The 72,089-nt window shown below is 36.0% G+C and overlaps 3 protein-coding genes across 9 annotated transcripts; 1 reads left to right on the top strand and 2 right to left on the bottom strand.

Moving 5' to 3' along the window:
• Positions 1 to 34,819: 34,819 nt before the first annotated feature.
• Positions 34,820 to 36,097, top strand: LOC145133554 (ethylene-responsive transcription factor CRF4-like). Its single transcript, XM_079068485.1, has one exon. The coding sequence runs from the start codon at positions 34,956 to 34,958 to the stop codon at positions 35,982 to 35,984; it is 1,029 nt and encodes a 342-aa protein (XP_078924611.1). The 5' UTR covers positions 34,820 to 34,955; the 3' UTR covers positions 35,985 to 36,097.
• Positions 36,098 to 58,351: 22,254 nt separating this feature from the next.
• LOC145132174 (mitochondrial fission protein ELM1-like) lies at positions 58,352 to 61,941 on the bottom strand. Of its 7 annotated transcripts, none has more exons than XM_079066870.1 (11): positions 61,683 to 61,941; positions 61,030 to 61,528; positions 60,763 to 60,949; positions 60,569 to 60,665; positions 60,312 to 60,461; positions 59,555 to 59,681; positions 59,360 to 59,472; positions 59,154 to 59,217; positions 58,959 to 59,052; positions 58,760 to 58,845; positions 58,352 to 58,669 (listed from the first exon to the last, which is right to left on the bottom strand). In XM_079066870.1, the coding sequence occupies exons 2-10, from the start codon at positions 61,157 to 61,159 to the stop codon at positions 58,842 to 58,844; spliced, it is 966 nt and encodes a 321-aa protein (XP_078922996.1). In that variant the 5' UTR covers positions 61,160 to 61,528; positions 61,683 to 61,941; the 3' UTR covers positions 58,352 to 58,669; positions 58,760 to 58,841. The 7 variants fall into 7 exon arrangements, with proteins under 7 accessions (XP_078922996.1, XP_078922997.1, XP_078923000.1 ...); XM_079066871.1 differs by having other exon boundaries at positions 60,763 to 60,932; positions 61,034 to 61,528; XM_079066874.1 differs by having other exon boundaries at positions 60,763 to 60,903; positions 61,003 to 61,528; positions 61,683 to 61,939.
• A 360-nt stretch (positions 61,942 to 62,301) lies between these two features.
• On the bottom strand, positions 62,302 to 68,182 carry LOC145129915 (low affinity inorganic phosphate transporter 4-like). Its single transcript, XM_079064747.1, has 3 exons — positions 66,900 to 68,182; positions 63,782 to 63,785; positions 62,302 to 62,499 (listed from the first exon to the last, which is right to left on the bottom strand). Exons 1-3 carry the CDS (start codon positions 68,180 to 68,182, stop codon positions 62,302 to 62,304), a joined length of 1,485 nt encoding a protein of 494 aa, XP_078920873.1.
• Between the last annotated feature and the right edge of the window lie 3,907 nt (positions 68,183 to 72,089).

The following is a 72,089-nucleotide window of genomic DNA, read 5'->3' as shown; positions in this document are numbered from 1 at the left end:
CTAAAAAAGAACCATAATAATAAGCCTAACTCATTCATGTTCCAAGATAACTCATCAAGATTGCATTTTTAGGAACAAGGGACATCAAAAATGCCAATATCTACCATCCCTAGCTTCTGAATTTTCTCATACTCTCAAGCATGGCTTAAAGGACCATAAAAAGCATAAAACAGGCCCTAACTAGATCTATCAAAAGAACCATCAAGTTAAGAGCTTTATACCTCCAAAAGCTTGCAAAGTTGATGAAGATTCTGGATCTTCAAGCTCCAAGTCCACCAAAGCTTCACCACTAAGTTTCACCTCCTTCAAAGGATCCAAAAACACCACATGATTACAACAATGGCTCACAAACACTCAAATTAAGACCATGGTTTCATTCTTAGGGTTTGGAGAGGTGGAGGCTATTCATAAGAGAGTTTAGTAGCAACTTAAGGTGTTTAAATAGGACACAAACCCTAAAAAATAGTGTTTGTCCCAGCCGATCGTACCCCCCGCGTACCTACATGTACGCCCCACATACGTGGGTGCCTCCGCGATCCAGATCAATGAGCCAATACGCCCAGCGTACTCACAAAGTACGCCTAGCGTACTCGGCTAAGGACCAAATTGGAAAGGATTTTTAGAATGAAGGGGTTAAAGGGAAAAACCTGAAATGCAGTGTTACAATTCTCCCTCACTTGAATCAGACTTCATCCTCGAAGTCCACTACCGCAAATAATTATGGGTAATGCTCCCTCATCTCGACCTCAGGCTCCCATGTCCATTCTAAACCCTTGCGCTACAGTCACTGTACCTTTACCCACTCAACAACCTTGTCCCTCAAGGTTTTCGACTTCCGATCAAGGATCGCCACTGGTCTCTCGATATAATTCAGGTGATCATCCACCTGAATATCCTCCAATGGAACCACCGCGGAATCATCAACCAATCATTTCCACAGCTGAGAGACATGAAACGTGCTATGGATTTGACAAATCTCCTCGGGAAGTCTAAGCGATAAGCAACCCGGTCCACCTGCGCCAAAACCCTGAAAGGACTGATGTACCTGGGGACCAACTTGCCCCTCTTCCTGAATCGGATGACACCTTTCCAAGGTGACACCTTCAAGAGAACCATATCCCCAACCTGGAACTCTAGATCTGGTCGGTGCTTGTCGGTATAGCTCTTCTACCGACTCTGAGCTGTTTGAAGTCTACCCTGAACTTGTTGAATCAACTCGGTATTCTTGAGTACCACTTTAGTACTCCCCATGACTCGCTGACCGACTTCACCCCAGCATATCGAGGTCCTGAACTTCCTCTCACAGAGCATCTCAAAAGGAGGTCGATCAATGATGGCATGATAACTATTGTTATACGAAAAATCCGCCAAAGGGAGATACGTATCCCAACTCCCACCGAAATCCAATACACATAACCGATGCATATCCTCCAGGGTCTGGATACAACAATCACTCTGGCCATCATTCTGCGGGTGGAAAGCCATGCTGAAATGCAGACAAGTACCCAACTCTTCGTGAAACCTCTTCCAAAACTTAGAAGTAAACCGGACATCCCTGTCTGAAACCACTGAAATTGGCACCTCATGTTGTGCCACAACCTCGCTGATGTAGATATCGACTAACTTCTCCGCATAGACACTCTCCTGAATCGGAATGAAATGTGCGCTCTTCGTCAATCGATCCGCGATGACCCATATTGAATCCACTCTGCGCGCTGTCCGAGGTAGCTTCGTGATGAAATCCGTAGTAATCTCTTCCCATTTCTAAATGGGAATGTCTAACGGCTTCATATTTTCGTGAGGTCGTTGATGCTCGGCCTTGACTTTCCTACAAGTCAAACACCTCTTCACATACCATGCCACATCCCGCTTCTTACGCTTAGTAAATTGTGCGCCTCTTCAAACGCATATCTCTGATCGGAGCCGCGACCACCTTGCGGCTGAGAGCATCGGCCACCATGTTGGCCTTCCTAGGATGGTCAAAGATCTCATAATCATAATCCTTTACCACATCTAACCACCTACACTGCCTTATGCTTATATTCGGCTGGTCCATTAAATACCTCAGGCTGTTATGATCCGTGTAGATAGTACAACGGACCCCATAGAGATAATGCCGCCAAATCTTAACAGAGAACACCACATCCCCTAGCTCCAAATCGTGCGTAAGATAGTTCGCCTCACGAGGCTTCAGCTGCCTCAAAGCGTAAGCAATAACGCGACCTCTCTACACCAGAACTGCACCCAAACCTGTGATCGACGCATCACAATAAACCAAAAAATCCTCAACACCCTCTAGCGGGGTCAGAATCGGCGCCTCACACAATTTCTGCCTCAAGGTCTCAAAAGTTGCCAACTGCTCAGTCCCCCAATGAAACGTGATGGTCTTCTTCTTCAACCGAGTCAGAGGAACTGCTATTTTGGAGAAATATTGAATAAATCTACGATAGTAGCCTGCCAAACCAAGGAAACTCCGAATCTGAGATGGAGACTTTGAAACCTCCTATCTTATCACCACCTTGACCTTGGCCGGATCGACGAGAATACCGTTGTGGTTAACAAGGTGCCCCAGAAACTACACCTCGTGTAACCAGAACTCACACTTAGAGAACTTCGCATACAGTCTCTCCCTCCTCAAGGTCTCCAATACCTCCCTCAGATGCTCCTCATGCAGGTCCTAGTTCTTAGAATATACCAGTATGTCATCGATAAACAAAATCACATACCGATCCAACATGGTTCTGCATATGCGATTAATGAGGTCTATGAATGCAGTTGGAGCATTGGTGAGCCCGAAGGGCATCACCAAGAATTTTTAATAACCATAACGAGTCTGGAAGGCTATCTTTTGCATATCCTCCTCTCTGATCCTCGTCTGATGATAACCCGAACGCAGATCAATCTTGGAAAACCAAGATGCACCCTGAAGTTGGTCAAATAAATCGTCAATCCTCGAGAGTGGATAACGGTTCTTTACCGTTAGCTTATTCAGCTCCCGGTAGTTGATACGCATCCAATGTGACCCATCCTTCTTCCTAACAAGCATGATCGGCGGTCCTCATGGCGAACTACTTAGTCGAATAAACCCTTTGTCTAACAGCTCCTGTACCTGTGTAGACAACTCCTGCATCTATGGAGGTGCTAACCAATAAGGTGCTTTGGCTATCGGAGCCACACCAGGAACCAAGTCTATTCGAAACTCCACTTTCCTCTCCAGAGGCACTCCAGGCAAGTCATCCGGGAACACATCCGGATATTCTAGAACAACTGTCACTGTTGGATTAATGTCTAATTCCATAACTATAATTGGTAAGACTTGACCCGACCCGACATGGTCCATTTGGGTTGCATGGCATCATGCATTTGGATAGACTATAATGAGAGAAATAACACTTAAGGTTGGTTAATATATTATAAGTTCTAATATATTAATAAGGTTATTTAATTAGTATTGATCAAGAATAAATTTGGATTAATTAAGTGATCAAAAGGAGACTAATTAAATATATGTGTTGATTGTGTAAATCATTCATTCTTATATATGTGGGCTTGTGATCCAAGCTTCCTTATGTTGGACTAAGTCCATGGGATGACCCATGGATACTCCATGGAGGTTAAAATCCATGGAGCATAAGGAATGGGTAAAGTTATGAGTGACATGGTGTAACCCTAATAGCCACCATATAAAAGAATCCCATGGCTCAAGAAATCGTGCACTAATGTGTGAATATGAGGGCTAGACGATTTCAAGGAGTGTTCCATTTCTCTCAAGTCATTCCATGTGCATTTGGTGTTGTGTGAACCATTTGAGGTGTCACACTTGGGGCACTAGGCACTCAAGCTTCATGGAGACAAGCTACATCAAACAAAGGTATGTATTCTATCCATTTGATTACCCAAGTATCAAGTATTGTATGCTAGATAGGGTAATACCTTGGAAAGTTCATAATTGCATGTATAATAGAGAAAACATAGATCCAAGGTATTTAGGGTTGCATGTACACTTAGGAGTGTTAGAATGCGCAAAACTCAATAGTGGTATCAGAGCCTGGTTTGTTTTCTTGTTATACTTGCAAAATTAGCTGAAAAAATCGAATTGTATTAGTTTAAAAGTTATGCTAATTACTTGAAAAAAATTTGATGTGAATTATCTTTGTTCATATGAGTTTATTAGATTAATAGAAAAGTTAATTGATTATGTGTTTTCAATCCATTTTAATCTAAGACTTGATTCTAAAATGTGTTTTTGTAACTTCTCCTCAAGTTATATGAAAAGTCACATTTAAGTTTCATAAAACTCATAAAAAGTTGGCAATGGTTACAAAAATGAAGAGTCTTGTCCTCATTAAATGGTTTTATGACTCCATAACTTGTCCTCAAGTTATGGAGGTTCAAGAGTCACTTCATTAAATGATAAAATGTGTAACCTTAATTAGTTCCATAAGTTACAAAAATAAAGAAAAGTTACATTCTTTTATTAGTTTAAAGTCTTCCATAACTTGTCCTCAAGTTATGGAACTTGAAGAGTTTTTTTTAATTAAAACTACTTTAAACACATAAGTTATGGAATTAATTAGTTTTGAATATTTTCAAAACTTGTCCTCAAGTTTTGGAATTTGTAAAGTTTTCCCCATGAATACTTTAATTCCAAGTTAGCACTTAGAATTTTAAAAGTTAAAATTCAACCCTTATACTTTATAGTATTATAAGTTAATAATAAATATATGTATAAGAGCAAGTCAGTCTTACCGTTAGTAGGCCTCATTCACGAAGCCGGTCTATAAGGGGGGTATAAGGTTACTGCCTATAAAATGGCAGTTTAATGGGTGTCCACTCTCACCCACCGCTTCCTTGACTGGTGGAGGGTCGTTAGCCGAACGGGTAGGACAAGGACTATAATTCTCCCTTCATTAAAAGTATTAATGATAAATACTAAGTAACTAAACACTTATAAAATTCCCAATCTTAGTTACTTAGGAAAATGTGAATAAGGTGCTAATCCATGAAATTACACTTTGCACTTTGTTTAAGCCGTTAGTGGAGCGTGTGTGGTTAACCGGCACACTAACCTGGATTTAACAAAGTAGGCAAAGGGTAACTTAATATTTATCATAGTATCGGTGGAGCTCGTGTGGTTAACCGACACATCGATTGAGGGGTAAATATTAAGGGTACCAAGTATATTTGCATGGTTACTTCACACCTTGTTTTGTGATCCTCGACATCTCAGTCACAAAACCTGAAGGGCACACTCGAGATTGAAACATGCCATTGAAAAGTTCAATGAATCTCAAAAGATCTAGGAGTTTCAAATCCAATTAAAAACCTAATTACATTATTTCGTTTTTCATGGTGAAAATTGGTAAATCGTCATTTACCTACCTTCAACTATTTTATAACTCGGATTACGGCATCCCTCTTCCAGTTATAAATAGGTTGTTGGATCCTAGCCTTAATATTTCATATTGGGTGTTATATTAAGGCTAGGATCCAACAACCTATTTATAACTGGAAGAGGGATGGTGACAATGGTGACACTGGAAATCCAGAAAAAGCATTCTCTTCCCAATGGAAAGGGATTGGCCATAGTCAACCCGATTGACCAAATGGTAAGGAGAAAGGCTAAGTCTGAGATAGTCCCATTACCAAAGGGTCCATATGTTTATTTTGCCAAAGGAAGGGGCGTTGATTGCAAAGCTGCCAAGTTTACCTAAGGATGTTAAAGTCAATAAGTCTGACTCTACTTCAGGTAGAGCCCATTATCTAACTCTGTTAAGTTTCTATTCTAAGATCCTCATTACATGATGTGACTAGGTCACATGTTGATGTTTTAAGAATCAAAGAATAGAGAGAAAGCTTAAAGGAAGTATATGCTAATTCTGATCGCGTAGGTGGATTTCGATCGCATCAGAATTTTGAAGCTGTTACTTAGGAGTTATGATATATTGCTTAGGAATAGATAACAACAAGTTTTCCGTATGCATTTGCACTATAAGGATAAGTTTTTTCCACAAAGTTTTGAAATAAAATAAAAGTTTTTTATTTTATATTTATTTTAAATATCCTTACAAGTGGCATTTGTGAAAAATGGTTGTTTATATGATTCCATTGATAGCAATATTTGAAAAAAAATGGACTTGATTCTTTCGTTTGTGGTAGTGTCATAATTTACCAAATAAGGAAAGATTCTCATTCCCAAGGCTTCAGTTGGATAGAAACTTGGAATCATGCAAGTTGAATAGTATGATGAATGAGAACTTTCAAGCATTGGAAAATTAAGACTTGTTCACATGGATGTGTGAGTCAAGTTAAGGACTAAAGGGATCGAGTACACATTCTTGTGCATTGGTCAAGTCCACCACAAAGCTCGTTAAGACTATTCGTCATGATTTACTAAATTTTAGTAAATATGGTTATACTTACAAGTTTAAGTATAATTCTGAAACATTGGAAAAGTCTCAATGTATGGCAGAACGAATGGGAAGAATCAAATTAGGCAGACAGATAAAAGTTTCTCAAATCTGAAAAGATGGGAGAGTACTTTAGTATCATGTTTTGTGATCATCTTAATGATTAAAGAACCACATCACAATTGATCTTCTAATGACATCTTAGTGCATTCTTATGACTAAGAAGAGGAGTCATGAATTGTTGAAATGGTTAAATCAAGAAGATGAGTCATACTTCGTTTCAAAACAAGTCTTAGAGTATAAGTTGAGTGACATATCTTAAAGAAAGGTTTATAACACTTGTCAAATGTAAGAGTAAAAGTGTCCTACTCTTGTACATTTGAAGTTGGTAAGTTGTGATGTTTTGGATTAAACAAAGACCAACTAAGGCCAATTGTGTGAAGTGTTTCTCTTGATAAAGAATCCGCACTATCTCTTGAATATTTGGCAAGATAGTCTTATATGTCAAGAGGACAGTGGGAGTCTTAAAGATCCTAAAAAGAATTTAAAGAACTAATCAAGAATAAAACCTGAGGTTCTTCACTAGCACACGACTTGAGGTTTATAACCTATCGTGTTGACATATTTTGTGCCCATTCCAGTTAAAGTTGGCTTTGCATAGGAGTTCTGAAAGTTCTCAATTGGTTGCATAACAACTTGGAAGCAATGACAGGCCCTGTACTGCCAGGTGGCAAGAAGTTAAGATTGCATAAGTTCGGTCCATATGAGTTTGGATTTGTCATTATCCTTGTCTTATGACTATGGTTTTGACGATTCACATGGATAAGAACACATACACCATAAAATATAAGGGTCATAAGGTTTCTCTCCGATTCATGAAAATGATGGTGAGGAAACACTTCCACCAAGTAGATTTGAAGCAGATGGCAAAAGGTCTAAACAATTGAGACTATGATTACGACATCCCTTTTCATAGTTCTGAAATTGTTTAGACACACATGCATGCTATCTAAGGAAAGGTGTATGATTTTGATAAAGTTTTATCAAAGCATCTCGTATCAGAAATCTGAACTTTGGTAAGAAAGTCAATAAAGTATTGATTTCTAGAAGTCCAGCTGATTTCTGAGTACATGTCAAAGCTAGTGGGAGCATAAGTGTTATGCCAATAATCATCATGTAAGTGGGAGCATGATAATTATTGTTAGTGTTTCAAGTTAGCAATGTTAATTATAGAAAACAAAAGTTTCAATTCGTGAGGCTGCAGGGATTGAAAAAGTTGTTTTGCTATAATTAAGGGAGAGGATATACTTCATTTCAGTTCTAAAGGCTTAGATTGAGACCTTAATCATCTTTAGTCAAGAATATATATATGAATTTCATGTTGGATTGGTTCAACTTAAGGAAATTCTATATATTGCGTTCTCAAAATTCGATTATGATTACGGCATCCCTCTTCATAGTCAAATTTTGAAAACATAGAAAATAAAAATATTGTAGCAAAAGACTGGTCCAGAATCATGTCTTTATGTGAGACATCATGAATCGTGTACCATTTGCTTTGGGTACAGGATCGATTGCATGTGCTATAATATTTGTCATTTCTAATTTTTTCCAAATGCCCAGAGGCATTAAGAAGGGAAAAGGTCTAGAATTAGACATGACTAAAATGATTAAGCAATTGTCGAGGACAATCTGAGGTTTACCAAAGATTGGTTGCTCAGGGACAGTTGGAAGTATAGTGCTAATTTTGGAAGGACCATATTGACATATTCTGAAAAGAGGCATCTCTTATTCAGAAGTGATAGTCAAAATATGAATATGGAGTTGTCTCCATAGGTGGAAGTTATCTGTGTAAGATTAGAAAACTTAATGCAAGAAGCATGTCCAAAGCAATGTACTTTGAATATGAGACTTAGTTTCCATGGAGTTGATCTCCATTGGAATACCTTATAATGACTGTTGACAAGTCTTTGTGACTTTGTACATATTCATTACAGGAGGGTCAGTGCATATAAGTTTAAAATCTAAACAGATTTCGATAAATGATAGGAATTTGAAATTCTCACATTTTTCGATAAGGATTTGGGAGTGTGAAATTAGAATCATTGAAATTATGTTCAATTGGTTTATTTCACAAAGTAAGGATCATAGACAAACATAGAGTGCATACTTGGTGTATGGCAAAGCTATTATTTAAGAAAAACATAGTGTACATGCTTGGAGCATGGGACAACTAGTGTTTTTAATTCAAGTATAAAGTTGATAAAACCGAAACAATGAATAATGAGTAATCAGTATGGTGATAAATAAAAGTGTTTATTTATATTCATAGGGTTTGATACCATATTTGATTCATTTATTCTTGTGTTTCACTTTGCATGTTTTGACTTCCAGAATAACTAAGTCGCTCTTCCTGAATGATTAAGTTATTCAAACCATCCACAGTCGGTCATATGTTGGAAGTAGATATGAATCAAGACTGTCATGGGTTGGTTTGTAGAGGTCCAAGTTGGTGGACAAAGTGGTGCTACAACACTCATGAGTGCTCTTAAGTTCTGAGTATTGGATTCAACCCACGCTCATTTGAATCACTTCATGGATTTTATCACGAGTGATCATGAGACGATAATATCTTATATTCTTCAAACCTAGAGATATGAGTTGTTACTATGAGTTGGTTATACATTGATTGCACGAAAACGCATTGGTAACTCGATGTTATAAAACGTGCCTTTGTGTATGATTCAACAAGTAGTAGAACAAGCCATATGAGTCGAAGTTTATCCATTCCTTTTACCTTCGGGATAAAAGCGATATCTGTGGGCCCCTCGATGATTTAAAGATGATACATGTGAGTGCTTGGCCAAGCCAGGACTGATTTGATTTGTTCAATCAGTCAGTCATCATGAATCGGAAATCGGGAAACAACAAATGGACAGAGAGAATGATTGATAATCCATGTCTCAGTCCATATGATATCTAGAATGGAGGAATATATGATCCCTTATCTAATGGACAAGTCATTGACAAAGGTCAGAGTTCATCGACAAGGTCAGAGTTCGACAGAAGCTTTTGAGAGCTACGATTGTTGATCGGTTCCTGAAGTCATACGCAATAATAGTTTTAGACTTATCCAAGTGGGAGACTGTTGGATTAATGTCTAAGTCCATAACTATAATTGGTAAGACTTGACCCGACCCGGCATGGTCCATTTGGGTTGCATGGCATCATGCATTTGGATAGACTATAATGAGAGAAATAACACTTAAGGTTGGTTAATATATTATAAGTTCTAATATATTAATAAGGTTATTTAATTAGTATTGATCAAGAATTAATTTGGAATTAATTAAGTGATCAAAAGGAGACTAATTAAATATATGGGTTGATTGTGTAAATCATTCATTCTTATATATGTGGGCTTGTGATCCAATATTCCTTATGTTGGACTAAGTCCATGGGATGACCCATGGATACTCCATGGAGGTTAAAATCCATGGAGCATAAGGAATTATGAGTTACATGGTGTAACCCTAATAGCCACCATATAAAAGAATCCCATGGCTCAAGAAATCGTGCACTAATGTGTGAATATGAGGGCTAGACGATTTCAAGGAGTGTTCCATTTCTCTCAAGTCATTCCATGTGCATTTGGTGTTGTGTGAACCATTTGAGGTGTCACACTTGGGGCACTAGGCACTCAAGCTTCATGGAGACAAGCTACATCAAACAAAGGTATGTATTCTATCCATTTGATTACCCAAGTATCAAGTATTGTATGCTAGATAGGGTAATACCTTGGAAAGTTCATAATTGCATGTATAATAGAGAAAACATAGATCCAATGTATTTAGGGTTGCATGTACACTTAGGAGTGTTAGAATGCGCAAAACCCAATAGTCACATCATCCACAGTCACCATACCCTTCTCCCGGTATCTATAACATAGGCGAAAAATCCAGAACAACCCTGCTGAAGATAGCGCCTGACCTAGCTGCTGAACATAAAATCGAACCACATAGAACACCGTCTCCCTAAACTACCAACTCTCACCCACTTGGGGTCCGGATACGCACCAACCACTACTCACAATCAATCATTTGCCCACTGGGGCTCAACTAATCCACCACTATAATGGCCTTGCTCTCACGCAGTGGAATAGGAACCAAATCAATCGGATACCGCTCGTTGAACAACTCCAGAACACAACCCCTATGAACCCTAGATAATCGCACAGGAATATCATCCGCATTCTCAACCTCTAATGGACAATCCAGCTCGCCTACAACATCGACAAACCTCTTGCTGAGCATAAGAGATACAAAAGATCGGGTAGCCCCCGAATCAAAAAATACCAAAGCAGAGATACCGTTCACAAGGAACGATCCTAAAACAAAACACACAAATATAAGCAGAAAAATCAACAAAAGTAAAGAGATAGGGAGAAGATACATACCTGTCACCACATCAGGTGCTGCATGAGCCTCCTTTGTGTCATCTGAAAAGCCCTGCTCCTCACTACTGGTGCATCCGATTTACCCCGTCGACCATTTGTGTTCCTCAAAGTCGCCAGAGCGGGAGCTGCAACCGGTCCTCCCCCCCACCCCCCCCCCCCCGCTGCTAAACTTGGGTAGTTAGCCTTCTTATGCCCCCTCTAATTGCAAAGGAAGAAAACCATATCAGATGCCTGTGTGGTGGTGGTGGTAGTAGCAATGCAATCCCTGTTGAAATGACTTATTCTGCTGAACTTGAAGCAGCCAGAACCACCCACCTTTCACGCCCCATTGTGAGTCTTGCTGCACTTGCCACAGCAATCCCAGCCCTGCTGGCCTCTCGATCTCGAATCAAAAACCTTGAGCCTGTTACCCGAACCCTCTGAATCCTGAACCTGATCCGACTTCATCTTCCTCTCCATCTCCAAGTCTATCTCCCTCTCTTTGGCTCTCGCTATCATATCCTCCAGTGTCCTGCAACTGAATAGGCTCACAAACTACCGAATATCGCTCCTCAACATTTTGTGGTATCTCTCCTTCTTCATCTCCTCATCTGCCACAAACTGTGGAACCAGTAACGCCTTGTCACGGAAGATAACAGTGATCTCCGCTATCGTCTCTGTAGTCGGGCGAAGGTCCTGAAACCCCCTCGTCAACTGGTTGGACCTCAATCACAGGTGCAAACCCATCCCGAAATCCTTTCACAGAATCCTCCCAAATCATCGAATCATTCTCCTCGCCTCCCAAGGTGTGCCCAACCTCCTCCCACCAGTTTTGAGCTTTGTCCTTCAGAAGATAGGATGCAATTCGAGATTTCGCCTCCTCAGTACAAAGGCTAGATCGGAAGGCGTTCCCGACGTCTGCCAATCAATGCCTGATCGCAATCGAGTCCTTCTTCCCGAAGAACTCCGGGCCTCCACATGCCCAAAACTCACGAAAAGTCAAAGTGTGAGTTCCCATTATCGCAACCATCTCAGAACGAAAAGCACCCAAGCGCTCATCCAAAATCTCTAGGATACCCTCTTTAACTGTGCTGAAGATCACATGAGTCTGCTCAAGAATATTGCGGGTAATCTCTGATGAAATGAACTCTCGCATCTGATCATCCAAATATCCGACCCCAGAGCCTGAACCCGAATCCTCATCGGCACCAAAACCACTACCATATCCTCCTCGAGTGACCAACATACTGAAAATAGACCATTCATGTGACATCCCCAATTTTCTCGGCCAGAAAAGATCGATTTAATTTATGCTTTTAAAATAAAATCAGAGTAATCTTTTAAAAGATGTTGCGGAATTTGTCCCCAAAACAAAACGTGATAAAAATTTATCAAAACATTTCTTAAAGAAATATGTATTTTCATTATATATCAAAACCTCGGGATCTCATGTTCCGATACAGACCAAAAGCATAAACAGTACATCATAAGCCTGACAACAGTTATTTACAACTACTGGCTTATAATCCAAAAATCCATCTCCATCATCCAAACTATGCTATGGGTCCACTACCTGTAATATAAAAAGCTGAGTGGGTCAGACTTGGGAGCCTGGTGAGCATATAGGGTTTTCAACCCACAAATAATAAATTTATTAATTTCATTAACCAACAATAAATTTATGAATTTCATCAACCAACAATAACCCTGATTACCCGTTCCCGTTATCCTCACTTTACGTCCCTAAACACCTATCACAAGGGACCTAGCCTAAGGATCATCATCGGGATGGACACTACTGCTAAGGGGATTCCTCATCCATACATGTCCTTAAGGAAACAATGAGGGGGATGGAGTACACCAATGAACATATAGTTCACCAACACCTACAGGTTGCGAACCTGCTAGCGTTCCACTGGACAGTCTAGAAAGGTCCGTGGTCGTCATCTATACTCCGCAAGATGACAACAACAACAACAACAACAACAACAACAACAACATCGAGGCCTCTCACCATTTTAACACGCATCAACTATTTCATCTACCCATGTTTTACCCAACATATTTATAGATAAAAATACATATACAGTTTAAAACTTGTATAAAACATATATTCAACACCCATCTCAAGTAAACAAACAATATAATTACACATAGCACATATTTTATAGAAAATACTTCATATCTATGTGTAAGATGAAAATGACTACACACTCACTTGAGTTAATGATAATCGGGCAACACTTCGTTTCTTAAAATGATCGTTTCCGATGAATCCGGGAGTTTTAATGAAAAACAGGGCCTTGCGAGGGTTGAGCTTCAAACCGAAAAGATAAATTCCTCGGGGTCTTCGGGCACTTCGGGACGTTCTTCAGGTGTTAGGTAGGTTTCCGGGGTTTCAGGGGGTTAAAAGGGGCTTAAAATAAAGTTTAGGGTGTAAAAGTGTGCAAAAATCCAACCAAAACCAGGAGGGTTCGCACCTCCCTTATATAGGGCGAAGCCTCAGACCGAAGGGGGAAGGGAGAAGGCACGCGTCAGACAGTGAGGGGGAGGAGGGACATGTGTCGGATGCAAGGCGAGGCCGAGACACATGGAAACTTCAGACTAGACCTCGCTTTGGCCGAATCAGCAGGCAGACACGGAGCAGGCTCGCATGCGAGGCGACGTGGCCGAACCTTGGCCTAGTCCTTGAGAAAATTCTCGGATTTTGTGCCCCAAACTTCAAAAATTCATAACTTTCGTATACGAGCTCCGTTTTCGACGTTCTTTATATGCACGCGTAGGCGAGATTATACTCTACAACTTTTGTTTAGACTCCGTCAGCTAATTTTGATTTTATTTTTAATATTATTATTTTTAACAGACCGGGACAGGAAAATCCGTTAAAAATTCATAACTTCTTCATCCGACGTCCGTTTTCGTCTGTCTTTTTACCGTTGTACTACTACTGACGAGACCTTCGATTCTCATTTAGGTTGTGTCGGCTAAAAATCACTCGATCTAAAATTCGAGTTTTTAGCTCTCTACTGCTAAGCTGAAACTTATAAAAATCAAAACTTCCTCATACGAAGTCAAATTTGGGCGTTCTTTCTATTCACGCTCTCGGTTTAACGAGCACTACGACTTTCATTTAGATTTCTAAGGCTAAAAAGCACTTTATCGAGAATTCACTTTTTACATCATACAGCGTCATGCCGGTTTTATCGCGAAACTTCGACAGGTCATAACATCTTCGTTATAACTCGGATTTCGGTAATCTTTATATCTCTGGAATCCTTATTTCAACCACTACAACTTTCTTCATAGATATCAGGTTTATCTAAAATTTATTTTCGACGCTTATTTTTACCCTTAATTCATTAAATTATAATAATTAAGCATAAAACACATAAGAATCAAATAATACATCTTATTATTTCAAAACAAGTTACAAATGTTGGCTTAGACTATTACATCATCATTAGTGCCTAGCCTAGAAACACGGACGTTACAATTCAAACCATCAGAACACACATATATATATATATATATATATATATATATATATATATATAAACATCAAGGAATCCCATACTCTACAAGCTTTCTGGTATGATCGTGTATTTCCTTGACTCGAGTATAGATCCTCTGCTTCCAGTATTACGGGCCCATACTACCTTCCACATCTAAGCGTACTTTCCTCAAGGATTGCCCCGAATCCTCCATGTTACTCCCTTATATATACGTACAACCCTCAACAAGACAATGCTCGCAACACCGAATCTCTTTGTAGGTTTTCCTAGGGCAACCCCAACACTACTCTCCACCATCAGATGCAGAAGGAACTCCCCCTAACACTCTCTAACTAGCTCACGAATACAATTACATATCACCGCCACAAGATAATTCTTTGAATGAAAGGTCTCACACTACAATGTTTGGACTCAGACAAGAGCTGTGCAATAGAGTTAGAACCTAACATTCTAAAATTTTCTAGTCTCAATAATATGTAACTTAGCATATTCGCTTACTAGTTAGTTGAAGTTAATGGGAACTCCTAAAAGCACAAAGCAAGCAACATTCGAGCATCGAGTAATCGGAAACAAGCATAACCTAATCAGGCCATCCTATCATTGACTGATCAGTACTAGCATGCACGTCTATAAGATCATAAAGTAGGCATACAATGACATCTCTCCTAACATTCTATCATGCAATCTTGAGCAGATCCTTATCCGTAATCTAGCATGCGATTCACAGGTTCACAATTCAAAGCATAACATAAAACATGTATGGGTCTTTTGGGAAAACATACTTGAGCTCGGTTGATTGCATACACCACACCCCTTTCTTTGAAAAATCTACCAAATCCTCAGTTTGAGTTCAGACACACCCAAGAGTATGCTTGAATCACTCAAACCAAGGCTCTAATACCAACTTGAAACGCCCCAAAACTTAAGACTAAAAATTCCATTTTAATTATAATAAAACCGTCAACCAAAATGTGTTTATAAAAACCATACAAGAAAATAAGAGTATGTCAATCAAATATCCCAATACATCAAAGTCATATAAAGCGAAAATCATGGTGTATGAGATGCGATCATCCAGAACTCTTCCCCTTCTATAATGAAGTACCTAAAACATAAATCGAAAACAGTAAGCACGACGCTTAGTAAATTCCCCAAAATACCTCATACCATACATATCAAACATATAATGGGTCATGCCCAACAACCATCGGGCCCCGCTAGGAACAGATCTGTCAGAACATGAGATGGGCCCCGCCCATCACAATCATTAATCTCCTCCTGGCATCGGGCCCCGCCCGACATTCATACAGATACATAAACACATGCAATAATCACTTAAATAAATAGCATACAATACACCCATCAGGCCTCGCCTGGCATAGGACCCCGCCCTGTATACATATCACATACTACATATGCAAGAGTCACACATACAACTAGCATCCTAATCATAATAAATCATGGGCTGGTATTGGTGCCTTCGACCCGTCAAGCACAATGATGAGACTCACCTAAAACTGCTGAAAATCAGATAAATGTTCAGACAACTGATCCGTAAAAATCTGCGCGCTAATCAATCAAATAAAACCCCAATTAGTGATTAGGCCATAAACCATAATTAGGAATCTCATTCATTTGTCCAACTCCCAAGGTAAATGACCATTTTACCCTTACCGAGGCCACCTAATAGCTCCAAAAGACCAATATGGCCCATATTGCTAAATGAGGCCCAGAGCCCATTATTGGACCAATGTCAATAGGACCAGTGGCCCAACAAGGCCCAAAACCCTAGTAGTCCAAATATCGCCCGAAACTCAAAAGTCAACAAAAGTCAAAGTCAGGTAGGTACGCCCGACGTACTCAGACTTACACCCAATGTACGCCTTCTTTGGCCAATACGCATGACGTACGAGCTGGGTACGCCCAACGTACTCCGCAGCAAGACCAACTTGCCATTAAGTGCTTCATCTGTTAAGCCACTATGTCAAATCCTCATATCTGATCCTAAATGATGTCTTAACACATAAAGTTGGCAACTTTACACCAGTTCATGACTTAATGGGACTCAATACTAAAAAATAACCATAGTAATAACCCAAACTCATGCATGGTCCAAGATATCTCATCAATATTGCATTTTTAGGAACAAGGGACATCAAAAATGCCAAGATCTACCATCCTTAGCTTTTAGAATAGCTCATACTCTCAAGCATGACATAAAGGACCATAAAAATCATAAATACAAACCCTAACTAGATCTATCAAAAGAACCATCAAGTTAAGAGATTTATACCTCCAAAAGCTTGCAAAGTTGATGAAGATTTTGGATGTTCAAGCTCCAAGTCCACCAAAGCGGAAATCGTGGTGCGTGCGATGCGATCATCTCGATCTCTTCCCATTCGTTCCGGAAGTACATAAAACATAAACTGAAAACCGTAAGCTTGACGCTTAGTAAGTTCCCCAAAATACCTCATACCATACATATCAAACATATAATGGGCCATACCCAACAACCATCGGGCCCCGCTCAGAACATATCTATTAGAACATGAGATAGGCCCTGCCCATCACATTCATCAATCCCCTTCTGAAATCGGGCCCCGCCCGACATTCATATATACACATAAACACATGCAAGAATCACTAAGATAAATAATATACAATACATCCATCAGGCCTCATCTGGAATCGGACCCCGCCCGGTATACATATCACATACTACATATGCAAAAGTCTCACATACAACTAGCATCCTAATCATAATAAATCATGGGATGGCATTGGTGCCTTCGACCCGTCAAGCACAGTGATGAGACTCACCTCAAACTGTTGAAAATCAGATAAATGTTCAGACTGCTGATCCGTAAAAATCCGCGCGCTAATCAATCAAATAAAACCCCAATTAATGATTGGTCCATAAACCATAATTAGGAATCTCATTCATTTGTCCAACTCCCTAGCTAAATGACCATTTTACCCGCTCCTCACTTGGCCCAATAACCGAGGCCCAACATAATGGCTACAAAAGCCCAATATGGCCTACATTCCTAAATGAGGCCCAAAGCCCATTATTGGCACAAAGTCAAAAGGACCAGTGGCCCAACAAGGCCCAAAACCCTAGTAGTCCAAATATGGCCCAAAACTCAAAAGTCAACAAAAGTCAAAGGCAGCTGAGTACGCCCGACGTACTCAGACTTACACCCAACGTACGCCTTCTTTGGCCAATACATGTGGCGTACGAGCTGGGTACGCCCAACGTACTCCACAACAAGACCAACTTGCCCTTAAGTGCTTCATTTGTTAAGCCACTATGTCAAATCCTCAGATCTGATCCTAAATGATGTCTTAACACATAAAGTTGGAAATTTTACACCCTTTCATGACTTAATGGGATTTAATACTAAAAAAGAACCATAATAATAACCCAAACTCATGCATGGTCCAAGATATCTCATCAAGATTGCATTTTTAGGAACAATGGACATAAAAAATGCCAAGATCTACCATCATTAGCTTTTAGAATAGCTCATACTCTCAAGCATGACTTAAAGGACCATAAAAAGCATAAATACAAACCCTAACTAGATCTATCAAAAGAACCATCAAGTTAAGATATTTATACATCCAAAAGCTTGCAAAGTTGATGAAGATTTTGGATCTTCAAGCTCCAAGTCCACCAAAGCGGAAATCATGGTGTGTGCAATGCGATCATCCTGATCTCTTCCCCTTCTATACGGAAGTACCTAAAACATAAACTGAAAACCGTAAGCACGACGCTTAGTAAATTCCCTAAAATACCTCATACCATACATATATAATGGGCCATGCCCAACAACCATCGGGCCCCTTTGGGAACAGATCTGTCAGAACATGAGATGGGCCCTGCCCATCACATTCATCAATCCCCTTCTGGCATCGGGCCCCACCCGACATTCATACAAACACGCAAACACATGCATCGGGCCATGCCCAACAACCATCGGGCCCTGCTGGGAACAAATCTGTCAGAACATGAGATGGGCCCCGCCCATCACATTCATCAATCCCCTTCTGGCATCGGGCCCCGCCCGACATTCATACAGACACGTAAACACATGCAAGAATACTCCAAGATAAATAGCATACAATACACCTATCAGGCCTCGCCAGGCATCGGACCCCGCCCGGTATACATATTACATACTACATATGCAAGAGTCACACATACAACTAGCATCCTAATCATAATAAATCATGGGTTGGCATTGGTGCCTTCGCCCCGTCGGGCACAGTGATGAGACTCACCTCAAACTGCTGAAAATCAGATAAATGAGACTCATACATACACCCAACGTACGCCTTCTTTGGCCAATACATGTGGCGTACGAGCTGGGTAAGCCCAGCGTACTCCGCAGCAAGACCAACTTGCCATTAAGTGCTTCATCTGTTAAGCTACTATGTCAAATCCTCAGATCTGATCCTAAATGATGACTTAACACATAAAGTTGGCAACTTTACACTGTTTTATGACTTAATGGGACTCAATACTAAAAAATAACCATAATAATAACCCAAACTCGTGCATGGTCCAAGATATCTCATCAATATTGCATTTTTAGGAACAAGGGACATCAAAAATGCCAAGATCTACCATCCTTAGCTTTTAGAATAACTCATACTCTCAAGCATGACTTAAAGGACCATAAAAAGCATAAATACAAACCCTAACTAGATCTATCAAAAGAACCATCAAGTTAAGAGATTTATACCTCCAAAAGCTTGCAAAGTTGATGAAGATTCTGGATCTTCAAGCTCCAAGTCCACCAAAGTGGAAATCGTGGTGCGTGCAATGCGATCATCTTGATCTCTTCCCCTTCGATCGGGATGTACATAAAACATAAACTCAAAACCGTAAGCATGACGCTTAGTAAGTTCCCCAAAATACCTCATACCATACATATCAAACATATAATGGACCACGCCCAACAACCATCGAACCCCGCTCGGAACATATCTATTAGAACATGAGATGGGCCCTGCCCATCACATTCATTAATCCCCTTCTGGCATCTGGCCCCACCCAAAATTCATATAGACACGTTAACACATGCAAGAATCACTAAGATAAATAGCATACAATACACCCATCAGGCCTCGTCTGGAATAGGACCCCGCCTGGTATACATATCACATACTACATATGCAAAAGTCACACATACAACTAGCATCCTAATCATAAAAAATCATGGGATGACATTGGTGCCTTCGACCCGTCAAGCACAGTGATGAGACTCACCTCAAACTGCTGAAAATCATATAAATGTTCAGACTGCTGATCCGTAAAAATCTGCGCGCTAATCAATCAAATAAAACCCCAATTAATGATTGGGCCATAAACCATAATTAGGAATCTCATTCATTTGTCCAACTCCCAAGCTAAATGTCCATTTTACCCTTTCCTCACTTGGCCCAATAACCGAGGCCCAACATAATGGCTACAAAAGCCCAATATGACCCACATTCCTAAATGAGGCCCAAAGCCTATTATTGGCACAAAGTCAAAAGGACCAGTGGCCAAACAAGGCCCAAAACCCTAGTAGTCCAAATATGGCCCAAAACTCAAAAGTCAACAAAAGTCAAAGGCAACTGAATACGCCCGACGTACTTAGACTTACACCCAACGTACGCCTTCTTTGGCCAATACATGTGGCGAACGAGCTGGGTACGCCCAACGTACTCCGCAGCAAGACCAATTTGCCATTAAGTTCTTCATCTGTTAAGCCACTATGTGAAATCCTCAGATCTGATCTTAAATGACGTCTTAACACATAAAGTTGGCAATTTTACACTATTTTATGACTTAATGGGACTCAATACTAAAAAATAACCATAATAATAACCCAAACTCATGCATGGTCCAAGATATCTCATCAATATTGCATTTTGAGGAACAAGGGACATCAAAAATGCCAAGATCTACCATCCTTTGCTTTTAGAATAGCTCATACTATCAAGCATGACTTAAAGGACCATAAAAAGCATAAATACAAACCCTAACTAGATCTATCAAAAGAACCATCAAGTTAAGAGATTTATACCTCCAAAAGCTTGCAAAGTTGATGAAGATTCTGGATCTTCAAGCTCCAAGTCCACAAAAGTGGAAATCGTGGTGCGTGCGATGCGATCATCCTGATCTCTTCCCCTTCGATCCGGAAGTACATAAAACATAAACTGAAAATCGTAAGCATGACGCTTAGTAAGTTCCCCAAAATACCTCATACGATACATATCAAACATATAATGGGCCATGCCCAACAACCATCGGGCACCGCTCGGAACATATCTATTAGAACATGAGATGGGCCCTGCCCATCACATTCATCAATCCCCTTCTGGCATCGGGCCCCGCCCGACATTCATATAGACACGTTAACACATGCAAGAATCACTAAGATAAATAGCATACAATACACCCATCAGGCCTCGTCTGGAATAGGACCCCGCCCGGTATACATATTACATACTACATATGCAAAAGTCACAGAGACAACTAGCATCCTAATCATAATAAATCATGGGATGACATTGGTTCCTTCGACCCGTCAAGCACAGTGATGAGACTCACCTCAAACTGCTGAAAATCAGATAAATGTTCAGACTGCTGATCCGTAAAAATCCGCGCGCTAATCAATCAAATAAAACCCCAATTAATGATTGGGCCATAAACCATAATTAGGAATCTCATTCATTTGTTCAACTCCCAAGCTAAATGACCATTTTACCCTTTCCTCACTTGGCCTAATAACCGTGGCCCAACATAATGGCTACAAAAGCCCAATACGACCCATATTCCTAAATGAGGCCAAAAGCCTATTTTTGGCACAAAGTCAAAAGGACCAGTGGCCAAACAAGGCCCAAAACCCTAGTAGTCCAAAAATGGCCCAAAACTCAAAAGTCAAAAAAGTCAAAGGCAGCTGGGTACGAGCTGGGTACGCCCAACGTACTCCGCAGCAAGACCAACTTGCCATTAAGTGCTTCATCTATTAAGCCACTATGTCAAATCCTCAGATCTGATCATAAATGATGTCTTAACACATAAAGTTGGCAAATTTACACCCTTTCATGACTTAATGGGACTCAATACTAAAAAAGAACCATAATAATAACCCAAACTCATGCATGGTCCAAGATATCTCATCAAGATTGCATATTTAGGAACAATGGACATCAAAAATGCCATGATCTACCATCCTTAGCTTTTGGAATAGCTCATACTCTTAAGCATGACTTTTCGGACCATAAAAAGCATAAATACAAACCCTAACTAGATCTATCAAAAGAACCATCAAGTTAAGAGATTTATACCTCCAAAAGCGTGCAAAGTTGATGAAGATTTTGGATCTTCAAGCTCCAAGTCCACCAAAGCGGAAATCGTGGTGCGCGCGATGCGATCATCCTGATCTCTTCCCCTTCGATCCGGAAGTACTTAAAACATAAATTGAAAATCGTAAGCATGACGCTTAGTAAGTTCCCCAAAATACCTCATACCATACATATCAAACATATAATGGGCCATGCCCAACAACCATCGGGCCCCGCTCGGAACAGATCTATTAGAACATGAGATGGGCCCCGCCCATCACATTCATTAATCCCCTTCTGGCATTGGGCCCCGCCCGACATTTATACAAACACATAAACACATTCAAGAATCACTAAGATAAATAGCATACAATACACCCATCAGGCCTCGCCTAGCATCGGACCCCGCTCGGTATACATATCACATAGTTCATATGCAAGAGTCACACAAAAAACTAGCATCATAATCATAATAAATCATGGGCTGGCATTGGTGCCTTCGACCTGTCAAGCACAATGATGAGACTCATCTCAAACTGCTGAAAATCATTTAAATGTTCGGACAGCTTACCCGTAAATATCCACGCGCTAATCAATCAAATAAAACCCCAATTAATGATTGGGCCATAAACCATAATTAGGAATCTTATTCATTTGTCCAACTCCCAAGGTGAATGACCATTTTACCCTTTCCTCACTTGGCCCAATAACCGAGGCCACCTAATGGCTCTAAAAGCCCAATATGGCCTACATTTCGAAATGAGGCCCAAATCCTGTTATTGGCCCAAATTCAAAAGGACCAGTGGCCCAACAAGGCCCAAAACCCTAGTAGTCCAAATATGGCCCAAAACTCAAAAGTCAACAAAAGTCAAATGCAGCTGAGTACGCCCGACGTACTAAGAATTACACCCAACGTACGCCTTCTTTGTCCAATATGCGCGACGTACGAGCTGGGTATGCCCAACGTACTCCGCAGCAAGACCAACTTGCCATTAAGTCCTTCATCCATTAATCCATTATGTCAAATCCTCAGATCTGATCCTAAATGATGTCTTAACACATAAAGTTGGCACCTTTACACCTTTTGATGACTTAATGGGACTCAATACTAAAAAAGAACAATAATAATAACCCTAACTCATCAAGATTGCATTTTTATGAACAAGGGACATCAAAAATGCGAAGATCTACCATCCTTAGCTTTTGGAATAACTCATACTCTCAAGCATGACTTAAAGGACCTGTTAAAAAACATAAAAACAACCCCTAACTAGATCTATCAAAAGAACCTTCAAGATAAGAGATTTATACCTCTAAAAGCTTGCAAATTTGATGAAGATTTTGGATCTTCGGGCTCCAAGTCCACCAAAGCTTCACCGCTAAGTTTCACTTCCTTTAAAGGATCCAAAAACACCACCAGATCACAACAATGGCTCACAAACACTCAAATGAATGCTAGATTTTCGTTATTAGGGTTTGGAGAGGTGGAGGCTAGTCATAAGAGAGTGTAGTAGCAACTTAAGGTGTTCAAATAGGGAACAAACCCTAAAAATTAGGGATTGTCCTAGCCGACCGTACGCCCCGCGTACGTGGGTGCCTCCGCGATCCGGATCAACGAGCCAGTACGCCCAGCGTACTCGGCTAGGGACCAAATTGGCAAGGAGTTTTAGAATGAAGGGCTTAAAGGGAAAAACTTGAAATGCATCGTTACAGGTTCGCTCCACACTAAGTCGTTCATAGAAACTAGACGATATTATGTACGTTGTGCATATATAATTGAAATATTGATAAATATATTATATTAAAATAAGTATATCTTTATTAATAACTTTAAATTAATAATCTTACATTAATTTAATCTAAAACATTCTGAATATTTTAGACAAATGATAACATATATAAATATTAAAAATGATAACATATATAAATATCAAAGCCACATTATCTTAATAGCAACTATATGTGAGTTGTGAAAGAAAATAAAAATAAACTCAGTTTAGATAGACATATTTTGTGATGATATTATTTTAATGAAATATATTTATAGGTTATGTGTGAATTTGGAATTTTTATGTAAATTTTATAAATAACAGTTTATTTAAACCTTTATTATTTTTAAATAATTTTAAAACTATCTTTTAATATATGTTTTATATTTAGCATTATATTTAAATTAAGTATATCAATTTTATGTTTTGAATTTAACATCATATTTAATTGAATAAATTAAGTATATTATATTGAAATTAAAAAATTAATATCGAAATTACAATAATAATGGATTTAATGTATTAATTTAAAAAGAAGTTGAAAAGTTGAAGGTTTCAAATGAATGCGACGATAGAAAAATAGTATCCATTATATATATATATATATATATATATATATATATATATATATATATATATATATATGTGTGTGTGTGTGTGTGTGTGTGTGTGTGTTTTAAGTGGGGATGAGCGTGGGACAGAACCGATACCGACCGATACCGTACTCGATTTCCCGAAATCGAATTTGATCAAAAGTAAATCCCGAATACCTAATCGAATTAACATTACCGGTAATATCGAATCCCAAATTTGATGATTTTGGAATATCGAGTATTGTCCCATATTTTTAAAAATCGGTACGGTTCGATACCGGTTCCGATACGGGATCAAGATTTGGTACAAATTTCTAATCCATACTTTCAGGAAATCAATAATGCATTGCACTCTATAGATTTCAAAAGATTATCACATCGTTATTTTATATTTCATACAAACTTTATCAATTTTTTCTTACAATGTTTTTGAACTCTATAAAATTTAATTGAACATATTTAAATATTTATTCAAGTATTAGAAAAAAAATCCCCGTTAAAAGGATCATGATCATAAAACTCCAAATACATTCAACATTAATGTGATCTAATACTAATAGAGTTTCATCTATTAAATAAAAAGTAGATTTGTCAGCAAAATTCAAATCTCTCATTCAACTCATAATTGTGAATGTTCTTTGGAATAATAACATAAAAAACACACCATATTTTATCATCTTTTTTCATTTAACCATCCAATTTTAACTTTTGTTAAAAATACAGATCAATTTTTAGATTAAAGATTTATCACGACCAACACGATGTGTCATCGTCTCTCAAATATATTGCCTTGTTTTTCTTCTAAATAAATCACCTCTATTTAAATAAAAAAATCATCATGACCATTATACGCCTTTTTTAATTTTAAGTCTTATTTTTATTGGAAAAATTTACATATTAAATCTTGTAATCTTTTGCCATCTATAAACATGGATTTGAAATATATATATATATATATATATATATATATATATATATATATATATATATATATATATATATATATATATATATATATACACTAGAAAAGTTTGAGGCTCGTGCTAAGCACGACTCACAAAAGCTACTATTATATAAAGTATTTTGTGCAATTAACCAAAAAAACGAAAGCATAATGTCATAAATAGATGGATTTCAAAGTAAATTACTTGAATAAGAAAAACAAAATAATATTATATTGTTATAAGCAACAACTAAATTGTGCTTGATATTCTTGTATGCATTCACAATTATGAACAACGCCTCAATTATAATATGTTTGCTTATGCTCTCAAAGCACAATGGAGGTTATGTATGCCATGATTTTTTAAAAATTTTCTAAATGCTATGAGAAAAGTTACAACTGAATCACCACTAAAAAAGAACATACATATGTAAATATTAAACGATATTCTTAAATCAGTTTCAAAACAATAAGAAAATAAATACATACAAATGCACATATAGATGTTTATTGAATTGAAATTACCAAAAAAAAGACATACACAAGTGGAATTAAGTAACATAATTTCTTTTATTGGTAAGAAAATGTAAGTACATTTGCTATTATGGGTAAGAAAATGAATTTACATTGTTATTACAACTAAAAACCAAAAGCACAATGTGTATACTGGTTAGATGTTTTCACTAAGTTTGAATTCAGACTAAAGTATACTTAAAAAGGAAAGAAGATATTTAATATAAACAACACAAAACAACCTAAATGCCGCTATGAAATATATCTGTTGGTAGATAGTTTGTAATAAGAAAGCATTTATCTCTAATGTCATAATACTCGCATGGCCGCACAATGATAAGGAAAACATTTAACATTTCTAGAATAACCATATGTCAAAAAAATTAGCATTTTTCTTAACAGATGTTTTGGTCATTTCCCTGATTAACTTTCTTGCCTACTGGTAACAGTTGGTTTTTAGGAAAAAATAATAGTAACATGAAAAATATTTTACCACACATGCCCCATACTTTAATTATCTTAAAACAAGAAACAAAATGATGTTACATAAATAATGTAACGGCAGACAAACATACTTCTTTCAGGAAAATATTGTGAATTACATGGGAGTAAACGTTTTCCCAAACATACATACCTTGCCACATTGAATTGTTAAAGCACATTATTATCTGTCAGATGAAAATAGGTCGAAAAAGTTAGCTCTACAAAAATCCTAGTAAAATACTTAAACATAAAACCAACATGATACAAATGTATAAAAAACAACATGAAAGTATAATGTTATGGATTTTGCTGTAAATGAACTCTCCACTTTAAACAAGAACAAGTACATATTAGGATGATCAACTAACACCATCTTGTCAAGCGCTAGAACATTGTACTGTACATGTCAATGGTGAAAAAAAAAACTCAAGCATTTTCCAAAACAATACTGAACTTGAGTTTCGTATAAGGTAAAGCACTACAAAAGTGAACAACCAAATGAGTGGTTTATACTTGCAGAAACCTTACAACCATTACATTTAAAAGATTTAGGCCATAAATATGTGAATTTTACAATATCTCTACACAATGTGTCTCTTTTTGTAGAGTATGCCAAAAATATTACCTCTATTTTGTACAAGAATGAAATAAGATTTGTGGTTAAGACCTTCTAGCCATGCAAATTCTGTGAGATCAGTTGAACATCTTAATTCGTGTTGATTTCAGATATCCATTACAACGAACTCCATAAGCCAAACCTGGAAAAGAAAATAAAAGAAAAAATTGCATATAAAACAATTTGAGAGCTTCAACTTTATTCCTAAAGAAGAACAATCCATTACAATTAAACCAAATTGACAAAAAATTTCAAGAAACATAAGTAGTTTTCAGAGTACTTTAAAAGATCTAATTGTACTCATTGATCAAGAAGTTATTATGAAGATTTATTTGCCTCCTCCCAGATGGTGAGAATATTTTAGTATCATCTTGGTCCAATGGGATGAAGTTGTCAATGTCTAATCTACATCACTTGTTACAAATCATTAAGTATGTCAAAGATAAATACAACATATTCACTTTTTATTAACAAACCTAATGAGCAATTTCAATCAATGTCGTTGCTAATATATCATACAAAGTTGCCTCAAATTAACGCCTCACACCCTCACCTTCTATACAAAAACCCTTCCACTATAGTTGTTTTAGATACCTAAATTACCCTAAGATGGCTAGACCCTGGTCTTTATTATAGATAAAATTATTGTTTTATATGTGTTGCCTAGAACCAATTCACAATGTTCTAATACATCCACATAACCCACCCTCAAAACGATGCAACTTACCATCACATTGATTCAATCCATAGGTGCAAAGGGGGGATCGTTATACATAGGTGATTTAGAACAACCCCAAGTTGAATATCATCAATTCCAACTGAAAATACATGAGAAAACGATCGAAGCCCAAAAACCTTGTATAGAAAACGTACCAAATTGTATATGTACATCAAGATAGCGGTTCAACCACGACCAAAAGAAGAAATAAATACATTCGCTATAACAAACATAAAATAAAAATTCTTTTAGAAATCCTAAAACTAAAAAACCATTGATGTTGTTACCAATGTAAAAGTCGTTGATAAATCCAAGAATTTTCCAGTGGAGAGCCACTTTCACTATAAAACGGGAAATAGTAAATCGATTTCTGAAGGATAGACATCCGGAGACGAAAGAAAAGAGAAAGAGATAATACCGAATCGAAAACTCAATAGCGAACAAAAGAATTAAAACCCTAGATGGTAATATGACAGTCTATTGAATTTCTCGAATTAGGGGTAAATTTGCAGATTTTGTTAAACAATGACGTGAGTGTAGCAAAATTAGAACCAAATATTTAAAAAGCACATACCTGAAAACCAGAGCGTCTCCCAAACGTGTTTGTCGATCGAATTTTGATGGGCTTAGTTGTCGTTCAAACATTGAGTGACGTGCGTCCTTGGAAACACATACATACGTTGTAGACGTCAACAGATAAGAAGGGTTTATATAGAAGATGAGGCATTGAAGCAGGAACGACGATAAGAATTATTGAATATACGTAGTGTTAAGTTGTATCGTTCTGACTTCTAAGTGTGGGTTAATGGTGTGAATTGGTTCTAGGCGGCACCAAGAAAATTCGAAGCCACCAACGTAAAACTAATGTTGCCTCAATATGAGATGAGAAGCGGAGGCCGTCTATATGGGAAGATATTTCATAGTTCATTGGGGAACATCGACAATATCAATTGTCAATGAAATGGTGAACAGGATACAACACAGTGGAACAAGAGCCATTATGAATCGACGTTGGTATCGGTGGCATCGTTTCACAAGGCAGTAGACGTGGCGTCAAGTAAAACGTATAAATTTGATTTTGGAGGTAGGAGAATAAAATGACTTTTATATATAATAATTATATATATATATATATATATATATATATATATATATATATATGTCAAATATAAAGTTCTTTTTTTTTTTTTTGTATACCGTTATGTTTCGGTTTCTATCCTTTTGTTTCGTTTTTTTATTAAAAAACATTGGAATTTGGTTTCCGCAAAAACATTAATTTTTTAGACTATATTATAGAAACGGTCCATATGTGTGTATGAAAGTTGCAGTATGAAAGTTGCATTAACTAGCTGAATTATAGAAACCAAATTTTACGTTTGGTTTTCCAATGCAAAAAAATAAAAAACGAAATTGAACAGTTTTTCAACCAAAAACTGAAAAATAAATTATAGAGACCAAAACCAAATGATTTTTTAACCGAAAAATTTGAAACTAAATATAGAAATCAAAACCGAATGCTTAAAAAAACGAACTTTGTATTTTGGCGTCAATATATATATATATATATATATATATATATATATATATATATATATATATAGAGAGAGAGAGAGAGAGAGAGAGGGGAATGATCATTTGAGAACTCAAAGTTTCCCGAGAACCCGAGAACTAAAGGTGTTGGATCAAAAAAAGAAACGATCGAGATGCAAGGTGGCGTTTTTGTAAATAAGTAGACAAAAAAAGAAGGAGTGGTATCTTAATTAATTCAGCTTGGGGTATTATAGGAATAAAAGTATAATTAAATGATTTATTAAATCTAATATTTAATAAAATACATTTTCATCTCTCTCTCTTTCCTCCCCGTTTTCCTCTCTCGCTCAAAGCTACGATCCATCATCTGACGACTCACCTCCGTCGAATTGCCTCCAATCCTTCTTCCAATTCCATGCTTTCGATTCTGAAATTGCTTCTACTCACACGAATCTAAAATCCCCCAACGATCGAAGTTTCATTGTTGCTGAACTCCTTGATCTCACGTTCTTCATAGAAAAAACTCCACTGAAGATGCTTTGATTTTGAATCGTTTATCCTCCATCAATCGTTCCCCGGAGTACACCGTAATCGTCGACTTCATCTCGGCCTCCACTGTGGATTCAAGACCTGAACGAAGAAGATGATCCCTTGTCGATCAAAATTTAGGTATCATCTGTTTCTATAGTTAACTCCTGACCTTTGTTTGACCTTCATGAATTGTTTTTGCCTAATCATTAAGTCGAACCTGTTTAGTCAATATGTTTTTAAGAAGAGTTAAATCCTTGTGTTGATTGTAGGTATAAAAATAGACACATGTGTTATTGAAAAATATAGATATTTGTTTGCACTCAACATGTTCGATGAAATGCCTCAATGAGAAATATCACATGTTAACTTTACTTTGACTTCATGAATGAGGAACCAATTCCAATTTAGTATTCTGAAGATTTTTTTTGGTTATATTTTGAGAAATGTAGGAGATATTTTTATTTGTGGAAGACTTCAGCCTTTTGAGCATATAATATAATGTCAGAAACTAGTCGTCTTTTACAAATAAATTTTCATAATACAATTTAAATGGATTACTGTAGCCTTTTGAGCATCTGGTATGCTTGTATTTTCTTGGTACCCAAGGCCTAACATATGCTCTAATGTTGTTAATGATCAGTTTTTTCTCAGCCATTTTTATAGGTAATTTATGAATTTGTAGTTATTTACTCATCTCTGTAAGAATTAAGAAGCAAATTGTTTAATGTATATCAGTTTTGTTCTTTTTTTGAATGAAAACTTTGTTTTGTTGTTTCATTTCCAGCTTTCCTCTATCAAACATGCATCGTTGGTTCTGTGATTTTACCTGCAACCAGTTGCTATGCTCTTAACGATTCTAGCCATATTCATGATTTTGTATCCTCAAGTAACTGCAATTTGGAATTAAATTTTGTATTACTTGGTGGCAAAAAAGTTTGTTTTCTCTAACATATTATACAGAGTAGCTGGTTTGGACACCCTATTGAGTATGATGGAGTGGTAATTTCCTTTTGTACATATTGATCTTGATATCATTCTAGTTGTTCGAATTTGGGATAGTTCTTTTCACAGTTTTGGTTGTGTTTTATGTTTCATTTCCTGTAGCTTCATTGAGAGTTTGTTTTTGGGATAATGCAGAGAATTTAGAGCTGTAACATTTCTATTAGTCAAGAATGGGGAAGTCTCCTGGAAAGTGGATCAAGACTGTGTTTTTTTGGGAAGAAGTCATCAAAATCTAATCTCTTAAAAGTAAGAAAAAGGTTACTTTTTGTACATCATTTGTCTGTTCTCTTAGTATGTGATCCTGATGCCATCTAATTCTTGCAGGATGCTACTTCAGAAATAACAATATCCATCACTGGTAAAACACCATCAAACAATTTTGGTGCTGATTCAGTGATCATCTCAAGTCCAGTGCGCCCTGTAATTGATTCAAGTGATCATACAAAACTTGAAAAGACCTCAAGTGATAACTTAATAACCGATTCACCTGAAAATGATAATGTAAATGATTATACAGAACTTGTATAATTGATTGTTGCAATTAAACCCTAGAGTAGATGATGAGTTTGATAAATGATAATCCAAATAGGAGCACAACAACCAAGGTACATGAATATTATTATTATTATTATCTTTTTATTTAAGAAAATGCAGAATCTTTACAAACATTCTAATATTTATATTATTTTTTGGACATAAACTAATTATATAGTGCACTAATAATCACCATCTGCTTCTTTAGTATTCTATTTTTGAATTTGTGTTTTGGAATTCAGCAAATCTCATATCGTTATAGAAAAAAATCACATGTAATTCAGATATGGATCACATGTGATTCACATGTAAATAATAAGTGAATTGCATATAAATCACATGTAATTCACATGTTAATCACAAGTGATTCACATGTGAATCACAAGTGATTCACATGTGAATCACAAGTGATTCACATGTGAATCACAAGTGATTCACATTTGAATCACAAGTGATTCACATATAAATCACAAGTGATTCACATATAAAATCACATGTAAATCACAACTGAATCCCATATGAGTTACATATGAATCACAAGTGATTCACATATGAATTACATGTGATTCACATGTAGATCACAAGTGAATCACATAAGAATTACATGTGATTCACATGTAAATAACATGTAACTTACATATAAATTACATGTGATTCACATGTAAATCACATGTAATTCACATATGAATCACATGTAAATCTTATATGATATATACATGTGCATTTTTGTGAGTGTTCTTGTATTAATCAAATTTTTTAATTTTCTTGTAGATTTTGAAGAATTTGTGGAAAATATTGAAGAGGTGAAAAGTGATAAATTGAAGAAAATATGAGAATCTTGATATGAAGAAATGATAACATTGTGAATCTTCGTAGCATTTTTTATTTTTTATATTTTATTTTGTATCGAATAAAATATTTGTACTATTATTTTATAGATTGATTAATAAAAATGAGATTTTTTATGATTTACTTACGAATATTATAGTATAAGAAATATGCATATATTCATTTGAAAAAAATATGCATATATGTACCTAAAATGTTGATTTTTTTGTTAAAAAAATTAGAGTTTTTGTAAATATTCTAGTTTTTTTTTTCTAAATTTACTGATTTTTAAAAATTTATATATATTTTTTTAAAAATGCAGCTTTATTAAAAGAATTGCAGTTTTTTTTTAAAAAAAAATTACACTTTTTTTGAAAAAGTTGCACTTTTTTTGAAAAAAATTTGCAGTATTTTAGAAAAAAATGCAGTTTTTTTTTGAAAAAAATTACAATTTTTTTTAAATTACTGTTTTATTAAAAAATTTGCTTTTCAAAAAATTTGCAATTGCAGTTTTTTTTTGGAAAACTTGCAATTTTAAAAAAAAAAATCAAATTTTTTAAAAATTTATGATTTCCAAAAAAGTTAAAAAAATCTGCAGTTTAAAAAAAACGAAAATTATTTTTTTTTATAAAAAAATCCAAATTTTTTTTTATAATGTTAATTTGAGAGATTTTTATTAATATTTTCAATAATACAAAAAATTAAGTGGGATTGATATGATGACGATCATGCCCTTAATGATTTGATTTTGATCCAACGCTCCACCTTTAGTTCTTAGGTTCTCGGGAAACTATGAGTTTCTCAACCGATCTCAACCATATATATATATATATATATATATATATATATATATATATATATATATATATATATATATATATATATATATGAAAAAAGATTATAGTTTCTGATATATTAGCTTTTTCGAAAAATAAGCCCTAAAGAAGTTAAACAAAACAAAAAACGGATAATGGTAGCCATTATTTTTATTTTTGAAAATAAGGGTAGTTTTTTTACAAAAAAAAAGGGAATTAGATGTTTGATTGACATTTAAATATCATAATATAACGACCGCGATAGATTTTTTATTTTTTGAAAAGTGAGCAAGTATTTAGCACAAATTAAAGTTGTATGGTTAAACCGATAAAATAACAAAGATTCTTAATTTTTGTTTTTCAAAAATATTGTAATAAATTAACAAATTTATTTCCATATGAATAAAGTATCTATTTATTGATTTTTGTTAAAACCCAACCCACCAAGAATTTATTAATTGAGTTTTATAGAATATGTTTTGCAATTTTAGATCTTCAAAGGTTTTTTAAACTAGTAATTGAGCCTGTGCTTTCCCACGAGGTTTTACGTGTTTTTTTACATATTAGATGTGAGAATTGATTAAAACAATATAACATATAACACCTTCTTGCATTCTCATACATATAAGATAATAGAAAATCAGATTATATATATACTACGAGGGATAAACACAAAAATTTTAAAAATGAAAGTGGTAAGAGTTACATTTTACAAAGTTCAAGTTGAACGAATGAAAATTCAAATAATAAAAAACGTATTATATATGACTTGACTCGTAGGAAACATACATTAAAATAAACACGAAAATATAATTTTTTTTAACTCGAAACGTATACAAACTCGACTTTTAATACGTCCAAACGTTGATCATATTTAATTTATACAGACACCTACTTAAAGAAAATAAAGAAAATCAGATTACATATATTACAAAGGATAAACACGATAATTTAGAAAATGGAGGTGATAAGATTGATATTTTATAAAGTTCAAAGTTAAAGGGGTCAAAGTAGCATTTGAAAAAAAAGGGCGGAAAAATGTATTTTACAAATTAGTGGACTATATAGATAGATACAAAAACTTAGAAAACAAAGAGTGGTGAAAATGATATTTTACAAAGTTAAATGTGGAGATGGTGAAATTGATATTTTAAAAAGTAAAGGGATGAGAAATATTATTTTATAAAATAGAGGGGTTGAAAATGATATATTATTAGCTAAGATATTCTTCACAGACTATAACTTACCATTTATATATATTTATAATTCATTTCATATTTCTTTTTCGTAGAGTCTTTTTTTTACTCAAAATATGGTTAGACCGGTCCTTTATATTTTCCATCTGAAAATGATGGTTTTATAAAGAGAAAGACGAGGCGAATGAAGAGATGACAAAGATGGAGATTTGAGAATCAGAGAAGATGAAGACAAAGGTGGCTATGTGAGATGACATCGTCCATGGTTCGAGGAGATGAATGCGGTTCTGATTCTATGAGATGAAAACATAGGAGTTTTAGTAGTTGTGTTCAACGAATTGGTTATGACAAACCACAATGACCAATCATGTAAATCTTGTCTATGTTGAATTTCTACGTTATATAAAAATTAAATTTAGTATTTTTACATCTTTTTTACATTTATTCGGTTAAAAATGTTAACTCTTCTAGCATCGAGATGATTTCGAGCAATATGATATATGTTTTCAATACTATGATATGGAAGCCGGGCAACAAAATGTAATATCTTGTATTTTCATTTAATTGAAAAAAGTATGTATTGTTTCAATGTTGAAAAGATTTTCTTTAATAAATTTGCATATTTATTTGTTTTTATTGTTACATAAAATTGTTTGAATTGGTTATATGATATACCTAATTGTATCTTATAAATAGATATCTTATATGTATTTAACTATTTAATATTTAAATGTATAAAATATCTATTTATAAGATAGAATAAATCTTCTATTAGAACATGTATCGAATTTGGCGTTGTATAGTTGGAAACAAAAAGCAACTTTAATAGCATTTAATTATTTAATTCTTTAAAACGTCTAATGTGGACATGTTTATTTATAAAATCAAAAATTAAAATAAGACAACTAATTTACATTCAGGATAAAACAACTAATATATACTATCAGACTATCAGTATCTTCGTTTTATTGAATATCTTTTTTTTTCTTAATTATTTAATAAATATCCAAAAACTGTTCTTGTGCTCAGATGTCTCCTATAAATCTGCAATTTCTCGTGTTTCTTACCAACTTTCAACTATTGGGTCTTCTTCCTTCTCAATTCTTTTTCAATTTCAAACGATCATCGTTTCTATTCAAGTTATACCAATTCCCCCCCTTTTTGGATTCAACTGAAATCCATAGACATGGATGACTACTACATGTTATGTCCGATAAAACAAACGGAGCATAAAAAAGTTATAACAATGGCGATTCCGGATATAACAACTAAGTTTTCCGTTCAAGAAAACAAACCACCTGAAAGACTTGTACGGATATCAATGACAGATCTTTATGCAACTGATTCTTCCAGTGAAGAAGAAGACGGAGGTTTCGTACGGCGGCGCGTAAAGAAGTATGTCAATGAGATTAACATACAAACAACGTGCAGAACTGCGGTGGAGGTTGAGAACTCCAAGAAGACGACTGGAAATAGGGAGTCAGGTCTTCAAGCTAAACATAAGCCAATGAAGACGACTAAAACTCCGGTGAACAATGGGAGGAAGTTCAGAGGGGTGAGACAAAGACCTTGGGGTAAGTGGGCGGCGGAGATTAGGGATCCGGCGAGACGTGTCCGGTTGTGGTTGGGGACTTATGAAACGGCGGAGGAGGCTGCCAGGGTGTACGACAACGCCGCTATTAAACTCCGTGGTCCTGATGCTTTGACAAACTTTAGCAATCCGCCGATTGAGGAAAACCCACCGCCGGTCAATATTCCGTCGACGTCCGGGTATGATTCAAGCGAAGAGTCGCACAACCTTCTCTCCCCAACTTCCGTTCTCCGGTTTAGTAGCACCAATAACGACAATAGTAACAGTCACTCAAAAGAAGCACTTGAACCGGTCAAAGAAGCTGAAGAGTGTCAGTCAACAAACCGGTTTGACCCAGTTAATGAGCTTGACCCGAATACTAATTTAGTAGTTGACAAGAAAGGGTTGGATCCTTTTGGAGATGAGCCGTTCTTGAATAATCTTTTCGATTTCCAATCACCCGACTTAACTCAATTTGGTGATGGAGCTCCATTTAATATGATGGGTAATGATTTCGGGTCACTTGACTCGATTGAGTTTGATAATTATGTTAGCTTATCGTTTTTTGAAAATTTCAAGGATCCAATTTATGATATTGGTTCACTTTCGACTTTGGAAGTGGAGAATTACTTCCAAGACATTTAAGAAGGCGTTTTTGGTTTAGATTGTTTTTGAAAAGATTTGAAGGTTGTTGGAGCCTTATAAACCATCAAATTTTGTGATAATATGAGATATATTTATATTTATATTTGATATAACTGCAAAAATATATAAGTCCTTTGCCTACTTTTTTTTTTTTTTTTTTTTTTTTTTTTTGAATTTGAGTCTTAAAGTTTCCAATTTGCAAAAAATATTTTTTTGGTATCATTTTATTATAGATTTGGTCTTTAAAATTAACAACAATTTGTCTAATCCACTTAAACCAAATAAAATATCAATTTATTCTTCATTTGGTGTTTTTTAAGAGTAAATTATTTTAGTCAATAAAGTTTATACATTTGGTCTTAGTTTTGTCTTTTTCTATTTTGGTCATTTTTAAGAGTAAATTTACCGTAAATTTTACACTATTGATCTTTATGGTTGAAAAGTCCATTAGATATACTCCTTACACTAGTTATTGTGATCCTTCATTAATCATTAAATATGCCTAAAATAATAAAAATACCCCTATTTTTGTCTATATTTTTAAGATTCAATTTAATTAATAAACAAAAGGTTCCACCAATATGCACCATCTAGACTTGACAATAGTGCTATTGAGAGCGAATCAACGTTCATTCAAACCCTTTTAATAAATTTAAAATTTAATGTAACCCCATGATTTTACATAAGCAAATTTATATCTTTATCCATCAAATCAACATATCTCCAAACTCTTCATAGGTTTTTTGAATAATCACACATATTTCACTTAATTCTTAAAATAATAATATTTCATTATTATATATATATTAAAGTTGTGGAAGAAAGGAATAGTAAAGTTGGGATACTTTGTTCAGGTTTGGTCTCTTGATTTACATATCCGGTCCCTGTACTTCTTTAATTAATTTATTCATGTCCTTTTGTTTGTGTTTCATTCAACTTTCCATTTTTTTGGCAAAATTGGTCCCTGTATTATTGTTGGAAGTTAGGAATACTAAATTTGGATGTTTTTTGGCAACTTTGGTCATTATTCTTTACCCATTTTCACACTTTTGGTCCTTGCAATCAATATTTTTACACTTTTTTGGAACCTTTTAATATTTAAAGTTTGGCCACAAAACTTTAACGGTTTACAACTTTGATCCCTTTTCTAAAAAGTTGCTAATTCCTACCCCTTTAATTCTTTAGCCATTTTCACACTTCTTGTCCTTGCAGTCAAAACTTTTACATTTTTTGTCCGGGGCAAAGCCCGTACTTTTCATCCTTGCACTTTCTATGTCTGTCATATTTATCAATTCGGAAACAACATTGAAAGCTTCTGGCCCCCGCGTAGCGGGGGTAACCTTTCTAGTTAATAAAATAAATGTTGATTTAGAAAATGCATTACATACTCAGGGACTTTCGATTGGAATTAAAATCACTATTGTAGTAGCTTTTGATTGATTTTTGACCATATATTTTAGTGATAGAGAATACCAATTGCAAACTTTATTCTGGTTGGTAATGAATTTGTTGAATAATAAATGAAATCGTTGATTGCTTTATGAAATATAAATAAAATGACATCATGATTCTTGGTAGAATATTGTAAGTCTATAAAATATAAACATATAACTCTAAAATTTATACGAGGTGGGTTATAAACGGATCAAATCGATGATGATCCATACTCGACCCTTTTAATAAAAGGGTTAGCTGGTACGGGTCGTTAATGGGTAAACAAATAAAAAACGATGCTCCAAACCCATATAATTCGTAAGAGTTTGGATCGGATGAGGGTCAAAATTCGCTCCATTGCCAGACCATCCCTCCCTTTCCTTTCATTCATCTTCTCTACAGGATCTCAATGATCGTTGTTAAAAGAAGATTAATGATACAAACCAAGAACTCATCTTCGAAGATACATTTGCAACAATAGCAAATGTCAATATTGGACTTGAGTTGACATGGGTTGGGATTTAGAAGCATAAAACATTGCATGTTTATTTTGATAATTTATGATGTTATTGTGAGTGATGCTATAAAATGCTCAAAGTAAATACTTCTTTTCCCTGCATGTTAGTTTCTTGAAACTTTATGATGATATTTAGAAATATTTTTGGCAGTTCACATTGTCCAAGTGATATTTAGTCATAAAAATGTTGGTAATTGGTAATATTTAGTAGGCTTCCTACGCTTAATCTATGTATTTTCGACATCTATTCATGATAGATGATCACAAAGGAGGATATATTAATGCAAAAATATTTAGAATGTAATGTCTATATAATGGTTTCACACCAATGAAGCCCAACCCAGTTGGGAAAGAAGTGTAGGGTTTATAACCATTGAGGAGAAGGTGGGGAGTTCGACTTCCATTGGTGGCCTCTCATGGGGAATTTTCTTTTGGAATCCCATTAAAAAGTGTTAGGGTTTGTCCTGTAAAGGAGCTCGAACCCGTGCTTCCACTATAAAAAGCAGAAGGGCTTCCGCTTAGTATTTGCCGTTCCAAAAAAAATATAGTGGTTTCACTTTTGACTATTGTTTTGATAAATGATTGTCGACCCTCTTATAATTAAAACTTAACTTTAATGTTTTAAGTTGAAATGTTGGGACCTTTTATATGCAAGTGATGTTTGAATATTTGGAAAAATGATTAAATAGTTTAGCTTATATGAGGGGTGTTTCAAAGATTAATGATACATAAAGCCTAAAACGAATCAACGATGTATTATGCTAAATAAGAGTGATAGCAACAATGATTGAACAAATCAAGATTAAGGACACATAAAACCAAAGTACAAATCAACGATCATATTTTGAAGTTAATTCGTTCTTAAGAAGGTAAAAAGGCAATCAAATTGAGGAGATCGACGAAGAAGAATCTGCCACATGGCTTTTATAAACATGGTAAATCTTAAGAACTTTCAACTTAACCAAATGAGTTGCGTCAAAAAATCCAAAACTAGACGAAAATAATTAAAAAACTACGATAATTAAGCTCTCTCATGGCTTCTATAAAATAAAACTGGCAAGAAAACGATAAAAAGGAAGAAATCTCCTATCAGTTGGACCATATTTTCTGATTAGCGGATCCGGGTAGAGATTCATTAAAGGTATGATTTATCAGAAACCGTAATTTTTAGAATTTGAATTGAATCATATTTTCTAATATTGCATTTAAGATATATTTGAGCCGGATAATTTTGGGTTTTGGGTTGAAAATTATCGGATTTATCTGATGATCGATTTTTTTTTATTGGAAAATATCTAGATTTTTTGAATCCGTATGTTTCTATGGACAAATTTTTGCATAACCGGTTCATATCCTTCAGATTAGATCTATTCGATTCGGGTATTTAAGGATTGAATGTTAAAAAAAAAAAAAAAAAAAAAAAATCCCCAAACACCTTTTTTGAATAAGGAAAATAATCTCGATCTTGGTTTATGCATATATAGATACAGGAACAAGGAGCTCTACTCTGAATTGTAGTTGTGTTGATTTGGGGAGAGAGAAAGAAACTATATAGGTTGGGATGTTTTAATTTTAGTGTTAATTATGTTAATTTTCAAAATTTATTTTTTAATTCTGATTTTACCCTTATGTTTTAATTGTAGAGTGAAAAAGAGTCACATTTGGTCCGTTTTCTAGTTAGTAATCTTAATTATTTAATTTTTAATTGTGATATCTCGTTTTCACTTTTTAGTATATATATATATATATATATATATATATATATATATATATATATATATATATATATATATATATATATATATATATATATATATATATATTCATTTAAAATTAAAAAGTAGTAAATTATAAAACTTTGTTGAAGTCGAATTGTGTTGTGAGGTGTCGAAGTGTCATGTGTCCTTCTTAGTATCGAAGTCTGTATTTCAGCTTTCGTTGTATGTTTTTCATCATGACACTTTTGTATGTCGAAGCTTATTAGTTTTAGCTCTTTCGTATTTTTTTGTTAACTTCTGTCATTCCTATAAATATAGATAGGTACTAGAGATAAAGTAACTTTTGGGCATTTCATGTTGTTACTCTATTCACTCTTGTAACCTTCAGAAGTTTAATTGAGCCATCCAGATTATATTTAATCTTGTGTTCTACATTCAATTCAAACTCTGAATTCATTTCATTTACTCGATCAATACGAACTACATTTGGTATCAGAGCAGGATTCTAGCAATTGATTTTTAATTTTCTCTTTGTTTCAAAAGTTTTTGAGTCGCTGTTCTAGATTCAAAAATATTCCGCACTTTTGATCTAGAAAATCTTTTCTAATCTATTGTTTTGATTCGATTATGCTTTGAGTTTGATAAATCGAGTGTTCGGTGATTGATTTCTCGAAGATTTACTTCTTAAATTCTTCTTTCTGGAGCTTTCATCAATTATGTCCGTACTTTAATGGCGAACTTCAACATGAACACGATGACTGGATTTTCTCATCTCCTCGGTCTTCAATCAAAATTTTGATCTTGATTCCTGAGTACTATTATCAATGGACTGATAGGATGGAAGATTATCTGACTAGGATCGATGAAGATCTATGGCGATGTGTCAAGAGTGGAAACGTTCTTCATTCGATGCTCGCTGAAATCGGAAATGCTGGTTCATCTGCTGATGTTGATACTCAAACTAACAAATACAAATCAAATGACAAACGTTGTACGTGTGAACTACGTGGATATCTTCCACCGGTGGTGTACAACTATGTTCGTGGATGCAAAACGGATAAAGAGATTTGAGATACTGTGAAAGATAAGTATCAAGGGAGCAAGAAGACGAAAAAAGTTATGTTAAGCAGTGTCTGCTTGAATTAGGAGAATTCAAACATAAGAAAGGTGAGAATATTGAACTCTACTATGATCGTCTGAATGAATTAATCTTCAAATACAGTCGATATGGAATCAATCGTACTACTTTTGAATTCAACTTGACTTTTTTAATGGGGCTTCGTAAAGAATGGTGTAATATCAGTTTGATGATTAAGATCCAACAAAGTTTTGACAACTTTTCTCTTGGTGATCTCTACAATGTTTTGAAGGCTCATGAAAGTGAGACCAAAGAAATAGCTGAAGAAACAAAAATGAATTTGGGAGGTCCTCTAGCACTGGTGTCGAAGGTGACAGTTAGAGAAGCTAAAGTCGAATCAGCTGAGAATGATGGATCAGAAGATGAAGGTCTGATTGTTAATTCTGATGACGAAACGGTGGCTTTTTACTCAAACAATAAAGTGAAGAAATTCTTCAAGAAGCCATTCAATTCGAAGTTCAAAGGAAAAAGTGATTTTAAGGGAAACTCATCAAATGCGAAGGGTATGAGAGAGGAGACGAAGGTAGAGATAAAAGATAACAAGTTTGAGGTTATGAAGCCAGAGAAGAAATTGAAAGGTGACTCTGGTTTCGATTGTCATTATTGTAATGGCGTGAACCATATGACAAGTGATTGCATGTTGAGGAAGAGAGAAGAGAAGAAAGAAAGAGTGAAGGATGAAGAATATTATACTGAGAGGCTAGAAGAGGTTAGAGCTAAGACGAAAAGGATGTCTTTGGTTGCAAGAGGGAATGGCGAAGGGGATGGAACATACCAAATATGGTCATATGGATCAGACGATGAGGAAATGCAAAACCCCACGCATGGAGCTATGTTTGCTAAGTATGAGGAGGAAAGTGAGGACGAAGAGAAGGTGACTGGCAAATGCTTCGTTTCTACTGGTGCCGAAAAGTCTCTAATGACTTCTAAGGTACGTACTCTTCTCGAATCCTTTGATATTGCTTTTAGTTCATATGAGGCTATTTTTTCTGATTTCGATAATACTCTATCTTGCTTAATGACATGCTTATTTCTGTCAGTAGAGATGCTGAGAAATCAAAATCGTTACTGTTAGAATCACAGAAAAAGTTGGAGTTGAAGATAAGTAGAATAAAGCATTTAGAATTTGAGCTTAAGAATGTTACTTGTGATAGGGATGGTTTGAGAATAGACAATTGTATTCTGCTAAAACAGAGAAACATTTATTGTAATTCTGCAAAGAGACTTTATGCTAAGTTGACTGCATTACATCATTCATCGGATATAAGCAAAGAACAACATAGGAAACTCTTACCTTTCTTGACTTTCGAAAGGGAAAAGATAGATTCGACTACCTATGACTTTGAGAAAAAGATTTTTCAGTTTGACAAGGTCCCGAATGACTCATATGCATATGGTATTGTTAAGATAGATGCATGTTTAGATGAAAATGATCTGGTTAATATTGTGAATAAGACTTTGACCAAAAACGAACAAATGAAAATTTTGCAAAAGACTGAACATTCAACATCTGACTCTCAAAACAATTTTCCTAATATCAAAGATGATTCTGACAATATCAGTGAAATTGAGGAGGAGGAAGTTGTTGATTGTTCTCAACTATCTGTCATTAATGTCACTTCGATGGCTAAGGGTAAAGAAATTTGTGATGATTCTTTGGTTAAAGTTGACCCTGACCAACCCTTAACATCGAAAGTTCGTGACTATGATCATGTAACCGTCGAAAATAGTCAAACTGATAGTGATGATGACGAATATGTTCCGAGTGAAACAACTATTCCAAGAGTTGTGTTGATTAAGTGTATGAGGATACAGAGACATTCCAAAAGGTAATGAAGGAAAAAGGTCCTCATTATCTCAAATTGAACTCTGTTATTTATCCAAACTTCAAATGCACAGATGATGTTGTCTTTCCAAATCAAGTGTTTGTTATCTCAGGAAATGGTGACAAAGTAAAACTGGAGATCAAAAAAATTGTTGTTGAGGACAACAAAGCAGTTTCGAAAGAAGGGTTTTTATCAACTCAATGTACCGTCGAAAACAATCTTAACAAAAACTCATCCACTTCTCAATTGCAAAAACCAAAAAGGGTTTGGGAAGTAAATAAAGAAAAAGTTATTGATGGCAAACCTTCAAATGAATCATTTTCTCAAAGCACAAAAGCTCAAATATTTTATGAACAAATTCAAAAGATTTCAAAAGATGAAGGAATTTCGATGTCTAAAGCAAGGAAAAAGGTTTATTGGTAAAATGTTGAGTATCGTAAGAAACAAAAAGTTTTGTTAACAAAATCATATGAACAGAAAAAGGCTGAACAAGTTAAGACTTCTTCTCAAAATAAGTATTTTCTTCAGAACAAACCCGCTTAAAAACAAATGATTTATCAAAAAGTCATTCCAAAATTCAAAAACCAAGTCAAAAACCATATGTTCAAAAACAAATAAATGATTTTTTTTAAAAAAAACAAACAACAAAAGACTTTTGTTCCTCATCAACAAAATGCAAGGTTTTCACAAAATAATTTTCATAGAAATGGGTTTTCACAAAATAAACAAAGATTTTTTCCTCAAGTTCAAAATCAAAGACGGTTATCAAATGAACAAAAAGTTTTTAATCGAACAAATGTCGGTTATAATAAACTTTTTCAAAGTCGCTACAAACCACATGCACAATCAACATTTCCAAAACGACACTTATATAAGCTGGAAGTCAATGGGAAGAGGAATGAACCATTCAAACCCACATAACCTCACTTTTCCAACCCCGTTTCAAAGCAACAAGTTTTGGACATCTGATGAGTACGTTGGGCGTACGTAGGAGTACGCTCAACGTAATGCATGAAGTTCTATTTTCCCTGCTTTGATGAGTTGTACGTTGTGCTTCATTAGGACGTATGCGGGACGTACAAGCTTGGTACGTAGGGCATACGCTTCAGTGAGCCTTCTTGATTTTGGGCCACTTTTTTGACTTTAGGGTTTGGGCTTATGTTGGGCCACAAGTATTGTTGAGATGGGTCATGGTTAGGTTTTGGGCCTTTATGGAATTGGGCCCATATTAGGCCTTGTGTGTCTCATGGACTTAGGCCAATTGAAGGAAGGGTAAAATAATATTTTACCATAGGAGTCGGGACTAGTGAGTTAAGTCCCGATTATGGTTTGTGACCCAATTATTGATTATGATTGTATTTGACTGGTTAGCGCGGGGATTCTCCGGTCCAGTAACCCGAGCAATAGTTGAAGTGTCAGCGGACCGAGGTGAGTTTCCTTCACTGTATCCGTGGGTCGAAGGCACCAATGTCGGCCCACTAGATTATGTTTGTAGTATGATGATTGTCTTCGTGACAATTACCTGTTATGCCTGTATCTGCTTGATGTTTCTGTGAATCTTATTGTTATGATTATATGTGTTAGTGGTAGAGCGTGAAATAGACCCGATACCGGTTGAAAGATACTGAAGGGAATGAAATAGACCCAGTACCGGTTGAAAGATACCGAAGGGGGTGAAATAGACCCAGTACCGGTTGAAAGATACCGATGGGGGTGAAATAGACCCAATATCGGTTGAAAGATACCGACGGGGGTGAAATAGACCCAATATGTTTTTGACCGTTATGTATGTATGGTATGGGGTATTTTGGGGGAACTTACTAAGCTTTGTGCTTACAGTTTATGTTTTTGGTTTCAGGTACTTCTAGTTCGAAAGGGAAGGGTCCGACGTGATCGCAGCGCATCTACCCATATTTCCGCAACCTATTGATTTTGGGATTGTACTCTGATAACTATTTTACTTTGACATATTCTTGAATGATTAAAAAGGTTAAAAGGTGTTTACAATTGAACTAAAAGTATAATTTTTTACCTTATAATTTTTTGGATGTTACATCGTACCTTCCGCATGCTTTTGGTTACTCGCCTTACGCACCGCTCATGCATTGGTGATGTGGGGGTATAGACGGAGATGTCGTCCTAACAATCAGTTTATTTAGGATATGTGAAGGCCTACACGACATGAATGAGATTACACTATTTGTCACGTATCGTCATGACATATCAAGGAAGATATGTCATTAAGCACAATCACAAATCGGTCTAACATCAGCCTGCACAGCCAGTTCACAAGATCCATGAACGCAGTTGGTGCATTCGTGAGCCCGAATGACATCACTACGAACTCATAGTGCCTATAACGAGCCCTGAAGGTCGTATTCTAAATATCCTCATCCTTAACTCTCATTCGATGATAAACCGATCTCAAATTTACCTTGTAAAACCAAGATGCCCCTAAAGCTAATCAAATAAACCGTCAATCCTCGGAAGTGGATAACGGTTCATAACTGTAATCTTATTCAACTCCATGTAATCTATACACATAAGGTGAGACCCGTCCTTCTTCTTCACAAACAGAATAGGGGATCCATAAGGAAAACTACTCTGCCTGATGAACCCATTGTCCAACCGCTCCTAAAGCTGTGTGGACAACTCTTGCATCTTAGGAGGTGTGAGACGGTATGGTGCCTTTGCCATCGAATCCGCACCCGAAACAAGATCAATCTGAAACTCCACCTGCCTCTCAAGAGGCACTCCTGAAAAATCCTTAGAAAATACATCAGGAAAATCCCAAACGATTGGCACATCATCAAAAGAATTCTCCCCCTCAACCCGGGTATCCATAATATAAGCCAGAAACCTTGAACATTCGTGCTACAAATATCTCCTACCACTCGCATTTGAACAAAATGGACAGACCACCCCATGCACACTTAGTATGAATAATCAGCTCTCCCCTACCTAGGGTTTGAACCCATACCAAGTGTCGCTCGCAGTCGATCATGGCTCCAAACTGACTAAGCCAGTCCATACCAAGTGGGCTAGGCATTAATGTTGATGTAATAGTCTAGGTTAACCTTTGTAACTCATTTTGAAATAATAAGAATGTATTATTTGAGTATTATGTGATTTATTCCTAATTGTTGTGACTTAATTGAATTAAGGATAATTTAAGCATTAAAAATAAAATGTTAGATAAACCCGATATCGATACATGAAGTTGTAGTGGTCGTGGCAAGGTTTCCGAATATATAAAGAATGCCGAAATCTGAGTTATAACGAAGAAGTTATGACCTGTCGAAGTTTCGCGACAGAACCGACACGACACTGTATGACGTAAAATACGAATTTAAGATAGAGTGATATCTAGCCTTAGTGATCTAAACAAAAGTCTTGGAATACGTTAAACCGAGAGTGTGCATAAAAAGAACGTCCAAATCTGACTTCGTATGAGGAAGTTATGATTTTTCTAAGTTTTGACTTAGCGGTATACAACCCAAATCTCGAAATTGAGATCGAGTGATATTTGGCCGAAACAATCTAAACGAGAATCGAAGATCTCGTCGTTAGTAGTCCAACGGTAAAAGGACAGATGAAAACGGACGTCGGATGAAGAAGTTATGATTTTATAACGGAGTTTTCCTGTCCCGGCCTACTAAAAATAATATAAAAAAAACAAAGTCAAAATTAGACGACGGAGTCTAAATGAAAGTTGTAGATCATAGTCTCACCTACGCGTGGATATAAAGAACGTCGAAAACGGAGCTCATATGCGAAAGTAATGAATTTTTGAAGTTCGAGGCACGCATACCAAAGCTTATCCGAAGAGTACGCCCAGCGTAACCGAAGTACGCCCAGCGTAAATCGGGGTTTCAGCCCCAATAAATAGAAGTCGTGGGCTGCCGAATTTGGTTGCTCATTTCTTTTTCTCTCACTCGTTTACCTCGTTTTACGTGCAAGCTTTACCCCCGAAGCCTCGGTATCATTCCTGACACCCGAAGCAAGTCCCGAAGCCCCGAGGATCCCGAGAAGTAAAATTTCCGAGCCGAAACTCTGCCCGCGAGAAGCCCGCTTTTCAAGAAAAGCATCCCGGTTTTTATCGGAAACGATTGTTTTAAGAGACGAGCTGATGTCCGATCATCGTGTTATCAAGTGAGTGTATAGTTACTTTCTTCTAACACATAAATATGAAGTATTTACTATGAAATACATGCTATGTGTTTATATATTGTTTGTTTATTTGAGATGGGTGTGGTATGAATGTTTTATATAGGTTTTAAATAAGTTAAACTGTATATACATTTTATATCTACGAATATGTTGGGTAAAACATGGTAGATAAATGATGAGGTATGAAAGATAATTAAGAATAATATTGGAAGACGCACTAAATAGAGAATCTCAAAATACTAGCAGATGCGCCTAAGAATAAAATTGGCAGATGCACCAAATAGTGAATGTCGTAATCCTGGCAGATGCGCTTAAAGGATAATGTCGGCAGATGCGCCTAATAGTGTATGTCGTAATCCAGGCAGTGGCGCCTAATAGTGAATGTCGTAATCCTGGCAGAGGCGCTTAAAGAGGCGCTTAAAGGATAAAGTTGGCATATGTGCCTTATGTAACAATGGAGTTTGTGCCAATTCCTTAGGTCAATCCTTAGGAATGAATGAATGAAGGATAGTTGATTCTTAGGGTAAAACCTTAAGAAATAAAGAAGATAATGGGGATGGGTAATTGGGTTGATTGTTTGATGACTGAATATAATAATTGTATTATTGTGGGTTGAAAACCCTATATGCTCACCAGGCTCCCAAGCCTGACCCACTTAGTTTTCTTTGTATTACAGGAAGTGGCTCGAGAGCATAAGTTGGTTGACATGACGAGAGATAATGGATTATAGGTCAGTAGTTATAAATAACTGTTGTAAGGTCTATTTTGATCTGTTTATGTTTTTGGTATGTATCGGAAAATGACATCCCGAGATTTTGTTATATAACAAAAATACATTTCTTTAAGAAATGCTTTGGTAAGTTTTTATCATATTTTGTTTTGGGAACAAATTCCGCAACTGTTTTCTTTACAAGATTACTCTGATTTTAAAACAAAGCATAAACAAATCGGTCTTTTCTGGCCGTGATTTTGGGGATGTCACAGGGTTAAAGGATTAATTCATTAAGTTATTTTGGTTAGTTCCTATGACATGGCGTCCTGCTTGCCACGACATGGTGGCGGGGTTCACCAATGATTGTTTTATCATGTAGTTTCCACAGTGCGGTCCATGGTTGCGTACGACGCGGTGGTTGGCCGTTGACTGTTGACTTTTGACCAGGTTAGCTTTTGGTCAACTTGAGGGATTTAGGTTGTAGACTAGGGATTTACCTTTAATTGATGTATATGTTGTTAGTTGTACCTATCTTTACTTCTCTGTGAGCTATGGTTTTGTCTGTTCGTCTATGAGGTGAATTTTCTCACTATACTACATATTGCAGTATCTGTCCTAGTGTTCTAGGATGTGGTTAGACTGTGGTGTGATGTTAGGAAGTTAGAGTTGTAGACTGTTACATGTGTTGTTGAATTGTTTGTTTATCTATGTTAGGCATATGTCAACATATTTGTGAAGGGTTGAGTCATTCTGATTCTTGCGGATGGCCAATAGTGTGGGCGACACAACTTTAGGTTGAGGGCCAGTAAAGGGGGTAAGTTGACGACAAGACCAGCACTAAGTGCTGTGAGTCAAAACATTTATATCGGATGGGTTGATGGCAAGATTAACTGAAGAGTTGTGAACCTAGACGTCTGTTGGATTGGTGTGGACCCTTTAAACATATATGTTGTGTGTACATTTTTGTATGTGGTATTTTGGGGAATCTCACTAAGCTTTGGCTTACAATTGTAGATTGAAATGTTTCAGGTACTTCAGTTAATCGTGGGAAGGCGAAGGCTTGACTGGACACATTCATCAAAAGCTTTTGTGATTCCGCATTTGTTTAGATACTCTAATTTTCTAGATGACTGTATTTTGAACCATATGAGATTTCTTTGACTTGGGTTTTGTGAAAATGGTGCTTTTATCTTAATTAAAAATGAAAATTCTGGTTGTGAAAAATAAGATGTTACACGGTGGCGGTTAGGGCTTAAAACCTTAGATCTCATACATTGTGCCCTATTTAAAGGAAATGATGGCTAGGGTTTCTCCCACCCTCAGCCTCCATCACGTCTAATATCAAAGAACCAAACCTTAGTTTTATTTTGTTGTCTTAGATCTTACTTTGCTTGTTTAGTGGACATTAAAGGAAGAAGGAAGTCATTATGGTGAAATGAATCATCTTGCATGCATAACCATCTTCTCTCGAGCATCTCTTGGATCATTTTAAGTCTTCAAGACTCAATCTTTGTGGTTTTGTCCTTTTAGATCTAGGAGTTTAGTTTATTTGGTTCTTATGGTGAAGTTTAAGTGTATGGTTTCAGTAAAGTTTGCAACTTTATTGATCCTTGAAGTCCTAAGAGTATTGTTTGTTCCAGATCTAGACTCGCATGATTGTTTTGGTGCCATGCATGAGGTTTTGGCCCATTTATCAAATTTTGACATAATTTGGAGTATGAAATGCATTGGACATCCATGTCCATAAATTTGGGATTTTTATGGACCATTAGGGTATCATTAACTTTTTTGGAAAGTATTAGTGGAGGACTTAACGAGAGCTTAACAAGAGGTTAGATATGCAAGCATCACCACGACATCGTCAAGTGCTAACCACGGCATGATGGGCAGATCCATCACATTTTTCTATCTTGGTCAAGATCACCGCGTGTCAAAGGTTTTGCTACATCGTGGTGGTCTTCTGGGTTGACTTTGACCGTTGGTCGTTTACTTTTTGACAACGTTAACTTTTGATTAACTAGATAGTTTTAGATGATATACTAATGTTTGACCTTTTAATTAATGTTAGGTGGTGTGTAGTACCAACCTTTATATTCTTACAAGTTGTGGTGTTAGTTTACTTCGACTGTGAGGTGAGTCTTCTCACTATACTTTGTAGTATGCTAGATTGTGTTTGTGATCTTGCATGAAAAACCATGGGTGAATAATGACCATTGTATAAAAAACCATGGGTGGACCATGACAATTTTATGAAAGACCATGGATGGACTATGATAATTGCATGAAGACTATGGGTGGACCGTAGTAGAAAAGACTGTAGGTGGATTGTAGCAACGAAAGTGAATGTAAGATTATGGGTGGACCATAGCATTCACATGGGCTGAAATATACTCATAGGGCGATGCCCAGTGTTATGTATGTTATGTGGTATTTTGGGGACCTCACTAATCTTTGTGCTTACGGTTTCATGTTTAAATGTATCGGGTACTTCTTGTAGCAAGGGGAAAAGCCCAACCTGATTGCATTGCATCCACCGGAGATTATGCATTTCTGTTTTTATGATTTCTATTTTGATGTTGTTTTGAAACTATGACGTTTTACTCTGATGATCTTTTAAGGCAATGACATTGAATGGTTTTTAGTGTCGGGTAATCTTGATGGGTTAAGTTGGATCACGATTATGGGTTCGAATGGGTTGATTCAGTTTCCTTATGCACAAGTTGGATAGGTCAGACTTAGTCTAATGAATGACCTGGTTTGAAGGGATTCAAATACGTAGATTTAGTAGTCCTATATTTGTGGTTCTTAGCTGATAGTTTTTCCTTTTTCTTAGTATGTTTAATAGTATAAATAGAGTAAAATTTCTTTTATTTGTATGTATGTATTTTCGATTTTCTATGAAAGAGATAATCTAGAAAATTGGTGTGTGCATGAGTGTTTTATTGGGCGTGGACCAACATTTAGTTGTTTAAAAATAAAAGTTTTATTTAGTTTTTTTGAAACGTTATATTATTCAAATTTACTTTTAACATTCATAATCCGTTGAAGACATATTCAATCTCAATCATTCCAAAAAATAGGTCTTATTTTTTATTATGTTTTTTGGTATTCAAAAAAAAGTATGACAATTTTTTACTTTTGACCCTGTTTTAGTAAATAAAGATAATATTTAATAGATATTTTTTTTAACTACTACCCTCCACTACAGTGAAAAAAACATAAATACAATTAAATATATGTCTTGCCTGGTTCTTTTGAGATTAGAGATGCAAACGGGGACAGATATTGACGGGGACTATAATACCCATCCCCGTACCCAAACTCCAATCTGCATACCCATCCCCGCCTCTACGGGTTCGAGTGAAAAAATCCTCACTGGGTACGGGGAACTCATCGGGTACCCGTACTTATGGCTAAATACTAACTTAATAGGCACTTGCTCGGCTAGTTTGTTAGACAAACTTTAAAAATTATTTTCCGGCTCAAAGACCAATAGAAAACATATATTCGATTCGACTTAAGGGCCTCTTTAATATATAATGAGCTCCTTGGATTGCCTGATCAGGCTTTGTTTCGAGCATCATTGACTGGTGGAGAAGGGACGATGGTTAACTGAGAAAGAGAAATCAGTGTGAAGCAAGAGAAATTAGCGTAGTAGATGGAGCCGGAGTCGAGAAAGCGGACACCGTCATAGCTCCGGTAAAGGGCGATAACGATTTTTCTTCCAAACCTAAACGGGCCGATGAAGACGAACAGTCAATCCCAAATTATCTCATAAAGAAAGTGGTGGAATATGAAGCAGGAGGTAAATGAAAGTGTAGAAGGCGGTATACTGTCGGTGCCATTAAACCATCGTCAATGGAATAACGTGTGATGGCAATACAAAAGCAACAGAGAATGACAAATAGATGGTAAGGCCTCACTTATCTACACATGTAATCGACTGTAGAATAAAAATGGATAAATAAAATAAAACTTTGCAAAAAACTGAAAAAAAATCCAGCAAATGAAATCAATGTACTATTCCCTTGTAAATTATATAATTACAAGTATCAAGTCCTCTACTCCTCTTCCCCTTAGGCTGCCCGGACTGGGAGGCTGGAACACGTGTGGAGGCCGATATGTCAGCATCCAAGACGCGTGAACACCGCCCCCAACTCCGATGGGTTGGGCTTGGCGTCTTCACGGAGACGAGAGAAGACACGTGATTTGATTGGCTACTCCACTTTTTTGACCGTTGCTGCATTTGACCATTTATAAAATAAATAAATTAATTAGTTAATTATTTACCATACATTCTCTATATATATCACCATTTTTTTCTCATTTCAAACACACACACCACAACTTTTGAACACAAACATATACACTACCAAAAAATTATTCTTTCCTCCATGGATCCAAACCAAAATATCCCACCAACCCCAAACACTCCAAATGATCTGCTAGCAAATATTGGCTACATGTAATTGTTATCATCACCCGTTGCACAACAACCTCTATTCACCAATCTTTCATACCACCCACACTACTACCAACAACAACCACCACCACAATTTGTTCAATCCCAATTTCAACCCTTTCAACAACAACCTCCTCCGCAATTTCAGCCCCAAACTTCCCAACGTCAACAAACTTCACAACCATCTCAAGTTCCATTATCTCAATCTCAACCCGTAAACCTCGACATTGAAGACGACGACGAACGGGTTCAAGAAACACAACCAAGTCGTAGAAGGCAAAAAAAAATCAAAAGATTCAACAAAAAAGAAAAATACCCAATGGACCGAGGAGGAGGAGGAGGCAGCTTTAGCTAAAGCTTGGATTTTCATATCACAAGACGGGGGGTGTCGGCAACGTGCAATTGGGACAAAGCTTTTGGAATCGTGTTTTAGACCACTTCGACGCGTTATTAGGAAGACAAACGAGACGGACATACAACTCAGTCAATGCTAAATGGTGTGACCTTAGAGCGGCTTGTACCAAATTTAACGGCGTATTTGACAATCTAAAAAATATGCATCGAAGTGGTAGCAACGATTTCAACATTTTATCAACGGCGTTGCACCAATACAAAATTACCAACAATGGTAAACCTTTTGGCAATCAAAAAGTGTGGGAAGTTTGTCGCAATGGCCTAAAATGGGTCCTTTATCCGGAAACGGTGCATTCGAGATCTACCACCGGTTCCAATAAAAGGTCGAGAACGTCCGAGTCGGACATCGGTGCTAACCTCGACCTCAATGATGAGTTCGACGCCACCGAGGGGGAGGGTCCATCGGACGTCCATCTTCGTCGACCACCGGGAAGGGACAAAGCGAGAAAGGGGGCTTCGTATAGCGGGAAATCAACCAACGAGGACGTATTAGCGGAGAAAATCGAGAAAACTCTACATTTTTTAGAAATTTTTTTTTATTCAACGGAGGAGCAACGCCGACGACAATTGGCACTCACCAATCTTCAAATCATAAACACGGTGCCGCAACCAAATCTCGACCCGGAAAATTTAAGGGTGTTTTTGAAAATCCAACAAGAAGTTCTCGACCAATATCGCAACTAGATTTGATGTTTTTTTAGTACTTTAGGTTTAATTTTCTAAGTTATTTTTATGTTTTTTTAGTATTTTAGTTTTATTTTTCTATGTGTTTTTATGTTTTTCTAATAATTTAGGTTTAATTTTCTATGCTTTAAATTATGTTTTAAATTATGTAACGTGGTTTTAATTAATATACAATATTTTATTATATTATAAATTATGTTTTTATCTAATTTAGTCATAAAAGATAAAAAAAGTTATGTATTTTATAAATTATGTTATTTATTTAATATAATGTTAAAAAAATAAAAAATAAATAAAAAAATAAAAAAGTGAATGTTGTTAGTCGTGACCATTTCCTATGTGGAGTGGGTTGATGGTGAAGGTGACGTGACGCAGAGGTGACACCACTTTTCCGATGGATTAGTTGTGACCACCCCACATAGCCTTATATACTTGTTTACGTTGACTTCATTTATCTATCAAAACCAATGTGAGATCAAGTAATAGATTTTTTCTTTTCTTTAACACGTGTCTAACATTAATTTTCAATGGGAAACAGATGTTTTTTTAGTATATATATATATATATATATATATATATATATATATATATATATATATATATATCTTAATTCAAATAATAATAATAATAAAATACGAGTCTTTTGAAACATAATGTGTTTTTTGCATTCTTCAATTTATCATTAAAGTATTATATATATAAAAATCTGATTATTTTAAATGCAATGAGCTTGGGTTCATCATTTAGATATTATATTTTAAACATTTGAGACTTCCTAATAATAAATCTTCTTCCTAAACATACATAAATCAAAATATCAAAATTATCTAAAAGAGTATTAAGTAGGAATTGAGTAAACTATCATATACACGCTATGAAATAAATATCAACCGAAGTATCAAACTTATAAAAAAATCGTTAGATTGATACTATACTGATCATCTTCTTAAGTTTCAAATGCAATACTAATAAAAATAAAACATCCTAATAGTTTTTTAATGGTAAAATTACTAATCCAGCCTAAAACACTAATTATCTATCAAAAAATAACAAAAAAAAACACATTACCCAAAAGTAACCCACGAAATAGTAGATTGATTAGGGTTGACTACGGTCAACAGTAGAAAACTACTCTTTCGTGTCAATGTGCTACTGTTTCCCGGCCCGTCTACTCTTTCGCGGCCCATTGGCCCATAGTATATAATGTATAATTTTTCAGATTAAGTTATTTTGACTATTGTTTTCTTGGTTTTACCTATATTTTTCTCTCAATTGAGCACCCAAAGAACAACGAGGTAGTTTTTGTATATGAGAATAACTTTTTTTTAAAAAAAAGCGAAAAAAAAATATTAAAACCGTAGGTTTCGTATGAAGCCTACGATTTTATTTATTTATTTTTATTTTTATTATTATTATTATTATTATTATAAATTGTTGTAACCTCATAAGTCATCATATATATATGTTATGATTTCATGATTTTTTTACAAAAACTTCAAAAAAAAAAAATTTAACGAAACCGTAGGGTTTTTGGTGGCTAAGAGGAAACTGTATACGGTTTCCAAAAACCTACGGTTTTAAAAGTTCAAAATGGTTTTTTTATACTTCTCACGAAACAATAGACCATTTGGCGAAACAGTAGCTCACTCTAATTACCTACGATTTCGTGGGCTATTTTGGGATAATTCATAATTTTTAGCTAAAAATGGTTAATTACTTCCTTAAGTAGTAATTGCCCATTTTTTAATATATATATATATATATATATATATATATATATATATATATATATTAAACGAGACGGATAGTGTCATACCCGTCTCCGACCCGTACCCGCTTCGGATATGAAAAATAATCTCCGACACCGCACCCATTACCCGTCAAGACGAGGAATACCCACCTCGTTCGAATCAGGTATTCACGGGTACCCGAATCCGTGGGTAAAACTTGCATCCTTATTTGTGATGCTCAAAATCTAAAAAGCGTAAGTCATTACTTAAATTATATGGAAATTACGGAAAATGAACATGGAAATTGGAATTCGTAAATCATATTTTGGTGTCAAATCCGATCCAAAATAATAAAATATTAGATTATGTCCCGCGTAAAACGCGGGGAACATATAAAAACACATATAAAGCTATAAAAAAACAACACAATAAAAAAAAATAAGATAATGTAACATAAATAGACTTTGTATTATTGATTATATTGAAATGTTTAGTACTTTTAGAGGATGAGGTGATGAATAGTACATTTCCACGAATATTTTTAGGAAGCAATTAGTTTTATTTCGGCGTGCTGTTTTCGATAAAAATAAAAATATGTTATGAGTAACAATTGTAAAATGGTATGACAGACGACTTTTTTAGATAATGGATTGTGGAATAACACTGTTGAATCGAACATGTACACCAGTCACCACCTAATGATTTTTATAGCATATTTTGATCCTAGAATGAAACATGATTACGTAATTACATAAAAAAAATAAGTATCTTGCAAAAATTCTAATAATATGAAATATCGTTGTATAAACAAATCGTTTGATCATATCTCTATTATATGATAATCTTATTTAGATTAATGTTTCGAAAGCTATATTAAAAAAGGAAGAGTGACTTATTTCTTTTAAATTATTTTATCCAAAAAGTTAAACTATTATAAAAAACATAACATTTCCGTAAGTAATATTCTAGTCGATTGATGGTGTTTGACTTAGATTTTTTAATGCACATAACATAAACAGTTTTTAGGCGACAATTGGTTTTCTTTCGACAGGGTACAAATAGTGTTATTTTTAGCAATGGGTATGATTAGTTTTATTTCGTTGAATAATTTCTACCAAATGGTTCTCAAAAACCACGTGATAAATAGTTCACAATAAATATTAATTGTATTACGTAATTTTAAATTATATTATATAGTTAGAACATGTATCATTATAATAGTCTTTCTCATATTATTGCAAGCCATGTTAATGTTTTTTCATTGGTAGTCATTGTGTATTATTCACTTATATTAAAAAGTTATAATTATGTTATAGAAATATGTTCCATTTTATAAACAAAATTGCATGACACTTCATTTCATTCATATACAAACCATGCATATATTGTAAAAGTCATGGATTATAAATTATATCCTTCCTCATTTTATTAAATTAAAACATAGATTTTCTCTGATATAAAAGGAAACACTTTTTTCCATTTTCATGACTTCTAAAAATATGACTACTTTTTAGTTGTTTTACAAATCACATGATACTATACTTCAAATTAACATAAAATAATTTAAAAGGACCAATTTCAAATAGCATAAGATAATAATGCCTTAACAAAGAAGATTGTCTTTATTAGAAACAACCCACCATGGTAACATTTGGATAATACAATAATGACAACATTTAAGATAATATAATAATTTGAACTTCAACTTAAGTGCTATGGTTATAAGAAATCTATTGTGTTCGTTTGTGCTTTATTTGAGATAAGATAATGTAAAAGACTTTATAAAAAAAACTTAGTGGTTTTCTTTTTTACTTGATAATTCTTATGTATAATATATATATATATATATATATATATATATATATATATATATATATGTGTGTGTGTTTGTGTGTGTTCCTTTACCTTAACATTCAGATTGTTTTGATAGGCTAAGTGGAAATAATGGATTAGTTGTTGTCTCCCACCCTTTTTACTTTTTGTTGCGCCACTACTGAGTAATCTAAACTCTACCCATCAAAACCCATGAAAGAGCTAAAAAACAAAAAGATTAATGAAAATAATGAACTTATAGATTTTATTGAAGACGTAGCCATGGTTGACAAAAATAACCTTTGCCTTCAATTAATTACATGTTATGACTTGTTAGCTTTTTGAAAATATATCGAATTATAACATTGTACTTCCAAAGTACAATGCTTTAATAAGAATATAAGACTAAATTAAGAAACATAAAAAAAATTAACTGCTATTTCTTGAATTTAACCAATATTATCTTTAAAAACATACATAGACACACACACATACAATCAGACTCACTGACACATATACACACCACCCAAACAGACACATAAGACATATACACACATATGACATATACCATACACGCAACCAGAAAAACACCATATCAAAAAACTAAAATAAAAAGATACATACATGTTTAATAGATACACTAAATCCAGAAATCAAGAAACTAAAACTATCAACTACATCCATGTTACATGTTACCTGGTAAGAAAAGAGAAACATATTCCACAAAACAAAATCAGGTGTGTATAGAATCATTTCTTTCAACCATGTGAATTAAAAAAAAGGAGCATTGCAAATATATTGTGAAAATTTTTCTTTTTTATATGATATCCTGCAACGATTAATCGACAAACATAAATGCAATTTTGAAAGGAAGAAAGTTTTGAGATAAGTAGACGGTAAGAGAAATACTTTCAAATTAAAACATACCCGAAATGCTTATCAGGGTCATTGCCATCACAAAATCAAAAAATGAAAAGAAGAAAAGAAAATTGCAACAATCACAAAACATAAACAACATAAAAATGGGGTTTTATGATTTACATACCATAGATGGTCGGCCTGAAACTATCATTTTCTTGGGTGTGTCTATCATTCCATACACAAATGTAGAAAAAAAACCTGAAGAACGAACAAAAAAACCTAAAAATCAAATAAGATCTATAAAAAATTAAACATAGATTGTAGAAACAGGGGTCGTATGCGATACCTTAGAGCCATTGACCAATGGATGATTTGCAGGACTTTCTCCCATTCGTATGCATGAATGAAATACACTTAAAAGAAAAAGTAATTTCTTTTTCTTTCTTTTTTCGAGCAAATTGCATTTTGGTCGCTATTTTTTGCAATTTTAGTATCGAAACTTTTATAATGCAAATTTGGTACTTGTTTTTGTGTTTCCATTGATTTTATTCTCTATGTAGTGTAAGTAAATAACCTAGTTTTTTGCTCCTTTTATTCCAATCCTAAGTCTATTATTTTAAGCATATGCAACTTTAACGTACTTAGTTTGTATCTCAACATCACACAACTATATCAAGATCCACAGTCCACAAATTTCTTTAGTATAAAAAAAGATTAATATACAATATATGCAATATAATGAATATGTCAAACTTTAACAACAAACATAACACATTTATATATATAAGCATTACTATAAAGTTAACTTAAAAAAAAAAAGAGTGGAAAGCATTATACACAATAAACACAAATGCCCAATCTTCTCTCCCTCAAGGTTTTCATTTCACAATTGTTTGAATGATAGCAACTTTTATTAACTCCCATTTCACAATGAAAACAAATGACCAATCTGTCCCTCAAGGTTTTCTTTTCACACTAAAGCTATAAAATATAAATGCCGGTTTATACACACAAACCTCCTTGTCCGTATCAAAAACTATATATATATCTATAATCCTCCACAAACCATGGGAAAAGGGCAAAAAAGTAATTTCAGACAAAAATCTTATGGCCTTAATCTCCATCCCCTTTCAGCAAGTGCTTCATGTACTCGATTTGCAGCCTCTGCAGTGTCATTTAAAGGCGAGTAACTCCAGCTTTCCGACATCTACAAAAAAAAATTATATAAATATTTTTTTATAAATAAAAAAAAGTGTCGCTAAAATTTCAAGAAGATGAAAATAGCAAACCAACTTACACCCTCAAGACCTGTAAATGGCCTAACAAGACCTCTTTCTTTTAAAGTTTTATGAAATTCTCCAAATTTCCATTTACATCGATCAGCTGCAATCACATATACATGTTTTCTATAAAAAAATTAAAAAAAATAAAAGGAATAAAAGGAAATTAAGTACAATGAATGGTTGACTTTTTGACTTTTTTGTTAAATGCTTTACCCAGTGCTGCACACTTCACTCAACATGCTGATTGAATCTGCTGAGACAATGAATGCATCTGCCCATGCTAAATGTCCCATGTGTGGATTTGGTTCTAAATTTATAAGATTAAAAAAAAAAGGATTGAAGGAAAATAATAGTGAAAAAGATTGGAATTTAATCACGAGGATGTTTTTTAATAGTTGGATTAATTACCTTCGTTATCCCATATATAGATTTTTGGAAATTCTGCGAGTTCTTTTCTCACATAAGTTGCAATCTGTTGATATATTTGTAGAAGGAATGATTAATTAATATATAGAACAAGATGCAACAAACAAGTTAACATAAATATTTATTTTAAAAAAATAAAATAAAAAAAATAGGAATAAATAATGTATTCAGAATAAAAGAAATTATACCTTATCTGGAGTTCTTCTTGAAAAAGAAATTCTTACACTCCCACAGGTATCAAGAACACCCTTCAAATAGGTAGTTAACTGCTTTGCAAGGTCTGTACTATATATACATCGGCCTTTTTTTTACAGAAACAATAACATAAATAGAAGACAATATTTAATAATTTAATAAAAATAGGATTAATTAATAATAATTACTTGTGGGCCCCCCAATGTTGACCACGATTAAGGGTTTTGGTAAAGGTGCAAACTCATCATGCCAAGCAATAGCTGCACTGCGAAGTACAACAGAATCAATTTGATGCAGTGATCCCAATGTGAGTACCTGATTCAATACAAATAAACAATTTTTTACAATTTTTAATCCTATAATAGTTGTTACTCATTAACACAAGGGCAAAATGGTCATTTACCCATTCACCACTTGCTCCAGACGGACATAAAATTTATAATAGTTATTGAATAAACAGTCGTTTGTTATTCAACATTGCTTCTAAACAAAAGGATAATATGGTCATTTACTCATTTTCAAACAGACAATGTGTATATTTATCCATTCAGCACTGACTCTAGAGTCTAGAGTCTAGACAGACATGATTTACAACAGCTGTCACATACACAGTCATTCGTTATTCAACATTTTTTTATAAATGAAAGGGTAAAATGGTCATTTACTCACAGTTCAATCACACCAAAAAAGAAACAGACTTGTGTAATGTGTACAACACTTACTACAAACAGACATCATTTACCCATTCTGAACTTACTCTAGAAATATTAAATAAACAGTCATTTGTTATTCAATATTTTTTATAAATAAAAGGGTAAAATGGTCATTTACTCACGGTTCATTCAGACCAAAAAGAAAGATCAAATAAACAGTCAATTGTAATTCAACCTTGTTTCTTAACAAAAGGGTAAAATGGTCATTTACTCAGATTAAGACAGTACATACCACGTTCTTAGTAGGGGGCTCATCAGGAGTCATATACTTGCGAAGAAACTTAGGAACCTGCTCTTGTGCATGAGGGGTAAGAGCGTAATAATCATGTTGAGGAGCAACCACCAAGTCAAACCTACTCACTTGTCTTCTTGGATGTTGAATCTGAAACCAGATTAACAAATGTTAAAAATATTCAATTAAAAAGAATTTTTCATAAAAATGTTTATTTCACTGATTAATGTAAGGAGAAAGGGTTCGAGTTGACTCACCTGAACAACAAACACATTTCCAGATGCTAATCTTTTTATAGAGCTAGCAATTGATATGGTGTCTCTACCACATGCAACCACCGATAAAGGCCCATCCCTAACAAAAAAAAAGATTAGTGATAAAAGAAAAAATTTAGTTACTATTCCTTAAAATTTGCCTGAGTTTATAATGGTGATCTACAAGAAAGGCTTACCTGTCAGCAGTTCCTCTTGCCATTGTTACTATTGACTTAACATCGGCTTCAAGTATAGATGATAAGCCTACATTTCCACCATTTTCTGTGGTCAAAGATTTGACTTTACTCCCTTTAGTTGTAGATAGAACTTGTGAATAGCTGTAAATCAGTCCGATGATGTAATATATCTGTTTATGGACAGAAACTGGAAGCCAGTGTAAATATTCATGCCAAAAACAACAATTTAGAAAGCCTAACGGTGAAATATGGATCAAAAGGGTATACACACTGTCTCTCTGGCTAGAATTTCAGGATCTTCAAGGGCGGTTAATTGTCTGTATGCTTCAAGATCACAACAATGGAGCAGGAAAGCAAATAAACGTTTGACCCCTATAAGCATTAAGACATGGTACATGTTGCATATCAAAATGCTCCATGATCATTACCGGAAAGAAGACCAAAAGAAAAGTTAGAGGTTTGACCTGCATATACAAACACGCAGACAGAAGAGCGATAGATGAAAAGATAAGAATAACCTTTTGACCATTTCATGTCGATGCTAAATTAAATATTTGATTTTTTTTATTCGGGGTAACCAATGCCTCTAGGGCTTCGTTGCTGGTCGAGAAAGAGGTGGCAATCGATCAATTGTTCTTCATCATCAATTTCTACTCAAGCCAAATTCTTTGTGGAGTTGATTTGACGAAGTTGAATCACCTTGGGAAAGCCACTGTTCATGACGAACATCAAGTTTGCTCTGCTTCAATTTGGCCGCTCTATTCACCTTCAAAACCGAACAAAAATTCACAATTACTCAAACGAATATGCAAAAAACACTTTTCAAGATGACAATCGCCGGTCAATTTTAAGTCGACGGTTGAAAACGAAAGATGGAAGTGAAAGCCCTAAAATCAGAAAGAGAAAGCCTTAAAATCTACCTGTTGATTGAATAGTGTGGGGTATTCTGTCATCTTGTAGGTGGTGGAGAGGGAAGCACCAGTGAGATTAGAAGAGGTGTACGAAGGCGGTGGAGACTAGAAGATATGTCATCTTGGCCGATTGAAGTAGAAGCGAATGGTTTGCTTTTCTTTCTTAACGTTAGATCGGAAGAAGAGACAGAGAGAGTAAATGACGAACGGAAGGCAACATTAGGCAACGAGTTTTTGGGTGAATGAACGATGTCAGCGAATAATCTAAACTTCTGGAATATCAAATATAACATTGAAATCCAATGAACGGTAATTTAAGATTATCTTTTAATAATATTTAGAGATAATATCTTTTAACTTGTTTTATACTTTTATTTATTTATCCTTATTTCACATGCCATTTTTCTTCTTAAGATCACTATATATAATTGTTGCCAAATAATCAAGCAGCATTTATAATTATATCCTCTCTCTCTCTCTCTCTCTCTCTCTCTATATATATATATATATATATATATATATATATATATCCTCAAGTGTCCTGGCCTTGAGGACGTCCTCTATTACTCATCTCCTCTTCTGCCTTATCTTTGCTTCCATCTTCGCCTGAAATCTCCTTCAACGACCGTCATTTCGTCTCCGTCACCAAAAAAGTACAGAAAAACCCCAACATATTCGTCACTGCCAATATGATCATCGCTTTCTTGATTTTAGACTTTTGCCCCTTCAAAGTGTATGTCTGAACCCCAAACGCACTCACCATTGCGCCGGCCTTCCCGGCGGCAGCGCTCATTGCATGGCAGGTTGACCTCACCCTGGTCGGAAACTAATAACACGTGCACTGAAGAATTCAGGATGTAGTACCGAGTCTTTAGCTTACCATCAGTTAGAATTCGATTCTTTTTTTTCATAAAAAGCTTTTTCCAAATTCCAAAACTTGAGGGCAAGTTTTGTAACTCTTGAAAACCTTTGGATTTCATAACTTATGGAGTTAAATACTTGTTTTATGATGAAACTTTTCATGTTCCATAACTTAAGAACAAGTTATGGAATTCTTTAAAACATTAACTCCAAATTTTGTAACTCCATAAAAACTTTAAATCAATTTTTTTTTTTTAAAAAAAACTTTCATATCCATAACTTATGTAGGTTTCAAAACACTTAAGATCACAACTTTAAAAAAAAACTTTTGAGCTCCAAAATTTTATGACAAAAATTGTAACTCCTTAAAACATTTAGATCAAACTTTTAAAACTAATAAAATAATCATATCATTTTATCTTTTACTAAATTTGACCTAATTCAACTCATATAGCAAATGATTCAAATTTTACAAATAATTAGTTTTTTCACAAAACAAGTAATTATCTTAAAATTTGACAAACGTCATGTTTTTTTTTCCTTTTTTTTCCAACTTGAAAATAAAACATTTGCATCAATATAACAGAAAACAACACATGGCTCTGATACCACTGTTGGGTTTTGAGCATTCTAACACTCCTATGGTGTACATGCAACCCTATAAACCTTGGATCTATGTTTTCTCTATTATACATGCAAATATTAACTATTCAAAGGTTTCATCCTAACTAGCATATTATGAAGCACCTATACTACAAAGTTCTAGTTAGATGACATACCTTTTGATGTAGCTTGATGTCTTCAAGCTTTAAGAGCTTAGCCCCAATAGTATGGAAGCCTCAAATGGAATCACAAATCACCAAAACACCTTGGAAGAACTTGAGAGAATATGTATGCACACTAAAATCGGCCCACTCTTATTTTCACACACTTGTGCCAATTTTGTGAGTCAAGGACCCCTTTATATATTATGGAGGATTAGGGTTACATCCATGTAAACCGTAATACCCATGACTTTTCATTTACATAGGATCCATGGGTTAAAAGCTCCATGGACCATCCATGAAAGCTTAGCCAAACCTAAATGAACTTGGCCCATTCCATATATATAAGAGTCCATATTTAATTAGTTCTTTTTGATCACTTAATTAATTCTAAATTAATTCTTGATCAATACTAATTAAATAATATGATTCCATATTAATATATTAGAACTTATAATATATTAATATAAATCATAAATATACTATTCTCAAAAGACTATCCATATAAATTGTGCCGGTGAAGTGCAACGCAAATGGACCATGCTGGGTCGGGTCAAGTACATACCAAATATAGTTATGGACTTAGACATTAATCCAACATTCTTCTCGCATGGCTTTATCAGGAGTTCGCACATCTGTTCAAGGCTGGCACCAGAGACTAGCACACCCACATGAGCCCCTGTTACGCAAACTCATTTCATCATTTCAGCTTCCGGTTTCTTCTAATCAATTTCCTAATGTATGTGACTCCTGCCAATTAGGCAAGAGTCACCGTTTGCATCTTCCTGTTTCCCATAAAGATTCATTATCGCCATTTGATCTAGTGTACTCCGATGTATGGGGACCATCCCCTTTATTTTCAATAAATGGCAATCGATATTTCCTACTATTTGTTGATGATTATTCAAAATATGTGATTTATTTTCTCACTAACAAATCCCAAGTTTTTTCCACGTTTGTCCAGTTTAAACAAATGATCAAGACTCAATTTAACAGGGACATTAAAGCCCTTCAGTCTGATTGGGGTGGCGAATACCGAAATGTATCTACCTTTCTTCGTGCTCATGGCATTAACCATCGTGTTTCTTGTCCTCATACACAGGAACAAAATGGGGCTGTCGAACGCCGTAACCGCATTATCGTTGAGAAAGGTCTCACTCTACTCGCACAATCTTCTCTTCCACAACCTTTTTGGGAGCATGCCTTCAAAACAGCCACGTATCTTCATAACCGGACCATCACTCCCCTGTTGCAATTTCAGTCTCCCTACCAGAAATTGTACAACACAATTCCGGATTACAAGTTTTTAAAGACGTTTGGCTGCCTCTGCTATCCCTTCTTGTGACCCTATAACTCTCATAAACTCGACTTCCGATCCTTACCTTGCATATTTCTTGGGTACAGTCCAACACACAAAGGTTACCTGTGTTATCATCAGCCCTCTTCCCGTATTTATGTCTCTAGACATGTTGTATTCAACGAAGCTGTTTTCCGATACTTAACCACACCCACATCAGCTTCCTTATCCACTCCCACCACATCATCTCCAATCAATTCCGATTTACTTGCACAAGCAGCAAATCTTTCACCACCGTCATCACCTATCATGCCCTCCGCTTCATCTCCCATCCACAGTCCTGATATTCCAGGACCCATTCCCTCCCCTACACCCCATTCCCCTCCTCCCATCCCCTCTCCTACTCCATCATCACCTACCCATAATCCACCACCACCTCCCACACACTCTCCTTCCTCCCTACTCAACCTTCTACCTCACACTATCGTCCCGCTCCACACAAAACACATCCAATGGTTACTCGTGCCTCCACCAATTCTCTTAAGCCCGGAATCTTCCATACATCCACCGATTCTGATTATGAACCACATCTTTTTTCTCAAGCTATTAAAATACTGTGTTGGCAACAAGCTATGTAAAACGAATACAATGCTCTTAAGAGAAATGACACATGGTCTCTTGTTCCTTGTCCTACTAATGTCAATGTAGTTTGATGTAAATGGATTTTCAGGATCAAACGACGTGCAGATGGTACTATTGAACGCCATAAAGCCCGCCTTGTGGCTCAAGGATACACCCAAGAAGCTAATGTTGATTACTTTGAAACCTTCAGTCCGGTGATCAAGCCTACTACCATCCGTCTGGTTCTGTCCATTTCCCTCTCTCAAGGCTGGACGCTTCGACAACTGGACATCAATAACGCGTTCCTAAATGGCGATCTCAACGAAGTTGTGTACATGAAATAGCCCCGTGGCTTTGAAGATCCCACCAGACCCGATCATGTTTGTCGCCTTCACAAGGCTCTCTATGGGTTAAAGCAGGCTCCGAGAGCTTGGTTCACCAAACTAAAGACATATCTCAATACACAGGGCTTCACTGCCTGCAAATCCGATACCTCGCTGTTTGTTCACATAAGTCCCACAACCACCATTTATGTCCTAGTTTATGTCGATGATGTCATTATTACAGGTAACAATGCAGTCAAAATTCAGCAATTCATTCATCAGTTACACAAGAACTTTGCACTGAAGGATCTGGGTTCCCTGCATCATTTTTTGGGACTTCAAATTACACCTACAGCCACTGGTTTGGATCTTTCTCAACATCGATATATCATGGACATTCTCCACAAAAGCAAAATGGCAGACGCCTCTCCACTTAATACCCCAGCTGATCCTGTTTCACGCTTGTCCCCTGATGGCGATCCGTTTCATGATCCAACACTGTTTCGACAGATCATGGCTCACTACAATATGCTACTATCACAAGACCTGACATTGCCTTTGCCGTCAACCGGGTCTGTCAGTTCATGCACTCTCCAACAATTCAGCACTGGCAAGCAACCAAACGCATTCTCCGTTACCTGAAAGGAACTGCCACTCACTGCCTTCACTTTTCTCCAACAAAGGCTGACTCACTTCTAGCATATTCTGATGCAGGTTGGGTTTCAAATCAAGAAGACAGCCGTTCTCAATATGGGTACACTATATTTCATGGACCAAATCTCATCAGCTGGACTTCTCGGAAGCAAAAAGTTGTTGCTCGATCAAGCACTGAAGCAGAATATCGAGCCTTAGCATATATCACCGCTGAATTGTTATGGCTCAAACACTTGATTCAAGAACTTCAGGAACCCATAACCAAACAACCAATGCTTCTATGTGACAATGTCGGGGCTATCTTCATGAGTAAAAATCCGGTTATCAGCACCAGGTCAAAACATATCGCTTTAGATTTTCACTTCATCCGTGAATAAGTGGAAAATGGTACTCTAAATATCTGCTATATCTCCTCGGTTGATCAGTTGGCGGACATTTTCATAAAGCCTCTCGCACGCGATCGAGTCCACATGCTACGATACAAGCTTCAAGTCCGTCCCACACTTCAGCTTGCCGGGGGGTAATAACATGTGCACTGAAGAATTCAAGATGTAGTACCGAGTCTTTAGCTTACCATCAGTTAGTGCCATATAATTAGGCCTGTATTTCTTTCTTCTTACTGTATAAATACATGTACATCAGTTGTATTTACAATTCAATGAAATACACTTTACAGTAGCATTTACATATCGATTATAGAAACAACTCCGCCGGTAAAACGAAGGTTGTGCTGTTAGGTCCAAAATTCGCAAAGAAGGTCAGCCCATAGAGACCGGCGAACACCCATCTGTTTTCTTTAGTCGCGAGGTAATCGTATTTTATTCCCATTATGAACATGAAAACCGACATCATGAAGAAGCCCATCAGCTGGATGTAGAACCGGCCTATTTTCTCAATGAACGGCACCGTGAACCAGTATCCCGGAAAAGTACCAAACATGGCGATTATGAACATAACACGTGAAGTCAAGAACATTTCTTCAAGAGCGTTGACGTCATTGGCCTTCTTTGTCAAACCCATCACCGAAAAAATATCTTTTTGGGTCAAGTTTTGACCATAAAATGCAATGTCCAACAAGAACCAAGTGCTCATTGTTCCGATAAAGTGACGTCCATGCCGCTTATAGAACTTTCTTGACCGGATAGGGTAGTCGTTGTTTGCCTTAAACATAGCCAATTTCTCTTGCTCCTCTTGGATTTCAATATCCAAGACCCGACCCATATCTGATGCGGCTTGCTTCGCATTTCCCACGATAATGGCGGTATACCTCCCGGTTTCCGGCATCTTCATACGCCAGTAGTATGTCAAAAGAGCCGGCAGAGCTCCGAGCATGAGGACAATTCTCCATGCGAAATCGGTGTTCCTCTGTGTGGAAAGCACATTATCCTCATGGAATGGAGGTGCAGGGTTGGCTGTTAAGAAAAGATGAGACACAATCATGGAAACTAGACCGACGAAAATAATTCCTACTCCTTGCATGACAAACACGGCGGCGATAAACGACCCTCGGGTGTTCTTGTTTGCATACTCCGACATGATGGTGGCGGAGAGAGGGTAATCCCCACCAATCTCAAATCCAAGCCAGAATCGGAAGAAACGAAGGGTACCAATCACAGCTTTCGGACTGTAGCCAAAAGATAAACCGGAGCAGAGGGCACAAATCACCATCAGAATCAAGGTGATGTCGTACACCCTTTTCCGGCCGAGCTTATCACCAAGCCACCCAAATACCAGTTGTCCAGCTAGGGTTCCAATAAGGGCTACTCCGGTGACGACGTTGTTGATGTTGGTTGGCAGTTTTCCGGGGTCTGTGGAGTTACCATCGGAGAAGTAAAGACGACCCAAGAGCTTGGAAACGATGGAGATACAAAAGAGATCGTAGGCATCGGTGAAGAAACCCATTCCTGCGATGACAATGGCTTTGACATGGTACCATTGAGTGCGAGCTGTATCGAGTGCTTCTAGTACTGATAGGTTATTGGAAGTCATTTTCTTTTTATGTCTTGGAGATTCAAACAAAGTCTTGACTTATTTCGAGTTGTTTGAGGTTTCGGCTTTATATATACATGAACAAGGAACAATAATGTGTTAGTTGATAGATAACGATTATAACTATAGGTTGATTCGAATTATTAAGAATATCCATGACTAATGTCTCGTAAATTTCAAAGGATAAGTTGGATTATTGGTGACAAAATTCATTAATCCTTAAGTTGGGTTTAATCTATCACTTTTGGCATAAAAATAAATTTGATTTATCCATTAATTTGATTTATCCATTAATTAAATATTTATAATACTTGCTGGTAAAACGTCATAAACCATCGTCGAATGATTCGTAATTTTAATGGTTGTTATATAAAAAAAAATATTAATATTATTGTAGAATTAACTTTGTAAAAATTAAAGTAATCATTTAAAAGATATTTCGAATAAAAAAAACTATCATATTTAATTTGGTGCAAAATAAGAATATTCAAGGCTACTTTTCTTGTTTTGTCGGATATGGAGTTTGAAGTGAGAATATACGCCACAATTACTTTGACACTTGGGTGCGTTTAGTTGGCAAGAAAGGAATGAAATTCGAGGGAAAATGATTCCAATTTCCTCGAATTCATGCGTTTGGTTGCACTTAGAGGAGAGAAAAGGATTCCTAAATGAAATAAACTTACCATATGGTGGAAAGTGAATTCCTTCCAAAGTTGGATGAAAAATATTCCTTCTCATCAAAGAAAGTGGCAGATTACAAAAATATCATTTGTACTTATCAAAAACCCCACCACTACTACCACCACCACCACCATCACTATCATTAACCACCACCACCGCCGCTACCGCCGCCGCCACCACCACCACCGCCACCGCCACCACCACCGCCACCGCCACTACCACCATCGCTGCCACCGACCACCACTACCACCGCCATGACCACCATCGTCGCCGCCACCACCACCCACCATCACCGCCGCTGCCACCACCCACCACCACTACTTCCGACGCCACCACCACTACCACCGCCACCACCACCACCGCCACCGCCACCGCCACCACCACCACTACCTCAAACACCACCACCACCAACCATCACCGCCATGACCACCACCACCGCCACTACCTCCGATGCCACCACCACCCACCACCACCGCCGCCATCGCCGCCGCCACCGACCACCAATACCACCGCCATGATCACCACCATCGCCGCCACCACCACTCACCATCACCGCCGCCGCCACCAACCACCGCCACTACCTCCGATGCCACCACCACTACCATCATCGTCATTACCACCATCGCCGCCACCACCGACCGCCACTATCTCCGCCGCCACCACCCACCGCCACCAGCAGCCACTACCACCACCAGCACCATCACCGCCGTCGTTGTCACCACCAGCTACCACTGCCACCATCACCACCACTTTCGTCACCACAATCAATGCCACCACCACCATCACCACCATCGTCGTCGCCACCCACCACTGTCGTCTCTACCACCGCCACTGCCCTCACCACTACTGCTACCACCGCCAAAATTTAACCGTTTTTATAGTTTTTATAATGTATCTTACCATATAATTTATAAAACAATGTAAAATTAAGCAAAACATGCAAAAAGGGTAATTATGTCATTTTACATTAATTCCAATTCTATTTTCTGCGAACCAAACAAAATCTGGAATTAATTCCAATTCCATTTCCTGCCAACCAAACAGCATATGGAATTGGATTCAAATTCCTGAAAGATTCCTTTTCCAATTCCAATTCCAATTCTTTCAGCAACATTCTGCGAACCAAACAACACCTTAGGGTGTTTGGGATTTACTTATTTAACATAATTTATTATTATTATTATTATTATTATTATTATTATTATTATTATTATTATTATTATTATTATTATTATTATTATTAGACAAAACTCCAAAATGGTCCCTATGGTATGCATTTTTTTGGGGTTTTAGTCCAAACCACAAAATTTTTGGATTGGTGGTCCTTTTGAGCTAGTTTCTTTGTGTTTTTGGTCCCTCAGTAAACTGAAAAGACTATTATGCCCTTCTAATATATATTTTTATGCTTTTTCTATTTAACTTAAATGAAAAATAAAATAATTAACTAATTTGGGCCCACATCTCTCTCTCTCTCTAAAACAAAAATCCCGATGTAAAACCCTACACCTCTCTTTATCCCATCTCCAGCAAAAGAAAAACGACCACAATTGGTGCTCACGACCTTCCACCATCTCTTCCCGACACAGATCCGTCGACGGCGAACCAGATAACCCACTTCTTCACTCTTCTCCGTTATCTTTTCTATTTCTCTTTTTTCCTGTCGAGACTTAGCCATCATCCTTAACCCCCTAAACCCATTGTATTCTTCATTCGTCAGAGTAATGGAATCCAGGTTTTTTAATGCACGATCCATCAGCTTCCTTTGTTTCATCTCTTGTAAATTGATCTATGTGTTATTATTACATCTGTAGAGGCGAGTTTAATCAACAAGAAAGCTCTATCACTTTCCATCTCTATCACCCTTATTAAGGAAGAATGATCTGGGTATCAGATGATATTGTTCTTTCCGATAAACAGTGTGGTTTAAGGATTTTTATGATCTGGGTTTCTTCCCAATTTGTCCTCCACATTTCTTTCAGGTAAGTTACTAACCGTGTGTCTTAGTTGAAATCAGAGAGATGAGAGAGCTAGAAGAGAATCGAGAGGGAGAAAGAGAGTATGAACGAATGAGAAAGAGAGTATGAACGAAGGAGAAAGAGAGAGACCTCTAAAGAAAGAAGAATACGCAACCATCGTCGTGCCTGCCAATCTGCCATGGCCTGTAATAGCGCCAATGGCGGCAGTGGAAAAGACGGTGATGACACAAGGTTGAGCGGCAATCGGAGGTCCTTCGGTGGTCCAACAACAATCGCATTTTCCTTTTTGATTTTGGGTTGAAGGTACTGTGAATGGAAGAAAGAAAAATAGAGAAGGAGTAGGTGGGGAAGAAGACGAGAGAGAGAGAGAGAGAGAGAGAGAGAGAGAGAGAGAGAGAAAGAGAGAGAGAGATAGAGAGAGAGAGAAAGAGAGAGAGATAGAGAGCGGGCCTTTCTTTTATTTTTTAATTATTAAAATAAATAAATTGGTATTAGATTTAAAAAGAAATGAAAGAAAAATCGAAAATAAATACCCCAAGGGTATTACAGTCATTTCACTATTCAGAGGGACCAAAAACGCAAAGAAACTAGCTCAAAAGGACCATCAATCCAAAAAAGTCGAGGTTTAGACTAAAACCTAAAAAAAAATGCATATCACAAGGACCATTTTTGCAGTTTTGGGTTTTAGGTATATTCGAATCCCGATTTATTTTAAAAATAAATGGCCCATTATAAATATACCCGACCAAATTGAAGAATCAATTGCCCATTAGGTAAAAACTAATTATCCTTCCCAAGCTGAGTCTATGACCCAAGAAAGGTAACGACATCTTTCTTTTTTCTCTACTACTGTTTACCAATTAGACCAGAAGGAGTGAGTGCGGTCTAGGCCGCACTCCACCCGCCACATCATCACGCACACCGCCCCCTGGGTGTGGTCCAGGTCTAGGCCGCACTGCGGCCTTCCAGGGGTGCACTCCCCTCTCTCTCTCTCTCTCTCTCTCTCTCTCTCTCTCTCTCTCTCTCTCCTCTTTTACTTGCTCTCTCTCTCCTCTCTCAACGAATCATCTTTCTTTCTTTTTCTTTTATTTTCTCTCTCCTAACCATTTTCCCACTCCCACGTTTGCGGTTTCAAATTGATGAAATAAGAAAAAATATGAGTTGGCGTCTACGTGGCATAGGAGAGAGTGCGGTTTCAGTGGCACCACTCCCTCCAGCCTTACCCTCTTTCTCTTTTCTCCTTTCTCTAC

This window comes from Lactuca virosa, chromosome 8 (assembly GCF_052849685.1).
Source record: "Lactuca virosa cultivar CGN04683 chromosome 8, Lactuca_virosa_CGN04683_v6, whole genome shotgun sequence".
NCBI lineage: Eukaryota > Viridiplantae > Streptophyta > Magnoliopsida > Asterales > Asteraceae > Lactuca > Lactuca virosa.
Note: the sequence above shows the minus strand (reverse complement) of the source record. Positions and strands in the feature narration are given on the sequence as shown.

Coding starts and splice junctions, on each gene's coding strand:
- LOC145133554 (XM_079068485.1), top strand. CDS start 34,956: ATGGATGACTACTACATGTTATGTCCGATAAAACAAACGGAGCATAAA.
- LOC145132174 (XM_079066870.1), bottom strand. CDS start 61,159: ATGTACCATGTCTTAATGCTTATAGGGGTCAAACGTTTATTTGCTTTC. Junction 60,666..60,762: donor GCAAGAGGAACTGCTGACAG/GTAAGCCTTTCT, acceptor TTTTTTTGTTAG/GGATGGGCCTTTATCGGTGG. Junction 59,682..60,311: donor AGCCCCCTACTAAGAACGTG/GTATGTACTGTC, acceptor GTATTGAATCAG/GTACTCACATTGGGATCACT.
- LOC145129915 (XM_079064747.1), bottom strand. CDS start 68,182: ATGACTTCCAATAACCTATCAGTACTAGAAGCACTCGATACAGCTCGC.